Source organism: Danio rerio, chromosome 13 (assembly GCF_049306965.1).
Source record: "Danio rerio strain Tuebingen ecotype United States chromosome 13, GRCz12tu, whole genome shotgun sequence".
Taxonomy (NCBI): Eukaryota; Metazoa; Chordata; class Actinopteri; order Cypriniformes; family Danionidae; genus Danio; species Danio rerio.
Window position 1 is genome coordinate 40,883,009 of NC_133188.1, and position 72,089 is coordinate 40,955,097.

A 72,089-nucleotide genomic window follows, 5' to 3' on the forward strand; every position below is an offset into this window, starting at 1 on the left:
GTTTTATTACTTGTGAATTATGTTTATTATTTAAATGATCATTTTTTAACATTCTTTGTGATTTGTTGTATATTTTGAAGTGTTGTGCCTCTATTCAGGTCTCTGAATTAAAAAGTTTTGAAACTTCATATCAATGTGCTATACCTGTATGCACACGGACTTTTAATTTTCAGCCAGCCAGCATGACAGCTTCCAGTGAATTTTCAGCTTCCAGCTTTTTTCCATTACAAAATCGCCATGTTTAAGATCAGTTTTCTTTAAAAAAATAAGTTATCTTCATCGCCTGATTGATATACGAAGTGGGTCTCAGAATGTACAAGAAGCACTGCATTAAATTCTATTTCTCCCCGCCATGTCTTTAAAATATAAAATGTTATTTTTACCTCAGTATTTTGAATGGAGTTTCTGCGCTAGCACTAGCAGTTACATGGTCTATCTTGTTTTACGCTTGAACAACTAAATGAAAGCTTAGGTTTATTGAAGTGAATGTATTTAAATAATATTACGGTGTTGATGCTGTATAAGGAACCTTATAAAATTTAAAATAGTCACAGAAAACTTTTACAGGAAGTTTAACGTTGGCTGAAAACATTAGCTGTGTGCATATACCGCATTGTAGTGACTCTTTCATACGTTGGGTCTGTAACGTTAGACTTTCATTTATATTTTGTGTTAATATGAACCGGTTTATGAGCCAGCATTTTGATAAAGCAATATGCTACCATCAGATTTTGCAACCAGTGTAAATTTTAATGTGGAGTAGTGTAATATATGAAGCTGTATTGTAATATCGCCCTAATCCCTAGCTTCAACCCCAGAACCATTCAAATTCAGTGTTCTGATGGGTAGGATAAAATGTCAGGACACCTATTTATAAATGAAACTGGATTGTTACAATTGAGTATTCTAAACAATGACAGAATCTTCTGTTTTGTGTGAACTGTCACTTAATTTCTTACCATTATTATCGCTTGAAAATGACTCTCAAAGTTAGGGATGGTGGTTTTATCAGGGTCGTTCCTGGGAGAAATTTCAACCCGCACACATGTCCTCCTCACGAGCACGATTGCATAACTGTAATGATGAGCTCAGGGGAGAGTAAGAAGACCATCTTTGTTTTCGACTAATAACAAGAACGATAATTAGCAACTGTTGACCGGATGCACATTCGAAAGTTTGGCCCAAGACTAGTCATACAGCATTTCATCATGTTAATAAAAGTGTAATTTGTGACATCACAGCGGTATTGAACATCATTATCACTGACTGAAGGTTGTTCTGCTTCTGATCACAACAGAAAGCGCGCGAGCCGTGCAGGGATAAAAGCGGGAAATGTAAAATAAAACAACAACAACTGACACAGACGGAGAGAAGAAACAGCGGCAGACAGAATGAGAGAGACAGATTGTGTGGGCCAGCGTTTTTATTTTACTTTAGAAACAGGAGTGGGTGGATCTCACGGTGTACATTATTTTGATTCATTCAGAAACAAGCATCTTAAAAGAGCTGAGACCGTCAGGAAAAAATCTAATTAAAAAAAAAAAAATCAAGTTACACACTTGACATAAGTCCGAGGACATTTTAACCAGTTTCTCGACTAGTTTATCTGGCACTCTACACCTTTAAAAGCTCTCACTTAGAGTGATTAGATCCTGTTTACTCCTGGTATTAAGATGCGACTTTATTGTATGGCAAGCCTAATTAGCCTAAATTCAGTTTCGACTTGTAACAATTACAATTAAAGACCTCTGTAATGTAACTAGAGAGATCTTTAATAGCATTCATACTAGTAGCAAATTAATTAGAACTGCAATTATCTCATAAGAATTCAGATTAGAGAGCTCTTGAATTGTATTTTTTACTAGTAAGAATTGAAGAGCTCTTTAATTAGAAATGTTACTAAAAAATTACATAAAAGTGCTTGGAATATTGAAAATTGGAATTGTTACTAAGAAATTAGCCTAATTAGAGCTCTAGCTAATTCACAAAATAAGAGGGTATTAATTCAATAGTTAGATAACAATAACGTAAAGCATAACTCCTAACTGAAAGTCAAAACTTAAAACCGTTCACGTATCCTTTAAATAATTATTAATTCCAGTTAAACAGTTCACTATAGTTAATAGCCTACTACAATAGTCAACATCTGAAGTGGATCAAAAGAGATTTTTAAATTCCTATGACAAGAATAAGTGTTGATCAACCGATTTAGGACAACTTTAATAAAAGGTTTTGATCCTCTTCTAATGTTGACTACTACTGTAGCATTTATTAAAGTGTTATAAATACTATAATATACAGTACACTTTATTATAGCATGGTTCAAAAACACTATATCATTTACTATAAATTACAATAGTATTTTTTCATCTGGAAGACCCAATGCCCATGCTGCTATTCATTTATTTACTGAAGCTAATATTTTTGTATTTTGGATCTCTTGGTATGTTTTCAGTGTGATAATAGTTAAGGGTGTTCTTTCTGACTTTCACCACTGTTCTACTGGGCCTGCTCAAGGTTGCAGTCTTTCACCTCTCTTGTTTATCATGTATACTTGTCGGAGTATGTGAATTATAATAAAATATGTTAAATGAAGTTTCATAAACTAACTTCGAGACGAGCACGTGTTATGATTGAGCATGACAGGCTGTTCATCTGTAATCAGTAATAAACCAATCAGAGTGATCCAAGTTCACAATAAATGGATCGTTTTTCTCTACTGCTCTATCTATCCCCCTTCTACCCCATCTCCTCTTTTTCTAAGGCGAGCTCTCGAGAACTCCCTGATCTTGGATCCTCTTATATTGCTGTTGACCGGGCAGGAGCCTTTGGCTCAAGTATCTCCGAGCTCAGGGTTCTCTTCCGGGACAGCATGCCAAACCTGCTATTAACACTAAGCATATCTAAGTGGGAACTCCTAAATTTAATAAGTGACTGTGAATCTCCTCCATGCACAATATTAAATATCATTATGAGCAACAAAGTTGAAATGTCAAAACAAAGTTACTTTAACATTAAAAAATGTTTCAGATGTAAAATTTGCATCATCCTTTGTGATCATGTTGATGAAAATACAGTAACCTAAACCCTTAGAAGACATAAGCACATCATCAAAAAGTCCTAGGACAGACAAATATACTATTTTAATACAAAAAAAAAAAAAAAAAAAAAAACTTGGCTCACCTGTTTATTGTGATTTTACCAAAAAGCTGGTTGCAGATTGACTGGAATAAACATCCACGTCAGCCCTGAAACAGAAGTACCTTTTTAAAAGAGTATTGAATGGATTGTTTGACAGGATTCTTGTTCTCAGAAATTTGCACTCCAAAATCTGGTGACCGTTTGGACATTAAAACAATCCCAAAAAAGCAATAACTCTTATATGGTTTTAGAGATCAGGTTATTCTCTACTGTGTCCCCATCTCCATAAAAAAATGTTTAAAATGAGTAAATTATCGAAAAATACAGCTGTTTATTACCTGTGGAACTGCAGACGCAAGGACTGATTATTCCAGTTACCAGAGACCTATATGAAAACACACTTTTACCAGATTTAAACTTCACTTTTGCTCAACCAGAAAAAGGTGGTTTGCCATTTCCAGGTTGGAGGAAAGTCCTTATCCCAGGTGGAGGAGTTCAAGTGTCTTGGGGTTTTGTTCATGAGTGCGATGGAAGGATGGAGTGTGAGATTGACAGGCGGATTGGTGCAGCAGCAGCAGTAATGTGGTCGATGTACTGGTCTGTTGTGGTAAAGAAGCAGCTGAGCAGAAAGGCATAGCACTCAATTTATCTACATTTTTACTTTCACTTATGGTCATGAGATTTGGGTCATCACCGAAAGGTGATCTCGGATACAAGCGGTCGAAATGAGTTTAATTCACAGGGTAGCCAATCCTCTTTATGGATAACATAGGGTTGATAAAAATCAATGACCTCAATCAAGTCCTCTCAAAATTTTGCATAAGTTTGAATAAAGTCGGCTTCATATTTTTGTCTGTGAATGAAACATTTACTAATTGATACAGTGACAAATGAATCATGATGATCATCTTCTGTGTGTTTTCTGAAGTTGCTGTTGAAAAATGAGCATTATCTTAACTCACACTTAAAAATTTTGAAAAAAGAATATTAATACCTGATCATTATATATTAATATAAATGGACTATGACAGACGTCACCATACTTCAGAACCGTTTTGATTTTTCACCAATAACTCTTTTTTTAAGTTCATTTTTTCCAGTAACTTTAATATATTTAAAACTGGTTGCTTGATACTGTTACTATAAGGAGCTACACACAAGGTTTTATCAGTACATTTAATAAGTTAGGGATAGAGATGCTCTTAAATCTGCGAATTCTTTTTCATGGATGAAAAATTAACTAGTTCATTGAATGAGAAATGAATGATGATGATCATTCTGCTCATCCATCAAACGCACTGTGTGAGTTTTCTGAAGTTAGTAAATGGCAATTAGGACTCTGCAGTAAAAAGAGGGAAAAAACACACATTTTCAACCAGTCTAAACTGGCTTGATGGTCTTAACTGGTTTACACTAGTCTCCAAAATTTTCCAAGGTGTTTTTTCAGCAAGAAGGCTGTCTAACCAACTTCACTTTAACAAAACCAAACTAAACCAAATAAGGCCTGAAAGATTCAACATGTTTTTGCAAAGGAGTTATTATGAATATAAAGTGTGTCATAAATAAAGCTTAATTTTACTCTGGAAAATACCTTTTTCTAATTACCAAGACTAACAAATATATTCAAAGAAAAAAATTCACTATCTTAAAGAAGTGTGTGACAATGAATGAACATGTTTGATTTTTCTATCTCTAGATCATTTTTCTTTTTTTCCAAAAGAACTGCAGAGGTGATGTTAATTAAAGCAAGCAGTCATCCAAGTGTGCGCTTGCTTCCAGTCCTTTCCTCTGTCTCCAAATACCTGACAGGTTAATGCTCAAACTGAGAGAATAAAGCCGGCATACGTCTTAAGTACATACAGACCTGACAATTTCAGAGAAGCGCTAAATCCTTTAACCCCTCAGGAGAAATCTAGCCAAATCCTGTAAGCTCACATTTTAGCATGCGAACCCTTAGGAAAAACAAGATCGACTTGATTTAAAAAGAGTACAAATATAGAGGTTCAAAAGAGTTTGAGCCGCATCCAATTTTACTTTTAATGTTGAGCTCTGCTGCACTCTTGTGGAAGAGTTTGGTACAGGTATAGGCACTTCAAAGTGAACATTTTCAGATTTATTGACCCTAAAGGTGTTCTGCATTCAAAGGAGAATGTTTGAAAGATCTATCAGAAAGATATCCAAGGATCGTTTAACAAAAGCCACTGACACAAGGAGTTAATGTGAAAAGGTCAAGAAAAATGTAAACCTTTTTAGAAGTTTTTATTAGTGTTTCTCAACCACGACCTAAAGGACCATCAACTCTGCACATTTTCCATATCTCCTCAACCAAACACGATTCAGATCATTGACTCATTAGCAGAGACTGAAATACTTGTATTGGGTGTGACAGACAAAAACGTGTTAGTGGTCCTCCAGGAATGTTGAGAAACAGTTTTAGAATTAGTTCACGAGCAGAACAAAATAACTGACTTGTAGTTGAGTGTTTAAAGAAGCATTGGCTAAAAGAATCGTTTACGAGTCCTTCAACAAATATTTCAAGAATTACTGACTATTGCTTTAATTCACAAACTGTGTCTGATTTAATCCAACTGATTCATTAAAATAACGAGCTCTTGAATAATTTGTCCACAATCATCTTTGAAATGACAACTATTTAGCAATTGCCAAACAGTAGCATTAATACAGTAGCATTAATCATTAGAGCTGACAAACTGACTTTAATAGTTTAATCTGTCTGATTCAAATCAACGAAGCTGTAAATTAACAACCAGTTCTTAAGTCGCCCGTTTCGCTATGATTCTTGATTCTTTCTGATCAATTAGATTCCATACGCAATCGAAGAAGCAACATTTTTATTTGACGAAATAATTGAGTTGTTCGAGTGTTCTAAAGCATTCTAACCGATTCAGCCAAAAAAACAAAAATAAAAAAAAAACCCTCAATAATCATTCTTGAGATTTGAATAATTCGTTTAACAATTAATGTGACTTGGTTTTGGAAAGCATTGTGATTAATTCAAACCATTTGATTCAATAAAAAAAATCAACTTACTTGAGTAACTTGTTCAACAATTATGGTCAGTTTCAATCGCGATTTATCTTCCGCCAAAAGAAACCTAGGAGGGAAAACAATCATGGCTGCCATATTGAAGGCTCAAAACTGGCACTCATTAATAAGTCAACTGACACAGGCCCTTAGCAAGGGGGGTTCTGGTGGTTCGAAAGACCCAACCCACACTGAAAAAGGTGCAGTATTTGTCCTATACATGAGCTCATTTGTCCTATTTTGACTCCTATGCCATCACAAATAGTGAAAATGACACACCGAAAAAGGTCTGAAGTGGAGTCTGTTTTGGCGAAATCTGTCAATTATTTTTCAAGTCCAACATCCAGCTGTGCAAGAAAACATACAATCTATTGTAAGTGAAGTCATCTTTCATTACTGGTTTGTTTTTAATAGACAAAAATTACAAAGTAACTTATTCTAAATATTATTCAATATTTAGAATTATTTTAGCCCTTCTGAATGGAACGTAGTGTTAATGTCATTGCATCAATTGACAAATTCTGTCAGATTTAAACCAATTGATAAATTAAAAAAAAATTTCTACAACTATCTTTGAAATTTTTCCAAACAATAAAGTTCAGCTGACAAATTACTGACTTACAAATCGATTTATCATTACATCACTAATTAACAACCTAAAGTCACTTGTTTAACAATTAGTAACAATTATGACTTGTTCCTGCAATTGCCATTCTGCTAATGTTCAGTTCATGAATCCATCATTCAGACTCAATTCAGCTTATTCCCTAAAATGATCCAACCAATCAAATCAAACGTAATAAGAACTATTCCTGTGCAAAAAGAGCATTCTCACAGAGACAGTGCTCAGCATAATTGAGTTCAACCCATTTTGAAAATGAATATTTCTCAGTGCATATAGGTGTATTTTGGTGCATTTGAACAAAACAAATTTAATCAACAAATGCATATTTTTAAAATAATATTTTAGTTACCAAACATAATTAGAAATTTAAAGATAAAACAATTCAAGCTAAATATTGCAAAATAAATTACAACCTACAAAATTACAACTAAAATTGTTTATTTTTTACTTATCTTGATTTAATTGGTATTTCGCTCTTTTAAAAAATTGTTTTTAATATTTTTCTATAACATACACTGTAAAACCCAAAAAGTTAAAGTAACTCAAACCATTTGAGGAAACCGATTGCTACCAACCATTTGAGTTAAAAACACTAATCCTAATGAGTACTGTGAACTTAATCCATTTAAGTTGAAGTAATAAGATATTTAATTAAATCATTATCTTCAACGCTGAGCTCAAAACTCTTTTCAAATGAGTAGAATCAACTTTTAGTACATTGAGTTAACTACACTCATTTCATTTGATAAAGTTGACTGTTGGGTTTTACAGTGAATAATTTGTGTGTGCTAGTTTTTGAACCGTTATCGTAAGTTATTTTGTTAGGTTAGCTCCAGATTTGGCTTCAGCATTGACTAATCTAATGTATGTGCACAAATATAATATTTTAAAGCCTTCTATTTAAAATATTAAAAGATAGATTTGTGAGGGGTGTGCTTATATATGCTGAGCACTGTACGTCAAGCTGTGCAATTTCTTCCACACATACACACATCACAAATAAAGCAAATGTGCATTTCATCTTTATCACAAAACAGGTTTAATTTAATATCTCTTTATTTTTTAAAATAATTAAACATTTGTATTTCTCCGACCCTTTTTAACTTTTGTAATCGTTTGATGTCTGGGGCTTTCTAAAGCACAGGTTTCAATTCTGACACAGCTCACCACAGCATCAGTCCTCCACAATCCCGCTCTCACTCACCCCCCTCCCCCAATCAGCAACTAAGTAAAAAATAAAAAGGAAGAGAGAGAACAAATTCCACTTGGTCAAAAAGAAAAAAAAAAAAAACCAAATCCAGACAAAATAAAAATAAACCCAAAACAAATTAGAAGTGAAACCCGAGAAAGAAAGAAAACGTAAATCCCAAGAGGCCGTGTTCGAACTTTCCTCATCATATACTGGATTCTCCTAAAGAAAAATACGCTAAAGGTTCTACTAGATACAGAGTATCAAAGTACTGCAGTCAGATACAGTATACAGGTACTTAACACTGTAAGAAACTCCCTCACACACTCGAACGCAGAATGTGTGTGTGTGCACGTGCAGTTCCGTTTCTTATGACAAGCATCTCCGATTTGCTGCTGGAATTCAGAACACTCCCTCAGATGTGTGTACGTGTGTGTGTGTGTCTCTCATTTACTGGTACCAGTACCGGACTGGTGCTAAAGAGTCCAAACAAGTATACCAGGTGGCACATTTGGACAGGAAAAAAAAAAAAGAAAGAACGAAAAGGGGAGGAAAATTAAAAAGAGCTGGTGTGTGTGTGTGTTACATATGTCCACTTCCTCTTCTCTGCTGGTTACTGCATAGTGTCCCCTTTGAAGCAGCCTACAATCCAGACCTGCAGCGTTTATCCAGATGTTGAAGGACAATCAAAAAAGGTCAACGGTAGACAATTCTGCTTTCAGATATTCAGGACACGCAGGTGGGCCGATGTTGATCCAATGCTGAGATGAGGAGGAAGAGAAAGAGATGGAGTGAGTAAGGAAAGAGGGAGAAAGAGAGAGAATTGGGCTGGTGTTGTTCAGCAAGAATGGGTGAGGTATGTCAGATCGGTGGGTTGAGATTCTGTTTCGTTTTCTTAACAGCAGTCGTTCGTTTCAGTCCTACTGTCTGTTCAAAGTCCATTCCCCTCCAGTGTGGGTTTATTTATTTTTTTGCGTATTTTTATTTTTTTTACTTCCTTTTCTAGTCACGTTCTTTTTCGGCTTTATATTTTTAAGGGGGAAGAGAGAGAGAAAAAAAAAGAGAGGATAAAATAAAAGTTATTTACAGTGCTTTTGAAATAATGAGACTGACGAGGTGATTCTACGGTAAAGTAAGTCGCACAAATACAAAAAAGAAAAAAGAAATGTGGCCAACGTTCCGAGCGTGTGGTGGAGGCGTTGGGGGAAAAAGCGGTCCAGGAGAAGCGCTTCGTTAAGTGGGAATAATTCCATCGGTCTGGAGGCTTCTCTTCAACTCCAGATCTTCCAACCTCTTCCACAGCTCCTCTCTCTCCTTCTCTTTCTTCTTCTCCCTGAAAAATTGAGAGATTGGGGGGGGAAAAAAATGAGAAATATTAAAAGAGATAGTTCACCCAAAAACTACAATTCAGTCAACATTTACTCACTTTACTTGTTCAAAACCAGTTTGAGTTTCTTTATTCAGTTTAATTACAAGAGAAGATATCTTGAAGAAAACTGTAACCACTGATTACTATGGAAGTCAATGCTTACAAGTTTTCAGCTTTCTTTAAAATATCCTCTTTAGTGATCAACAGAATAAATAAACTCAAACAGGTTTTGAACAAGTAAAGGGAGAGTAAATAGTAAAATATAGAAATAGTGCACCTCTGACGATCTGACTTGTAAGTGGACGTGAGTTCATCAAACAAAGTGCTGTTCATTTCCATGAAGGCCTTCAGAACATTATAGACTAAAGCTACTATGGCCCTGAAAAAAGAAGAATAAAGAAGAATTAGACCTTTTAAGCATACATTACACTGGGACTGGAAGAACAGGGCATGTTTAATCCAGTAGATGGCAATATTTAATTAATGCTGAACAGTAATGAGAATATTGTGAAGCATTAACATACAAATATACTGAACATTTAAAGGCTGAGTGTTCACCTCTGTACAAAACTGATAAAATCCTAATACTAACTTTGAGGTCACATCCTCTTGAAATTATGGTGATTTGCTGCTCAATAAATATTTTTTATTATAAATGATGTTAAAAAAAGACCAAATTCTATCACTTAATAAATAGAAAGTTCAAAGAAGGCAAACAAATATTTATATTCAATTAAGATTGTAATCGACTACTTGATATTTAGTTAAAAAAAAAAAAATCATTTATTGCCCCAAAACAACTTTATCTTACAAACCATAATTATGGAAGGATAACATATGAAAACATTAAATGTGATTGGAACAAAAGAGCCTAGATTATTTATAGGCTGAGAGATTGTGTTGGTGGTGTAGGTTTGACTCACGGGTTCCAGTGTTCTTTGGAGATCCGGTAAAGACTGGCGAACATTATTGGAAGAATCACGTTGGAGTTCTCCTCAATCAGACTCATGATGTACTCATTATTCCAGTAGTACAGAGCTCTCTCAGCCACCTGGACACACATTCATTTACAAACTTACACGATTCATCTAGGATTTGGATGCATTGTATTCTTAGCTGCTTCATGCATTCATAGAAGCAGCATTAATGCATTAAAAAAATGAAAATAAACCTTCTAGTTTTTGTAAGAACAGACTTTGAAGAAAATTGGAAAATGATTGTAAAAAATATATTTGATATGGAGAAAATGACCTTTGCACATAGACAAAATATGAATAAAACTTACAAGAATTAGTCAAAATGTTCATTGCACATAGAATAATGGACAGTGCATAAGCAATTATGGAGTGCTTTGAAATGAGCATGTCGTGTTTCTTGAGCTTTTTATATTGCAATCTACTGTACATTCTATACTTAAGTTAAGGCTGATTTATACTTCTGCGTCAAACACCGGCGTATGCTACGGTGCTGACGCATAGCCCTTCGCCGTGGCCGTCACTGACGTGCACCTCTGAAAAAATGTAACTACACGTCGCAACGACGTGTAGCGTAAGCTCTGTGATTGGTCGGCTTGGTAGCGCTGACTAGTCTGGGCGGGACCGAGAGCCGCGCGAAAGGCGCGAGCGATTGTTTACAAGTGTGAAGTCCCGTGAAGGAGCTCCGGATGGAAAGTTTTGTTTTGTGTTTACCTCATAGTTAAAGTTGTTGCACGTCCGCCGGTTCCTGCCTCAAAGTGAGTGAGTTTGAGCCACTTGTACATCCCGGAAGTGTTCAGGAAAAGCAAAAAAGCAGCGAAGAAACTCGACACAGAGGAACATTAACACCTCACTGCCCACTAGCGTTTCATAAGTGTTAATGCAGACCAACAGAGACCGCGCGCAGAAGTATAAATGCACAGCCACACGCGTTGCATGCGCTGTGGGTTACGCCGGTCACTTGACGCAGAAGTATAAATCAGGCTTTAGTGTATTTTTATTATTATGTTTTTGCTGGTTACATTCATTATACCCGTTCCCCCTTTTTTATTTAGAATGGGGAGAGAACCAATAGGATTGTATGCGCTATCAAGAATGTAACTATAAGTGTCATAAAAAGACATAACTATAAGAATGATGCGAGAGCTGTGTGTGAAGTCTCTGGGTTGTTCTGTTCTTTATTTATTTATAATAATATGTTCATTGATGTATGCTTTGTTAAGACAGATCAATATTTGGCCAAGATATAACCATTTTAAAATCTGGAATAAAAATAAATAAATATAAAATAAATAAATACTGATGAAATCACTTTCATTTTGTCTGAATTGAGTGCTCAGAAATTTGATTAATTTTTAGTCCAAAATATATTAAATATGTTTTGAATATAAACATTTCTATAAAAATGTAAAAATATGTAAAAAAAACAAAACAAAACATACATATATATATATATATATATATATATATATATATATATATATATATATGTTTAAAATGAAGTTGTAATTTTGCAGGTTTATTTATTTTATATTTATAAAAAAAATAATTTATTTATTTTTTGCAATATTTTGCTTGAATTTAAATGTAGTATCTGTCCTTTTCGAAAAATGGACCAAATACTGTACATTATATTCACCGAGAAATGGATAAAACTATTCATTTTCAAAAGGGGGTGTATTCATTTTTGCTGTATATATATTTGTCATTATTATAATTTTTTTAATAAAAGAAACAGTGATAGTTTTGATCGATTCAATGTATTTTTGGCTATTGCAAAAATATATGTTGTTGCAATTTAAGGCCTATTTTGTGGTCCAGGTTCACAATTAAGGTAGCATAACTTTAATTGGTCCAGCTTCATTTGGACAGACCTGAAAGTGAGGACTAGAGACACATCTGGAGATCTGTTTGAAGAGAGGCTCCTGGATCTTCACAAACTGCGTAGGCTCAATCACATCCAGAATCTCCTCCAACTCTCCTAGGAACATGACCTAAAGGTGCACACACAGACACACACAGTGATGCAGACAATCAGAACAAAGTGTAAAGTACATCAGTGAATGCATCTTAAACCGTCATCAACGCTTCCACTGTCCCGACCAATCAACCTCATGCTGTAAATTAACTCAGTTCAGCAGAATGCATCAGTCTCACCTCTTTCTGACTGCAGGTTTTAGGCCAGAATTTCAGCAGACCTCTAATAACCTGTTAGAAAGGAGCAACTGGTGAAATAAATAAACAAAACAAATGCACGGATTATACAGATTTAATGCACTTACTGGTTCTGTTAATGCCGGGTCTTTCTCTAGGAACTGTACAATACAATACGCCAGCTGCAAAAACAACAGTAATTTCACTGCAGGAAGTAAACACACACACACGACTAGGCATGGGCCAGTATAAGATTCTAACGGTATGATAACCTTGGATATAAACATCACGGTTTCACAGTATTGAGATTACTGCTCTAAAATATATTGTTTTAAAATGTCTGATTAAAAAACTAAACCTTTTTTCTCTTTGAACACAAAATATTTTATTTTAGGAAACATTTAAAATGTTTTGAAACAGTAAACATGTCAGGCTGAAAACAGGGTTTCTGCAGGGTCTTAAAAAGTCTTAAAATGTCTTAAATCTCAAAATCCAAATTTTAGGCCTTAAAAAGTCTTAAATTTACTGATTTATTGTGTTGTGGGTCTTAAATCTTTTTTAACAGGTCTTAATTTTCATTTGTTCATGTATTTCACCCAATCTAGTAAAAACCCATACAATCACCAACAATCCAAAAAGTTTCAACTATTGTTTTTTAAATGTGATTTTAACTCTTTTTGTTATAATGGTTTAATTATTTTCCCAACAATAACATTTGTTTAAAAGTGCTCCATTTATTTACTGCTGAGAACACCGACCTGGACAGATTGTTGTGCATAGATTTAGTTTATTATACCCTTTGAAAACTTTTAAAACATTTGAATTTTTTTTTTTTTTAAGAAAGTTTATGTTAGAAAAAAGTATATAGATACAAGTAGAGCTTTCTTGTTTTTATAAAATTTTTAAAATATTTGGCTAAAATATAAATAAAATAATAAAATTTTGTGTGTGTATATATATATATATATATATATATATATATATATATATATATATATATATATATAATTAAATATATTCAGTTATAACATTGTTTTCTTGATAGGGCAAATAAAATCATCTTCCATATGGGCCGTTTCACAAAATCCTTAGCCCTTGATAAGTGTAAACTTTCATCCATAGTGGTCTTAAAAATGTCTTTAAAAGTCTTAAATTTACCTTGGTAAAACCTGCAAAAACCCTGAAATAGTTCATATTAATTATAGACTTCTGCTGTCTTAATTTGTTTCAAAAACACAGATTTTTTAAAATTTAAAACAGAATCTTTGGATGAAAACAGAATCTTACTGATGGAGATACTGTTGTCCTAAAAGAAAAAAAAAAAAAAAAAACTTATCTAAATGTTTCATCACACAAGCGTTACCTGTGCGTGGAAAAGTGAGAGGCTCCTGACGGTGTGAAGAGGAATCAAAACTTTCACCAAAAACTGTTTGTGTTCAGCTTTCAGCGGCAGAGCGAAGCCATTGATGATACTGATTGGAGACAAAAACAACTTTCAATGGCAGAATTTGGGGAACAATGCAAAACTTAGGGTCACTGAAGTATTTTTAAAACAAATTTAAATTCCATTTCGATTCATTTATCTTTTTACTGTACATAGCGTTAAAGGTGCAGTAGGTGACTGTCTTCAGAAACATTTTTGGTTTGTGCTAGTTGAAAGTCTCTTTACATTCCAATAGTACTGATTAAATTAAATGATCAAAATGTATTTATATGTATTTTTATATTCTGGGTAAGGCATAAGACAAAAAATGTTCATCCAATTAAAATGTGTTGGGCGGACAATTCCCATAATTCTGATAAGAAGCCCAAACTGTCTGTCAACAAATGTAGAATTGTAAATCTGCACAGCGTTTACGCTTATCCGCAGTTTGTGCACACACACCATGTTCACGTGCACACAAGAGACTGACAGCGTTAAAAACAAATGGTTATTTTAGCACGTATCCAATCAACAACTAACTGAAAGAACCAAGATTCTGCAACCTTGTTTCAATAATCAGGTTCACTCATATCTACAGTTGAAACCAGAAGTTTACATACACTCTCAAAAAAGAAACATAACCATTTTTTAAAAAAAAGGTCTGATGGTAAATTATACTAAACGATTACTATTTTTACTATTTTATTTTATTAATTTCTAGACAGTCAAAAGTTTCCATACATTTATTTTATTAGCTTTGCTTTTAAACTGTATAACTTTGGTCAAATGTTTTGGGTATCCTTCATCAAGCTTTTCACAATAGTTTGCAGAAATTTTGGCCTATTCCTCCTGACTGAATTAGTGTTACTGAGTCAGATTTGTTGGCTGTCTTGCTCGCACAAGTTTTTTCAACTCTGCCCACAAATGTTCTATAGGACTGAGATCAGGGCTTTGTGATGGCCACTCCAAAATATTCACTCTGTTGTCCTTACAGCACATTTTAACTAATTTGGCAGTATGCTTAGGGTCGTGGTCTGTTTGAAAGACCCATTTGTGGCCAAGTTTTATTTTCCTGGCTGATGTCTTGAGATGTTGCTTCAGTATTTCTACATAATGTTCTTTTTTTCATGATGTCATCTGTGCTGTGAAGTGGACCAGTCCGTCCTGCAGCAAAACAGCCACACAACATGCTGCCGCCCCCATACTTCACAGTTGGAATGGTGTTCCTAGGCTTGTAAGCTTTCCCCTTTGTCCTTCAAATGTAACACTGGTCATTATGCCCAAACAGTTTAAGCTTAATTCAATCAGACCACAGGAAACGTCACCAAAAATTAGTCTTTTTCCCAGTGTAATTTAGCAAATTGTATTCTGGCTTTTTGTTGTTGACTCTGGCTTGTTGATTTTCCCATGTTGTCACACAAGGAAGCAGTGTGCTTGAGGTTTTCCTTAAATACTATTCTCCAGTTGTGCCTCCAATTAACTCAAAAATGAGCTTTTTTTCAGAGGCATAATAATTTTATAGTATGTAAACTTGAATTTCAATAAGTTATAACAATTTCTCAAAAATATCTCTCATTATTCTGCTATTAAGCATAACATAAACAAATTTGATAATCCTAACTTACCTAAAAGAGAAAAAGTTTAGTCACATTAACATCTGACTTTTTTTTATAAATGGTTATGTGCCTTTTTTATACAGTGTATGTAAACTTCTGGTTTAAACTGTACATCACAATACCAAAAATTAACTATCAGTCACTACTTCTATTACAAGCAAATACTCCTCACCTGCCCAAAATCTCCAACAATTCTGCGACTCCATTGAAGTGCTCAGTTTCATAAACAAAACTAGGAATGGGAGAGAGACACATCAGTGCTTGCTTTTCATTCCGCATTAGGCCTAATACTATACAAATGCTGACGTTAAATCCCTCACCGTAGAAAAATATTATTTATCTGTTTTCGTATAAAAGCTCTCAGTCCCAGGAATTTTCCATAGATTCTGTGTAAGACTGTCTTCAGGTAATCTCTTTCTCGTGGGTCCTCGCTGTCGAACAACTCCAGCAGCTGAGAGAAAGACAGATGAACAAAAAGATAAACAACAAACACTACTTAAATAAAGCAGAAATGAAGGAGAATCTTTTTAAAAATGAACATTCTCACCTGTAAGACAAATTTCTGGTCTATGTATTTTTTGGCAATGCTGGGCTGAAACTCCTGACTCTCCAAAAACCGAATGAAGAACTCATACACCAGCTGAGAACAGAGACGAGAGGTGTGTGTTACTTGGTGGAGCTCTTCAAACTTGGCATGCACGAAGAAATGCAAAGTGGGGGAAAAAGGTCATGGTTCGACTGAGGTCACAGGACACTGCTACTGCCGCCGTTAGTTGTTCCCATGATAACACAGGACGAGGAACACATATCTGGGAATGTGGCTTTTCAAAACTGAACTTTTAAAATTGTTTTCCAGATGAAAAAAAGACAAAAGCAGGGATTAATGATGAAACAAAAGAGAAAAGTTTTACCAGGAAGATTCTCCTTGAGATATGCATCTCATTTCTAAAGGAGTCCTGGAAGCATACGGTGAGTACACACACAGAGAGGTCAGAGTGTGTGTACGAACAACACACAGACAAACATGCTTAAATCAAACAGACAGGAGCTCTACACAAGGAGAGAGGGACCAGAGTACACGACAATAGTTTTACACACACATACACACACCTGTAAATGTGGCCACGAGGCCTCTAGAGTGGGTTCATCCTCCTCAGGATCAAACTCATTACTGTCACTGGGCGGAAGAGTTCGGAATATATTATAGGACACCTGAGAAAGAGAGAGATATGCACGAATTATCATAATGTGGACAACTTGAGAATCAAATATCCTATCATTCACTGTCCAATTAATGAACATTTCACCCAAGCTTTCCTAAAACCTCAAGATCCAATTAGTTTGCCTTGTTTCAGCCTCTGGGAGTCAGCATGCGCAGATTTTTTAATGTAAAAGTGGATGGATGGAGTTTGTGTTTTTTTAAAGCTCTTTAAATGCGTGTATGTTTAATTACAGCACTTGTGCATGTCTCTTTAGCCATTACTGCACTGTTTATCAGCATTATATTGGTCATCTTGATTAGGAATGCATCGATTAACTGATTCCACTATTAACCGCACTTTAATTTGTCATGGTTAATTAATCATAAAGGCTACTCAACACTGCGTTTCTGCACGGAACAAAACTGCTGCAACTAAACAAAGTTACGGCAACTGTGCGCTAGTTTGATATTTCGAGCTTGTACAGAGAGGCTAATCCTTACGGTCATTTTATTAACTATGGCTAATGCAATTAACCAAGGCCCATTCACATATTGAGTCTTTTGGGTGCACAAGTTCATTATTTTTAATGAAGATGCACAGCTTGTGCATGCATATTGGGAGCAACGCACTTACGTGTGTGTGTGCGTGCTATGCTTGGCCTCCTTTTTAACGTTTTTTTTTACTGCTTGTAGGGGTGTCAAAATTAATTGTTTCTTCGGTGCACCGTGATGCAGACGCGGACAATTTGGTATCGGTTTAATAAGAATCATAACCGGTTATTATGTACTGAAGTCATTTATCTCCTATGCGCTCTGTTGCGAGGGAGGTGAGCGTGGGTATTTACAACACTCCAGGAACCAACTCAGGGCCGGCCGGTGGCATAGGCAGTAGAGGCAAAAGCTAAGGGCGCTGAAATTCCAGGGGGGCGCCAGAAATGAGCGCGGTCAAGTTGGTTTTGTTTTCGATATTCCTGACACATTCAGTTATAGACGGCAATAACTCAAAAACCTCTTACCCTAAAAAGATGTAAAGTGTGTTTAATACAAAAAAAAAAACAAAGCTGGTTATGTTTCACTGCTGTCTTTTTCTTTTTTTTTTTTCGCTTGACATTACAAGCATTTCTCCGTTTAAGCCCTCGCAATATGCATTTAGCCGCGAGAGCTTGCGCTGAGCGGAGCTCTCAGTAAGGGACTGTAGGAAAAGTGCTTCGTTTTTTTTTTTTTGTTTCGTTTTTTTTTTCTTTGCTGCGCTCATCGCAAGCTCTCCCGGCTAAACGCATAGTGTGAGGACTTAAGTGTGTGTGTGTGTGTTTGTTTGTTTGGTGCTGTCTATGATGAGAGACAGTGTGGTGCTGTGTGTCTGTGTGTTTATACAGACAGCTTGTTATAGCCCCCACCACCAAAATATAACACTGTGTATGGAAAGCATCGTCAATGCACTGTGATGCACCAGGATATCGAATTGAACCGAATCGATGGCATGATCATCATAACCGAACCGAACCGTGAGACCAGTATAGGTTTAAACCTCTAGCTTGTACTTTAGAATATCATATTTATGTTTCTAGTTCTTTATTACATTTTATGCAGATCTACTGCATAGAAAAACACTTGATCAGCCCAGTTGATCTAAGGAAATTTTTCCAAATACAACTATTCAAATCATCTGGTAAAAATTATATTTATATTGTAATATACAGTTAAAGTCAGAGTTATTAGCCCCCCTTTGATTTTTTTTTCTTTTTAAAATATTTAGTAAATGATGTTTAACAGAGCAAGGAAAACAGTATGGCTCATAATATTTTTTCCTCTGGAGAAAGTTTTACTTGTTTTATTTCGGCTAGAATAAAAGCAGTTCTTAATTTTTTAAAACCCATTTTAAGGTCAAAATTATTAGCCCCTTTAAACTTTTTTTTTTTTCAATAGTCTACAGAACAAACCATCATTATACAATAACTTGCCTAATTAGCCTAGTTAAGCCTTTAAATGTCACTTTAAGCTGTATAGAAGTGTCTTGAAAAATATCTAGTAATGTTATGTACTGTCATGATGGCAAAGATATTATAAATGAGTTATTAGAGATGAGTTATTAAAACTTATGTTTAGAAATGTGAAAAAATCTTCTCTACGTTAAGCAAAATTTGGGAAAAAAATAATTCAGTGCGGGCTAATAAAACTGTATATTGCAGCAAAACAAAATATCACCATATATTTCCAATATTGTGCAGCTCTATAATTAATCGTGTGTTTTCACTCACCATTTTGACGACCTCTGGGTAGGCCTGTTCTGTGAGGTATCCTCGGCTGACTGTGACATAATCGACAAGCTCATTGAGGGTTGAGCGCTTGTATTCTTTCATCTTCAGGTCTGACAGAGTGTCCATAAAATCAAACACAGCACAACACTGCTGAAGTTTCTTCAGGAACAACTCCGGCTGCTCCTGAGCAGAGACGTCTGTGGACAAACAAACACATGCATATGAGAAACACAAAAACAAGTGCCCTGCTGAAACCTCACTTCACGATGGGTGCGCTCACAAGACAACTTAAGTAGAAGATTCAGGGAGTATTTCAATACATACAAACTAGGGCTGTGCAATATATTGATTCATCCCAATGAGAGCATCCACAATAGTCACATTGCAGAATGTGCAATGTTTAGTTGGGATTATATTTGAGCAGTTCAAAACACATGAGATTTGTGGAGTCACTGCAGAGTTTATACTCGTCATGTTCACTTGAGTGTGATGTGAGTGTGAGTGTGAGTGTGCAGAGGTTCACTTTGGGTGCTTCAGCTGGCGGAGCACACAATTTTTTTAGAGACTCGAGCGAACAGTTCGTGTGGTGCTGTGTTTGATTTCAGTTAAATATGAATCACTTTGAAGAGATTTTGTCTGAAACAGGTTTGCCTGTACAAACATCTTCATGATCAGTCCATGCATGATCATATGCAGAACCAGATGACCAATAATTCTTGGCTAGAAATTGCAACTGCTGTGGGAAAGGAGGAAAGTTTTTGTTAAAAATTTGGAAAAACCTGAAGGATAAGATTGTTAAAGCCAAAAGAGGCCAGGGCAAAAGTGGAGACCCAGGTACACAATTACAGAATATGTTTTTCCACCATTTACAGTTTTACACTGATGTATATTACTATTTTGAATTTAAAACAATTAAATAGTTCCAAAACTATAATTAAGGAACAAACAATGTCTTTAATAACTGGAAAGGAAGATTTGAACCTATGAGTTTACAATATACTGGTGCCCCTATTTTTCTAGGCTTTATTGGTGAGAATGGGGAGGAATGTTGGACCATTATTGCCTTTTTAGCATAAGAAGAGGACAAAAACTAGCCAGACAGTAATGTGTCAATTGTGGAGTGGGCTAAATATTTAAAAAAAAAAAAAAAAAAGTCAGTAAAAAAAAAAATTTAAAATCTGTATTTTTTAGTAAGTGTACTATTTTCTTTTTTTTTTCTAGCCATAATAAAAATATATTTGTAGAGCAACTCATGTTCTCTGGTCATTAATATTTTAATAAACTTTAATAGGTAAAACTGTCTGAGATATGAACAAAAGCAGTTTGATTTAAGAAAAATCTTGAATGGTTATAAAAATCATTATAACAATTTATAAAAATAATTAGTTCTTGAATGATATTAATGATATGATGTATTTTTAGAAACAGTCTACTTCATTTATTTATCTGACTTTACGGTCAGTTTCTTTTGAGCACCCCCTTTTGTTTTAAAGATTATCTCAAGGGCGAACACGTCAAGTATAAAAGGCTCATCCGTTTTGTGAGGTGCGCCTGCAGTCGGCGGAGGTCCGCGATGGGCGCTAAGCAAAGTGTTAATCAGGCTTAAGGCTGATTTATACTTCTGCGTCAAACACCGGCGTATGCTACGGCGCTGACGCATAGCCCTTTGCCGTGGCCGTCGCCGTCACTGACGTGCACCTCTCAAAAAATGTAACTACACATCGCAACAACGCATAGCGCAAGCTCTGTGATTGGTCGGCTTGGTTACGCTGACGAGTCGAAGCGGGACCAAGAGTCGCGCGAACCCAATGTAGCGATTGTTTACAAGTGTGGAGGTCCCGTGAAGGAGCTCCAGATGGAAAGTTTTGTTTTGTGTTTACCTCATAGTTAAAGTTGTTGCACGTCCGCCGGTTGCTGCCTCAAAATGAGTGAGTTTGAGCCACTTGTACATCCCTGAAGTGTTCAGGAAAAGCAAAAAAGCAGCGAAGAAACTCGACACAGAGGAACATTTACACCTCACTGCCAACTAGCGTTTCAGAAGTGTTAATGCAGACCAACAGAGGCAGTGCGCAGCAGTATAAATGCACAGCCACGCGCGTTGCATGCGCCGTGGGTTACGCCGGTCACTTGACGCAGAAGTATAAATCAGGCTTTAAGGCTGATTTATACTTTTGCGTCAAACGCCGGCATATGCTACGGCGCTGACGCATAGCCCTTCGCCGTCGCTGACCTGCACCTCTCAAAAATTGTATCTATATGTCGCAACGATGCATAGCACAAGCTCTGTGATTGGTCGGCTTAGTAGCGCTGACGGGTCTGGGCGGGACCGAGAGCCGTGCGAATGGCGCGAGCTGGACGCGAGCCTGATTGTTTACTGCGATTGTTTACAAGTGTAGAGTCCCGTGAAGGAGCTCCTGATGAAAATTTTTGCTTTAACACCTCACTGCCCACTAGCGTTTCGGAAGTGTTAATTCAGACCAGCAGAGACAGCGCGCTGAAGTATAAATGCACAGCTACGCGCGTTGCATGCGCCGTGGGTCACGCCGGTCACTTGACGCAGAAGTATGAACCAGGCTTAAAGCAAGTGAAAGGCCTGTGACTGTGTGAGCATTTAAAGAAATCAGGTGAAAGAAATTGTTTGAAACTGTAATAAAGATGAATTTAATGGATTTGGATTTTTTTATACAATGATGACTATGCGGTTTTATTTTACATTTGATTATTCATTTTCTGTACCTGAATATGGTTCGACTTGATTTCCCAGAAAACCATAAACCACTGTTTATTAAAGTTAAATTGTTTTGTGTTTTAATTTCATGCATGATTCACTCCTCTGCAGGATTATCCCAACCAATCTAAACGAATAAATTCTATCCATACAGAGCTTCCGATCCATTGGGTGAATCACAATTTACATATTGCATAAAAACTAAATATGGCAATGTCAGATCTTTCCAATATCATACAGTCATAATACAAACTGTATTTCCATCTAACTAAAAGTGCCTGAGAGAAATGCTAATGGGGATTTATTTCAGTAGCTTGCACACTTGAGGATGTGAGGATCACTTCAGGACTCATGTAAACTAATCAGTGGGCAAGACAGGAAGGGCGAGAAAACTAAACTTCCCAGAGTTCGAACACATAACGCACACTAGATAGCAAGTCTGTTTAATGGTTTGAGTACTGGACCCATTAGTTTGGTTGGGTTAGTTGGAACAGCAGCACCTAACAGATCATTATTATGCAGCAATGACCAAAAAATACCCTATTAAATTATTTGATGATCCGCTTTCTTCTAGGTGTTACCCTTGAACAGGAACTTTAGGTTTGAGATCACTTTTAACTTAAGCTGCCTTTAGTTTAACTTAGTTTTAGCTCCACAACAAACACACTTGGTGGAGTATACTGGGAAGAACAGAGATTAAACGTTTGTACAAACCTACAGATGATTAAAGATATAACATAGAAATGTTAAAGAATTTCTACATTAACAATGATAAACCATTCTTTTAGTTAGGGGACAAGCAATACATGTTGTCTTTCTGGAAAGCACTGTAGTTAGTAGGCCAATTTCAGAAAGTTATGATTTGGTCAATTTTCCTGGTAGAAAAAGCTTTAAGAAATCTGCATTTTCTAATATTTTAATGACCTCAACAGTTCAGTCATTGGCCCAATTCAGTGCTATGATACTACTTACACTATTATTACTGCTACAGCATATAGTATATATACCTGCCTTCATAATGCACATAATTTCAAAAAACAGCTTTGCAGAAAATACATGAAGCATTCTTAATCTAGCCATAGCCTAAAATCCACAAAACTCTAGTTTAGATATCCTGAGGTCTTTAACCAGTGGCGTAGCGCAAAATGCGGAGGCCCCCCTGCAGGGATCGCTGACGGGGCCCCGTGATGATGGGGGGGGGGGGGGGGGGGGGGGGAGGGGGGGGTTGGGGGGGTACGTCATACGTCAATTTGCATATCACTGACGTCATCACGTTCTACCGTTTCTGTTTAACAGCATATGGTTAATAAAGGGGTATTTATAATTGCACTACACTTTATATAAGCATGTTTATTTAACTACATTTATTGCTGTTTGAATACAGTATATCATTATAGATGTGTAACGATAGTGAATGTGCAGTAATCTCTCATATGAAATAAATTCAGACAAGTTCAGAAACTGTCACTAAAATATATGTGATTGTGAACAAGAAAAGAATAAACGGTCCAAGTAAATTGTTAAAATAAAGGAGAAGTAGATCGGTTTGACTGTACAAGGGAAATACCTTCACACTGCCTTTGCTAAATCATTTGTCGTCGGTACGCAGAGGGGTGATCTGCTCTCGGGCTGCAGGTGGGAGAGGTTGCTGTATGAGGACTGACTGAGCCGCCTGTCAGTGCTGTGAGGCGGGGGAGGGACTGGCGGCATCACACGCAGCTCGTTGAGAAGAGTAGGGACGGTACGGTATGGAAAAATGACAGTCTAAAAAAATCTCCAATAACACACAAAAAAGTCGCTAGATTTGTCGCTAGGGGGGTCTGAAAAGTCGCTAAATCTAGTGACAAAGTCGCTAAGTTGGCAACATTGGCGGCAAGCAATCAGAATGAAGTAGTCCACCGCTTGAGAGGTGTTCAGAGAACACAGACGTGTGAACTTTGGTTCCGACCACAGTTGTTCCCAACAGTTTATTGAAAATCGCGACGACGCGGGGCCCCCTAATCACGCGGGGCCCCCCCGCGGTGCGTGCCCTGCGGGCCCGTCCGCTACGCCACTGTCTTTAACATAAAAAATGCAATGATGCAAATCAAAACTACTGTTACTAATTGTTACAGGTCACAACCCTCTTACAATCATGCAGAACATGTGAGCGATTCCATGCAAATGTCAACCTTGCCATGAAAAAAACATATGTTTTTACCAAAATAGCAAAACCCTACGTTTTTTTGTATGCTTGTATTTTACAGGACTGTAAAACTACTCAAAAATGTATCTGTCAAATCAAACAATAATATTTGATTTCCTAAAGTCACACACATGCCAATTTCACATTTGTCACATGCATAACAGAGAAATGTCACATCCATCCTGAAGATTTTTCCTCATAAATGCAAAAATGTAAAATAAAATAAAGTCAATGATTTTTGTTTTATATAGAGCAGACTCTCATCCTTTTGATGAGCATTATTTATTTTGGGTTGTGCAGTTTAATTCACAGAATTTCTACAAAGTATACTTGTAGACTGTAAACTTGCATACTTCACATCCAATAACTTTATAAAGTATAACTTTTTTTGTGTGTTTTTTACAAATTAATACTTTTCTGATCCCATAACTGTGTGGTTAGTCTTTTGTAAAATATAAACAGATGTTTTCAATATAATGTTAAAATACACCTTCTCTGTGAATTTGTTTTTAGTTTTTACTGCAAATGTCACATTCATAACGCTGAAATTGCTCATATACAGAGAAAATGATAGACAGATCAACTTGTCCAATATAAGGGTTTATGCAAATATCATAATGTCAAATGCAAGACCTTTTTAAGACACTTAAATATTAAATTTAAGACGATATATTACAAAATCAAAAACACCCAAACACATAAAGAGAAAATGCTAAATCACAATATTAGTGGTAAAATAAATATATTCAAATTAAACAGTACTAAAGACAGGTCAGATGCACCACTGAACTACAGAAAAAACAAACATCTTAAGGCTGGTGCCGCATTGCACACCTCACGAAACAGACGAGGCTTTTATACGTGACGTGTTCGCCATTGAGATATTCTTTTAAATGACAGGGGCGGATAAAAAAAAAACCCACTGTAAAGTTAGACAGATAAACAGAGAAGTAGAAAGTTTCCAGAACTACGTCATATCAATAATATCATTCAAGATTTTTTTTAACTAATTGTTTTTCTATTATTTTTAGAATTTATTATAAAGATTTTTTAAATCAAACTTTGATGCATCACTTGCTTTTGTTCATATCTCGGACAGCCTTCTACCTAATAAAGTCAAATACCAATGATAACAGAACATGGGTTGCTCTACATTTATATATTTTATTATGGAAAGAATAATAGCAAAAACTTACTAAAAATACTGACGTTTTTTTTGTTTTGTTTTTATTATTATTTTGCCTACTCCACAATTCACACATTACTGTCTGGCAAGTTTCTGTTCTCTGCTTATAAGCTAAAAAGGCAATAATGGTCCAACATTCCAGACCATTATCACCAATAGAGCATAGAAAAACAGGTAATGAGTATATTGTAAGCTGATAGGTTAAAGTATTCCTTTCCAGTTATCAGTAACTATTAAATTGTTTTAAATTCAAAATTGTAATGCAGTACATCAGTGTAAAACCTATAAATGGTGGAAAATATACCTGTCATACCCGTTTTAGACAAATCTGTTCAAAGTGATTCATATTCAACTCAAATCAAATGTAGTGCCACTGCCATGTGAACTGTTCACCTGAGTCTCAAAACATTTCGTAAGCTCCGCCAGTTGAAATCATGTCAGGCGTACCTAAAGTGAACCTCCGCAAACACAGCAATGACATCACACTCGCCGCGCACTGAGTTCAAAAACAGAGAGCTGATTGGCTATTGCATGTTGGTCTCATTTGTAGTTGTAATACAGCAAATTACATTCGGACTAGTGCAATAAAGAACTACAACACCACAAAAAAACCAAGCAACAACAACAAAAAAGAATTTAAATGAGCATTAGATGTAGTGGTACAAGGACATCTGAAAATTAGACCTGTGCAAAAATATTTTGAATTGATAATTTAAGACTTAAGTCCTAAAATTTCTATTTTTAAATTTTAGACTTTAAGACCCCGTGGAAACACCAGAAGCACATTTAAACCTGAACATCCTAACATGCAGAATAGAATAATCTCTGCAAACAATGTCAATCAAGAACAGTGGCGAGAGTCAGCTAAACAATTACAGCATTGGAGAGAATATTCAGATGAGCCATTTTCTGTGAAGCAGTCGCACACATTTAGAAAAAAACTAAACTAAAACAAAAAGCATCCATGCTAAATTTGGATACTCTCACAATGACAGGCTCCTAGATCAAAGTGAAAGTAAGAGCAGGGTTTTACTATTGCTGGCCCCAAATTGTGGAACAGTCAACCTTTTTTCTATTTTAGACTAATCTCCACACAATCATTTTTTAAGGAGAATCTGAAACTTCACCTTACAGAAAATGCCTTTAACCACAGAGTGCTTTTTCCTCTATATGTTTTCCATAATCTATGAATTATCTGTAGTTTTTTCCCCCTTGATTTTATTAGCTCAGTCTAATTTAGTTTTAATTTTACAATTTTTCTTCAACATAATGTTCAACTTCACTGTAAAAAAGCTGACTCAACTTAAAATTGTAAGGCAACTTGTTGCAGAGCTATTTTGGGTTGACTCAACTTTCAACCCAAGAAATGCACTTGATTCGATTTATATCGAGTAAACTCAAAAATGTTCTGAAGCTGTTTGCCTTGAAATGAAGTTGATTCAACTTTTTTTTTTTTTTTTTTTTTTTTTTTTTACAGTGTACTGTTGTTGTGTTTGGATGGCTCTAAACTAAAAAAAAATCTGGGTGCCAATCTTACATTTGAACTGCATATTAGTAACACAGTCAAGACATTGTTTTTTCATCTGAGAAGCATCGCCAAACTTTGTCCCATGGTGCTCTTTTCTGTTGCTGAAAACTCATTAACACCTTTGTATTTTCCTGTATTGGCTTTTGTAATGTTTTGTTGGCCAGAGTTCCAAAAGCAACCCTAAGCAAGTTACAATTTGTACAAAACTCAGCAGCTAGAATTTTGAAGAGGACAGTGCAAGAGAGCACATAACTTTTATTTTGAAAAAACTGCTCTGGCTTTTTGTCAGTTTTCGTATTGATTTTAAAATTCTCAAGCTTGCGTACAAGGCCTTGAATGGTCTAGCACCACAATATTTATCTGAACTTTTAATCCTCTACACCCCTATATGCTTTTTGCTCGTCTACATGAAATCTATGTGAAATTCATTGGCACCTAAATTGTGGAACTCTTTACCCTCTGATATTCGCAATGCAGTATCCCTGAGTATACTCTGAACGTACTTTTTTAGGGTAGCTTTCATTTGCTTTTTATTTGATTTTTAGATCAATTATTATTATTGTTATTATGTATTTTTAATTATTTTTATTATTGCATTTTTTTGCATTCATCCTTTTATGTATGTTTAACTGCAGCACATTTTATATGCCTGTAAAGCACCTTGAGATGCTACTTTTAAGGGCGCTATATGTATTAATTAATTTGTTTATTATTATTATTATTATTTTATTGTGGTATAGAAATACATTGAAGTAAAAATAAAAAGTTATTTCAACACAGAACTAAAGGTTTTGACGTATTAAAGCAAAGCTCAAGTAAAAGGTGAACGCAAAGCTTGCAGCAAAGTCATTTGAAAGATTATAAAGAAACAGATCTGCAAAATACATTCATATAAAGTGACGACTCATGGTGCTTTACAACACACACTTTAAAAACCTGGGTGGGGAAAAACCCATTGATGGAATGGTGGTCTTAGATTACGTTAGAGAGTGTTGTATGTATGTGTGTGTGTTATTAAATGCAGAGTGTGAGCGTAGTGTACTGGTTACAAACTTCTGTGCAAGTAACTAGACACACACAGTGCATGTGCAGGAGTGTGTATGTGTGTGTATGCGTGAGTTGTTCCGACAGGTGGAACAAGCAGGTGATTTTTACAGAGCCAAAGACGGGGAAGGAAATGTACTGTATGCATTCAATACACACACGCACACTCAAGAAAAGACAGTTCCCTGAATCTAAAGGGAAGACCCTTTTACTTTGGCATGAAACTGCACGTCTGCACAGAAAAGGCTGATATGGTCGTAGACAAGCACAGATTCAATGCAGGAAGCTAATTACACTTCTCATGACATGTATAACTGATCAATGACAAATAAGTCAATACATGTACTGTAGGCAGTGTACTATTATGAAAAATGGATGTTCCTTTTAAGTTTTTGCATGCGATACAACAATTAAATATTTTGTGTTTTACATGTTTTTCTTTTCTTTTCTTTTTCTTATAACCTATTAAATTTTTGTCTGTTTTATCTATTTTAATTCTTATTTTTATAATTCTTATTATTTGTTTTTATTTTCTTACACTTACTCTCTTTTATTCCTGTTTATGTAAAGCATTTTGAATTGCCACTGTGTATGAAAAGTGCTATATAAGTAAACTTGCCTTGCCTTGCCTTGCCTAAAGATTAAGCTAAATGAACGTGTGCATTTTTTAAAGAAAAGAAAAATGCATGTACATTTTAAACATGCTCCGTTGACCAATACATTCTGAAATTAACTCCATAATACTCACCAACAAACAATACGATGTAAATATATAACTAAACCCTGCTTGTTTAGTATTATTAAAATGCACAACCACCTAAAAAATAAGAGGTTAATATAGGCAGTAGATATAAAAAAAAAACTGGTCTTATCATAAACATGATTAAAAAGTACATAGTTAGTTTTACAGTTGGGAAAAATAACGCACCAATTCTGAGATTCACATGAAAATTGGAAAGCATTTCAGGTTTTGTATCCATTTTCAAAAAAAATTAAAAAATAAATAAATAAAAACTACAAAACAGAGTAATAGTTTTGCAGTGGACTCACAGATTCATCCATCAAGTAAAACCCATTATTGTATAAAAATGCAATATAAGTGGGGCTTTGCAATATATATCAATATTATTGCAAATAAGCATATCACAATATACATACCAGAATAGTGTACATTGAAATAAATGAGATTTAATATACAGTATCGTTATGTGCCTTCCAGTAGTACACCCTCTTAAAGACTTCTCAGCACACCATGCAGAGTGGACAAGCTGTTTAGTCAGACTTTATTTTGATGGTCCGGTTGTTAAATTTAAGTTACATTGAATCTATATGCCAACTAACTCTCATTATATTATACAGTAAGTAGGCTGTTAGGTTGGGGTTAGGCTTAGTGTAAGTTGACTACTTGCAAAGTTTCTTATAGTCAGTTAAATGTCTGTTGAAGGAGCAGTATCAGCAGATATTAAGCAGACAGCCTACTAATACTCAAGTGGACCACTAAAATAAAGTGTTACCAGCTGTTTTGCTTTTTTAGGTCCAAAAATCTGTAACAATTTTAAAATGGATGCTGAAATACTGTCTGACCAAGTATACAAAACATGTTAAGCATTTTTGTTTTGCTTATTGTTCTTAATGTTTTCAGGCTGATATAGCTGTTCAAGTGGAGCAAAGTGGAGATGATATTTATTTTTATTTGTTTACTATGTTAAAATATATGATTTTCTTTATATGGCTGTTCACAGAGGTTGTAGTGATGCTTTCCTTTCCCCGAAATTTCCCCTCAAAAATTGCCTTTTTTCAGCCTTTTTTAAAATAAGTAGTTTGATCTCAAAAAAAGATTTTTATACATTTTTTAAGACATTTTTTTATAGATATTGTGTCTATGGATGTAACGATTCACCTGACTCATGATTCAATCCAATTTACAAAACTAATCTCACAATTCAAAATTTAGTTATGATTTTTTTTTTAAACAAAATTATTTGAAACAAATTTAATGTGAAGAGTCATTTCATTTTTTCTTAAATGCTGCATTTTTTTTTTGCTAAATAATATATTTTTCTGCCAAAACTAAATTGCTAGTTTAAAAACAAATAAAATTGAAAAGAGTACAAACTAAGGACTCATTAATATAAACAAACTAAAACTGTGACTGTGCAGGGATTTTACATGTACAGAGGTGGTCAATAGGTTTGGCCACTGGCATAAAATACTGATAATAAAATGACTAATTATATAGGAGGATAGAAGACAGGAGTCGAACATGATTATGAAGCTTAATAATTAATATTGTTTGTATAATTAATTAGTAAAAGCATCAGTATTATACACATTTAACACACTAATTTGAAAAGGAGAGGGTCAAAATAATGTAATACCTGTTTCTGTAACAGAACAACTTTCTCTTTCAGTCTGAAAAAGATCTTCACACTTTCGCTTTCCAAGTAAGCGGAGCTGCAAATCATCTAGGTGGTTTGGTTTATTAATATTTTTTAATCACTGTGCTGACAGTTTCTGTGCATCATATTTGTTTTTCAGATAGTGTAAGTAAAGATCTTTTCGCAGTATTGGCACACGGTTTGTGTTTAGTCTGACACACCTCACCGCTGTCATTTTACTCCGCAAACCCACCTCTTGCTTGCCACTGATGTGCAGGTAGAGTGAGCTTGCGCCTATAAACACAGCGCTCCCTCTGTTCAAAACATGTATCACGATTCATTCAACATTTCTATCGATTTAAACCGTTACATATTTGAATCGATTTTCAAACGACTCATAGTGAATCGTTACATCCCTAATTGTATCACATAATGAATATATATCTTTTTTTTATCTTGCAAGGCCCTAAATAAAAGCAATAGACTCTTGTTTTTGTATTCCATGTAATAACGCAAGCAAAGCATATCTGATGTACACCGTAGGGCTGTGCAATTAATCGAAATTTTTGATTTTGGCTTCAACAATTATGTAAAAACATTAATCGAGATAAAATGATTATGCATTAAATATCGCCTCCTTTCCAGTTGTACACATATGTTGCTCTGCAAAGCTCAGTTTCACGTAAAAATGACCAAAAGCATGTACTTAACTTTTGCAGCACAGGATGGGGATCATTCATTGATGTACATTCGAATCATTCATGTTTTTAAAAGCGTGAAAGAGATTGCATGCTGTTGTGTGTATGTGCTTAGCCTCAGAGACGAGCAGAGGACACACATCTAGTCATCTTAATGCGAGCGCTTCAATGGACAAATACATGCAAATGCGTGTCAAAATGTGGTGTTAAGTAATTATTCATATTAACCCACATTTGTGTTGAGTTGAGAATTAAGACATGTGAAAGTGAAGCCATAAATCAGAACCATACTGCTTTAAAAGTGACAGCGCGCAATACTCCAGCTACCGACTGTCTTTATGATTAACCAAACAGCAAAAGGACAAAACCACTTACTGCAGTTGACTGAAGGACTTTTGTAGCTGTAATTAAAGTTTTTTTTCTAAAAGTGGAGATGCTTAAAGCACAGTTTGTTTCATGTTCTTATTCTATTGTATTTATTTCCCTTTTCTTATTTACAGGGAGGAAAATAACTGTATAGTTGAAGTCAGAATTATTAGCCCTCTTGAATTATTAGCAATATATACCTTTATATTTTTCCCCCAATCTCTGTTTATAAAAAGAAGATTTTAACCCATTTCAAAACTTAATAGATTTAATAACTTATTTCTTTTGGTACACAACCTTGTTGCTTCTTATTCTGTATTTATTCTCGCATTTGCGAGTTATAATTTTACACGCGATGTCAAAATTTTGATTTATCGCAGTATTTGTCTATTCGCGACCACGATAATTTAAGTGGGAATTTAATCCCATAATATTGTGATTTCGATTTGATTCGCAATTTAATTTTGTAGTCAAGCTTCAGCTCAATAATCTGTATTATAGCTTCTTACTGCTACAATGCTTAATGTTTATTTATTTTTCTGCCTGTGCACCGACACAGTGCACGGCGACCCGAAGTTCGATTCCTGGCTCGAGGTCCTTTGCTGATATTTCCCCTTTCTCTGCTCCCAATTCTTTCCTGTCTGTAAGCTCCACTATCCTATCCTAATAAAAGGCAAAAAAAAAAAAAAAATTTTTTTCTTTTGTCTTTGCTATGATGACAGTACATCATATATTACAACATAATTTTCAAGATATAAGCATTTAGCTTAAAGTGCAATTTAAAGGCCTTATTAGGCCAGTTAGGGTAACTAGGCAGGTCATTGTATAACAGTGTTTTTTTCTGCAGACAATAAAAAAATAATATTATTAATAATATTGATCTATTATATGATCTATATAAATATCATCTATAATATTTAAAACTGTTTTATTCTAGCCAAAAAACAAAAAAAACAAATAAGACTTTCTCCAGAAGAAAAAATATAATAGGAAATACTGCAAACAATTCCTTGCTGTTAAACATCATTTGGGAAATATTTATAAAAAAAAAAACAAGGAGGGCGAATAACTTTGAGTTCAACTGTATATCGTTTTGGATAATCGTGATTACAATTATGACCAAAATAATCGTGATTATGATTTTTCCCATAATCGACCAGCCCTAGTACATCTTAAGATCTGCTCAGTCCATTTAAATTATTAAGGCCCATTAAAAAAAGTCATATATTATTGCTTGCTTTAAAGAAGCAAGCAATAATTTTAGCAAGCCAGAGTTTAAAATTATCTGTTGGTGGTGTTTAAATTTAATATTTTGTGATGTTCAATTTGTAATTGTACTGAGTGTGTTTTCATCTTTTTTATCTTTCTATTTATTTGTTTGTAAGCCTGGTTGTATAAATGTGCAATAAAAATAAACTCAAACGCAAAAAAAAAAAACTACTACTCTCAACCCAGTGAACTTGAATCTAAAAGATATGTAATGGGCATAACAATATATTCTGATCAGATGTTTGATTCAATCACAACTTGACAAACAGAGCCTCCTGCTCCAATCATGCCTACTGGTCTCACCCATGTCCACATACAAACAACACGGAAGACAACACGCCAACACACAGAATACCCAAAATACACGGCGACCACCCGCACTTCTCTATCACTCACTCTGACAGCTCTCTCTTTCCTTCTCTTGCTTTCTTCCTGCGTCGATCACTCCAGGGAACCAGAAATGAGTTGGTATTGAAATTATTTGAGAAAGTAAAGCACAGCTGGCTCATGAGAGTGTGTTATGTGTACAAGTGAACGAAGTTGCAGCTCCACTGAGGAACACATGAGATCAGGTGTCCGAGCTGAGCCCACGGAAACACGGACGGGCTCTGTGTCTAAAGTCTATTTTCTGCCTTTCCCATTTAAACCCACAAGGTCAGAGGCAGAGCGTAGACCCCCGAGGAGGAGGGGTGGGAGTTTACCATGGGAATGAGGCGCTGATGATTTGTCTGCGTGTGTCACGTTTGAGCTTCACAGGCCTCTCTGCTGAGCAACTCACTGAGCAGGATATGTATCTATGGCCGACAGAACACGTGGCTCAGTGAGAGCACTAGAAAAAGACCACTGACATGAGGGGTTATAATTAAAAACATGTACTTTCTATGAATTGCCTTTCTCAAGAGTTAACATTTTTGCTGAAATGGTTGTGCAAAGAAGAAGCCAACTTCTTGGCATGTTTATGTTTACCTTATATAAAATGAATGTCATGCAGCATCAGCAGTGTGACGGCCAGATGGAGAGAGTTTCCCACGCAGCTGAGCAACAAAAGCCAGCATATCTATATTGATGCTGCTCTGGTTGTCACAACCTACTCAAAGTTTCTGTCCGCCTCAGGGCAACATTTGCTTCGCTTTCATAGTCTTTAGATGGTTTGTGCCTCTTAAAAGTTAGAGTCAGATTTGAGGCAAAAATTTTTCTTAGCCTCTGGCTACATTTTTGCAGTTTGTCCACTTCTAAAAGGATCAGATGTCAGAAGCACTTCAATAGTCACGTGCAGGTTGTTATCATCAGCTTAAGAAGTTTGTTATTTAAAATATAACCGCACGGTGAGTGCACGCAAGCTGTCTGGAGAAAGTGAAACCGCTTGCACTTTCAGAAAGCCTCGTAAAACAAAAACAGGACCCAGCAGATTTTGTTCTTCTTGTGTTTGTGGTTGTTCATCAAGACGACGACAAGGTTTGTTTGAGCTGGGGTGTCGACCATGGCGAGTTGTTATATGTATATATTATAATGGTATAATGTCTTGGCTATGTATTTAAAAATGGCGGTTTCTTTGTTGTCATTCTCCTGCTTGTTGCACGAGAGTGTGACGTATCTCTGTAAACCAATAGCGTTCATATGCGCGTTTAGCTCCTCCTTTGGGTATCCTTTTGTTGTGCTATGGTACGGTACGCTTTTTGGCACCTTTTAACAGTGGAAACGGCCATGAAGCGCAACGAACTGTACCACTCAGTGAAAATTACAATAATTTTATAATAAATAACATATATTACAATACATTTTTAATTATTCAAAAACTTCATTATTTTTTTTCTCTCATTATTACATTAGAAACTATTAGATATTAATATTTAAATCGCAATAATTTACAATTTAACTGTTTTTACAGAATGTATGATCAAAATAAACGCAGCTTTAGGGTTTAACATTCAATTTTGCCGACTAACAAGGATCCATTCAAAGCATATGACAATGCAACTGAAGTCACATTATTTGTGTATAACAGTCCATTTTTTAATATAAGGCATGTGAACAGCCTACTGACTAAACATCTGCACAACACACAACTCAATGCACTAATTTCCAGACTCTAGGACTGCAAAGTGATGACAATGCCATCTACTGGCAAATAGATTTTGTATCAGATGGATGGGTTTAAATCCATCCGAAATGTGTACATGTCATGTACAAAACATGAAAAATTTAGCCGTAGTTTGACTTCCTTTCTCTCTCTTCCCTGTTCATGATTATCTTGAATGTTCATTTCATAAAGAAACACTTCACACAAAAATGTGATTTCATTTTTCATGTCATTAAAAGGTGAATGGCCTTTTTCATTGAAGCATAGCAGAAATATCTTGTCCTATCCACCATCTCTTTAGGTTGTCAGTTATCTTGAAAATATTTTCTTTTCGCAGAGGAAAGTCAAACAAACTTGGATTAAAAATGTTCAAATAATGAACATTTATTTGATTTTTGAACTGCAACAATTGGAATGCATTCATTGCATAATGCAAAATATAGCTGTCAACACATACTTCATATTGCTTTCATCACTCATTTTTGCATATGACAAAACCACATCTACGCAGGCCAGCTAGATAACATTATCTTGGTGACAAATCAGCAGCCTCAACAACGTAGAATACAGACAAAACAAACATTTAAACTTGCTGCTTGCAAGGCATAAAAACAACATTTTTATATTAATTTCAACATGCTTTCAAGATTAAAAATATGAGAGAACAATTACAAAATAACTAATAATAGGATATAATGGTAAAACAAGGGAACGCAAAAACTTTCAAAAATATGTTTACCTATCACTCGTTTTTTTTTTCTTCTCCCACCCATTTTTTTTCTCCCGCTCATTTTTTTTCTCCACCATCATGTCCCTTCCGGGTCTCCGTAAAATTCCATTGCGTCATGTCTTTAAAATATGAATTTATTTTACCAGTATTTTCAAGAGTTTCTGCGCTCGTCTGCTGCAACTGACGGCACTTGTGTTTAAACGGCTTTTCATCACATTTTGAAATTGAAAGTAGTCACAGTAACCTTTCACCAGAAGTTTATCGGTAAAGAAAGAACACTTGCTGTGCATCTAGCTCTTTGACAAACCTTCCAGGGTGACTGGGCCCGAAACTGAAGACGCAACATCACTTTAAAGGGACTGTTTCATATGGATTTATTGAACATTTTTACTTTTCAATGAACATGAATGGTCTTAGTGGAATAAAGTCACCAACAGCTCGCTGCAGGTCAGCTGTCATCTTCAGCAAACCTCCTAATATGTGCACCACGAGGACTTTTTATGATAATTTATAAGCATCAACAGTTGTGGATTTGTTCAGCAAAATATTTGACTGCGCTGTCACTGCTGAGCGAGAACGCTTCTCTTCCTGTTAAACTGAACAGTCACATCTTCAATGACGCAAGCGTGCTCTGGCTTGGAAAGTAAATGCAATGTGAGTGCAGGCCATCAGGGGAGAGAAGAGGGGGGACAAGTGCGCTTCGGCACAGTTCATGGCAACTATTGACCTTATTGTCCTTATTCTGCGGGCGCTGACTGACAGCTAATAAAAGAGCGCCCTTTTCTCCATTGGTATATTTATTCTGTTCGCATGTAGGGTTTAAGTTTTTAAAATTCTTTTTGACAAGTTATGACAGAAATGTTCTCATTTGGCCATCCAGTAGGCATCTTAACATAATGTCCATGGCGTGATTAATGCACGTGATGCATGCAACAGCTTTATATATTAAGTGGCGGATGTTGCGCTCTCTCTCTCTTTCTCTCTCCCTCCATCCATCCATCCATCCATCCATCCATCCATCAAGCATGCTTTAATATTTGTACTATATGACAATATAAATGCTTTTCTGTTTGGGAATCTGCTGAAGTCTGATGTGAAATAAAAACATCCAAGTAGACGTCATTCGATAAGGTTCTTGACGTGCACCTCGCATTGACAAGTGAAAATCTGATCTACCTGCTTGCAGGCATGGTACGATAACCGTTTTCAAAGTATACCATGGTTTGGAAAAGTCAAGGTTTTAAAACTGCTCACATTCTCTGCTATATTGTTCCTATGGTAGATCTAAGATTTTTTATTTATGTTTTTTTTTTTTTTTGCCCAACAGTATCCAGCAGAGAGACAAATTCTATTTGAAACAAATGAAGACAGCAGAAGTCAATGATTCACTTTAACTATTTAGCTGGACATGTTTACGGGCTGCTCTAAAATACTTTAAATGTTTGTCAAATTAAAATACTTTGTGTTTAAAGAGGAAAAAGTTGTTGTATTTTTACTCAGACATTTAAAAAGTATATACTTTAGAGCAGTAATCACAACACAGTGAAACCATGATACCGTGATATTTTTATCCAAGGTTATCATACCGTTGAAATCTTTTACCAGCCCATGCTTAAGGGCATGGACCCAATTCATATCGGACAAATTTGTACATATAAACAAGGCCTGAATCTGATTTGAGTAAATCAGAATACATATGAATTTTTCCTGCTCACAAATACATGGGCCGAATCCGATCTGTGCCACATGGGTGAAAAAATAATAATAATAAAAAATAAAAATAAAAATAATAATAATTTGGAATTGGGCCACTTTAACCATGCAGTGTAAATGCAGCCAAAAAGATTACAATAGAGGTGCCCACATATATATGAAGAATAAGGTCAATACACAAAATTATTTTTTTAAATGTACACACTTCTTCATTTCAGCCCTAACTTACAATATAACTTATAGAGGTCAACATTTGAAGCGAATGAAAACTTTTTAAAGCGGTCTTAAAACTATTGAACAACTCCAGTGCTTGTGGAAGGACAATTTAGATTTATTTTTTTTGATTCACTTCAAATGTTGACTACTGTATAACTATATAACTACCACTAACCTATGGCCGCCACACAACATAAACAACACAAAAGGTGCATGTTTTGTCTACCCTTTGATCTACAACTCTCAATTCTGGATTTCTGTTTCCTCGATCAATTATTATAAGCACTCATGACAGTTGCTAGGTTACCATGAACCATGTCTTTACTTATACATGACTGCAATTAGCCTATCATATCACTCGCACACCATCTCTGACGGTGACCTTTGAGGGAGTGACCCCTGCAGGGAGAGAGATGCTTTGATCCTTCCCATAATCACTACTGAGCGTTCAGCAGGGGGCAAAGGCCACTGGTCGAGAGTGGAAACAGTTTCAAGTCACTCCTGCTACATTTCTTTATCCAACAATGAACAGATCTGACCTATCAGAAGTCAATAACATGAATAATGCATAGCAAGCGTTATTTCCAGGCCATTCAGCAAAAGTCTGACATGAAACAGGTGGGTCTGACAATAATGTTGTCTGTTCTTTGATGAGTGAATGAATGATTGTGTTTTGCATTCATTTATGATGAGAGGTAAACAGACAGACGCTCTGTGGGAGGGCAGTTACCTTGGTAACAGCCAATCAGAGGCACTCTACAAATAATACTAAATCAACCTGTTGGACCGCTTGGTGCTCTGATATAGACTCAAAGGTTATTTGGTCAAACACAGCCTCTTTTAAACAAAAAGTTTCAGCCAAGAAAACAAGTGACATTACAGTTGTGTACAAATAGCATTAATAAAGTTGATTATTTACATTTATATTGTAATCTAAAAAGGTTTATCCTCCTGAGACCCGAAGAAATTTTTTTTCTTTTTTTTCTGTGATTTCCTACATCCTTTGGGTTAAAAAAAAATCTACAATTTAGAGTTTTTACATTTTGTTTTTATTTTTAATTTTACAGCATGTCCACTGTAGTGGACCACAGGACCAGTTTAGTTTAAAACGACCCCCAAACTCAAATAACAACTGTACAGGATATGGCATATGGCTGTAAAGGATATTAATCCAATATTAATGTAACAAAAACAAGACAAAAGCCATTTTGTCCTTTTGTATCAAAATTCCTGAAACAGTTTGGTCTGAAAGAGAGCCGAACTAAACAAATAATAATAATAAAAAAGGCGGGGCTGTCATTTCAAAACAAATTTAACCTAAAAGTGATTTAAAACTGATTGTCTGACTGTCAGACTCTAAATCAGAGTCTCCCTCAACTATTTATGAAGAATCCTCTCTGCTTCAGCTCTGCCCCTACAACACGCAGCCATTAATTACATTAAGATGGTCCTGGTGTCCACTATAAAGGACATTTAAAAAAGGATATTTAATAACACAAACAAGTTAACAGCTTTGAAAGCTAAATTTATTGTTCCCGACACTTTAATAAACAAATATATATGTAATAATAATAGTAAAAAAAACAATTAAAAAGCTACATTTTACATGCCTCTCTCCTTCTTATCAAATGTGCTTTTTTGTATGTCAGCAATTTTGGATGCAGTGTGAGAAGTGGTTCCTAGCATGCCAGCCAATCAAATGACATATCAGTAGAAAGCCCAGGATGTCCTCTGAACAGTACAACAGGACTTGACAGAGTAGCTCAAAAAATTCAAAGACAATTCATGAAAACACAATGTCCACCTACAGAGGACACAGGTCAATGGGCGGGCTCTCATAAGGGTAACAGCCAATCAGAGGCACTCTACAAATAACACTAAATCAACCTGTTGGACCACTTTGTGCACTAATTTAGACTCAAAGGTTATTTGGTCACACACAGCCTCTTTAGACAAAAAGTGTCAGCCAAGAAAAACGGTGACATTACAGTTGAGCACAAATAGCATTAATAAAAGTTGATTATTTACATTTATATTGTTATCTAAAATGGTTTATATTGGATAATTTACCAACTTCGTTATACGTGCAATAAAAAATATATTATAAATATAAAATTAGTCCAATCAATGCCTTTCATGTTTGTTAAACAGCCCCCGTTATGCATTATAAAAGGTCATATTTAGGTTTTGGAGGTCTCCAACAACAGGCTGATATTCATGCAAGGTCAAAAAACACTTTTATTGTCTTATTATAATATGCATTTATTTTTACCTAATTATCCCAAGGACTGCCATATAATTCATTCAGCAATTCATTTGTTCTCAAACCCCTCCTCAGCGTGATGCAAATCTGCGCTGATTGGTCCATTGACCCTGTCTGTTGCAATTGACCGCGTTCAGCGCAAGACAGAGAGAAATGCCCACCACAGCTTACCAGCAATATTGAGATAGAGTGCAGAGTGTATGTGTGAGCCCAATGCAGGAGTGCATTAAAGCAATGCAGTTTAACACCAGCAGTATATTGCTCTATTCTTAAATAGAAGTGAAAACACCAACACACCTTCAGTAATAATCCACACAGTGGCAAAAGCTGAACTATTTTGAAACTTGACACCTGTCTGTGTAGGAACAGCTAATGGTGACCACAGCAAAGGCAAATGGTAGAGGATCGCGCACCTCTTTTTCTTACGTGACTTTAGACTCTATATGTGAATAAAATGAGTTAACCAAATACAGTACAAGCCACTTGGTGCGATTACAAGTAACACAATTAAATACATATTTTGCAAGATAGAGAAAACAAAGGGGCAGCCATTTTAATCACACTTACACTTGTGAAATGGAGAAAGAAACTGATCCATGAACTGTGTACTATACAGTTCCTGTCCAGCTCTGACAAAGTTCCATGCATCCGTTGTCTTTTCTGATCCTTCCTTTAACAAATGGCCTACGAATCCCCCGTTGTAGGTTAGATTTGTTATATTAAACACCCGAACGTTCACTCATCTTCAGTTCCACACACACCCGCATTCCTAGTGAAAGGCACGTTCACGTTTTACTGGATCCGGCACTTCATATTTGGTATTGTTTCGTTTTGATGTTAATACAAACAGACAAAAAGTCCAGACAAACAACAAATCACTTAAACAACTCCGAGTTAAATCAATTTTTTTTAAACAAGGTGTGTCTTCAGATTTAAACATCAGCTGGATGTTTTCATTCACTTAGAGCTGTGTTGCACATTGCATGGCAGTTTTCAAAAACCCATAATAGGGGCTCTTTAAATCCTATCAGCTCTCATTTCCAATCTTTTTCAATTAATCTTGCAGACCCTTGAAGGTTTAATTAGTCTAAAAAAGGGCAAAAGAAAAGCAAGTTAGACCACTGCACAAATGTAAAGCACATGACTACCCTCAATCTCACACATGCACTCCACAAAAACAAGCTTTTCAGACACACGGCCATCTGACATGAACCTGACAAAGCCAGAGCTCTGATCTGATCGCTTGTGCTCTCAATGAAACGGAAAGATTGCTGCTTCATTTACAGAGCCTGCCAAAACCACAACTCTCAGGCAAGCCTTGGGCTGCAACAACATTTGATATGGCTCTGCGTTTGTTTGTTTTATGTGCCGTTCTCAGTCTTTCCTACAGCAAGGAACAACAATAGGGAAACACTTATAACGGAACCAAAACAGTATTTGCATCAAGTTCACTAGTGGATCATAACGGAGAAAAACATCTCAAATATGCAGTTGGTAAACAGAGCAAGTCATCATGCTAAACAAGCACAGACAAGTCGAGATGCAAGTCTCATATTTGACATTTTACAATCCTTCTGACACCCATGATGGTATTGTTTGAATTTTATCAATTCGGATTCCACTAGTCATTTAAATTCTTATTGATTCACAGTTTTGATTCCAAAGTAGTAAAAAAAAGAATGTCAATTATTAGCCCTGTTCACACTGGTTTTTAGTTGTGTTTGTGTGTTTTTTTTCCTCCACGTTTAAACATTTCCAACCAGTACTCTGATGAGGGTGGGTCAGTGGGTGTGGATTCGCTTTCTCTGATCTTTTAATCCAATAAGGGCTGCACGATATTGAAAAAATCTGATATTGCAATTAAATACAGTTTTCAAAGATAATTGAATAGCACTATTTGACAGTTTTCTGGGGAGTCTACCAGTGTTCAGGTACAGAAATCAAATAGTCACAATGCAAAAAATGCTTTTCTAACTTTGTTTTCTCATTTCTAGTGCAAATATATTTAAAAAAATAATTAAGTAAAAATATTGTTTGCTTTAAAATTCAGAGGAAATAAGACCAAATTAGGAGTTTTTCTTTAAAACAACCAAAATTACCTGCCAGTGGGGTAAGTTAAATAATCTTGTTTTCACTTTAAAATGTAGATATTTGGACTAGAAACAAAGACAAAAACTTTACATGATAAAAACTTTTTTGCTGTTGCATGAATTGTATGAATTCTGTAAAAACACAGTGATTACATATAATTCTGTAGATCCTGATCAACTCTAATCCAGACTTGCATATCTTTGTGAAGTGACTACTGCGGATGCGCACATTGCGATATCAATCCTGTGCATCCCTAAATCTAATACTGCAAAAGCTGCTGCAATTTTTACAATTTACAAGGTAAAAAAAAACTGAATTAAAAGTTCCAGATTAATTAAATACACTTCATGAATAGTCTACATAAACTATTAAAATGATAGATAACTGGTTTCTTATATTTCCGTATTCCACACGTTGCCTCTCATCAGGTCAAATGCAGAACTCCTAATGTGACAAAATTCATAAACATCAGCTTCGTAATTGCTGTAATAAATTTTTTTTAATTAGAATATCTATTTTTTTTTTAGTAGTAACAGCACTTCTTAACATGAGGGAAGGAAGAATACACAAAGGATGTTTAAATACACAATAGTGTTGTTACAATACTGCAATTGTGGTACCAATCCCGCTAACATTTAAGCGCATTCTTAAACACTGCTGATTTGCCATTGTGTAGCATTGCCATCTTCGAGGCTTTAAAATGCTCCAGTGTTCCTGTATCCGTGTTTGCACACAGTAAAACAGCAGTGAAGTGCGGTGAAATTATGACCTTCACAGGCAATTTTAGTTGACCACATGAACACAATGTCAAATCAGTGGCATTTTAGAATGATCTCAACAGCGGTTAAATGTTAGCGAGTAATGGACTTTTTAAAATTCCAGTACCTGTTGGTACTGAAATTACAGTATCGTGACAACACTAATACAAAAAGAAAATAACTATATCAAGTCCTTATTCAAATAAGCTAATTACGTTAGCATTTTGAAAACAAGATCTTTTGATCTCAACAGCGGTTAAATGTTAGCGAGTAATGGACTTTTTAAAATTCCAGTACCTGTTGGTACTGAAATTACAGTACCGTGACAACACTAATACAAAAAGAAAGTAACTATATCAAGTCCTTATTTAAATAAGCTAATTACGTTAGCATTTTGAAAACAAGATCTTTTGAAACATCAGCTTTAAATTTACAGCACAGGTTTAATGCTTATTCGCTTTATACCACTGAACCAAGAATGTCACACTGCTTCATATCAATTCCCGAAGCCAAATGACTTTAGAGGAAAGTTATTAGCTGTTATGCGAGTATTTAATAATCGTAAGTGCTTCACCTTTGAGCAGGGGAAGAGGTGTGAGCTCGATTGGTTTGCCCTGAGAGCGGAACTGTGAGGAACTCTGAGAACGTTTCTGCTTGGCCTTCCGGACAGACTTCCGGGAGAATCCGTCTACTTTATCCACTGATGGAGGAGTGGTGGCTGCGGAGGACATAGCCCTAAAAAAATAGGGAAAAAGACATGTAAGACAACATAAACGCAGCAGCAACTGCATCAGTGGAAAGTATTATGCCAATATGGTCTCAAATTTGCTCTTTGCATACCCAAAAAAAAAAAAAAAAAAGTGTCGTTGCATTTTTTTTCTCAAAGAAAGTATGTTGAAACAAAAAAATTACAGTTGAAGTTGAAATTATTAACCCCTGTGAATTATTAGACGCCCTGTATATTTTTCCCCAATTACTGTTTAACAAAAAAAATATTTTCTCAACACATTTCTAAACATGATAGATTTAATAACTGATTTTTAATAACTGATTTATTTTATTTGGCCATGATGACAGTACATAATCTCTGACTAGGGCTGCATGATTAATCGAAAAAAAGATTGCAATCGCCATTCGACCCCCACACAAATACAATCCAGCATCTCTACGATTCAGCCAATTTTACTTTCGGTAGAAGTTCAGGAGAAGCATAAAGGCAGTCATACTAATTTTCACATTGTTTTATCTATGCTGCTTAGCAACATGGACACCTCCAAATGGTGTTAAAAGTGTCACATACTGTATTCCTAAGATAGAATTCTCCCAAAAATGCAATTTCTGTCTTAATGTAATGATGTATTCGCGGCCGCAAAATCACACGAGCTGTTTGTTTACTACCAAGAGGATGCGTGTGTACATGTGCGTGCGTGCATGCGTGAATGAAGTCTACCTTAGTGAACAGAACCTTCATAGGCTGTGAATAAATGTAATAAAGTTTTAAATAACGCTGTTTTTTGCACAGAGCGATGGTTTGGGAGCCGCAAGGAAAGTATGATTTGCATGTCTGTTTTTTTTTCCCCAGACTGACGGCAGCCATTACATGAGCACACTCGGCAGTGAAAGTGAAACCAAAACCACGCACATCACTTAAATGTTTATATAGCAATTTAAAGTGATGATTACAACAAGCATTTAATTTGTTTTTTCTTACATAGCCAACACAAAGTGTTGAGCCTGACAATAAATGTTTACGAGGACAGCATAACTACTCTGGCCTATATGTTAAATGGAACGCAAGAGGGAATCTGATAATGACAAATGTCTGATTTTGCCAGTGAAAAAATTGTCTAATAATGTTGTCAATGACAAACGACAAGCATATGTCTCAAACGTAATAATTAAACTTCCAGAACTATGAATAATTGTATGCTAAAGTCATCACTTTATTGACTAATAAAGGTCTAATAATGTTGTCAATGACAAATGTTAAGCATGTCTCAACTTCCAGAATTATGAATAATTGTATTCTGATGTCATCACTATTGACATTGACGACCAGGACAAATTTAAAGTCTATTCAAGTCTGTTTTATGTTCAAGTCTACATGAAATTTAGCATTTTAACCAACAGTAATCCAACACAAATAGGCCTAATATTATTGTTGTTTTATCATATGTTTGAGAAATAACAATAATAATAATACCATACTCATGTTAACCTTTGTTTTAGACATACAGAATCATGTAGCCCTACTAATATTCAGCGTTAAGGCTTAACTAGGTTAATTAGAGTAACTAGGCAAGTTGGGGGTATTAGGCAAGTCATTGCATAATGATGGTTTGTTCTGTAGACAGTTAGACAGTCAAAAAATTGCTTAAGGGAGCTAATAATATTGACCTTACGATGTTTTCTTTTATTTTTTAACTGATTTTATTCTAGCCAAAATAAAAACAAATAAGTTTCTCCAGAGGAAAAAATATCATAGGAAATACAGTAAAAAAATCTTTGCTCTGTTAAACATCATTTGGAAAATAATTGAAAAAAGGAGGGCTAATAATTTTGACTTCTACTGTACTTCAAATCATCATGTGTCTCTGTGTGTGGTATGTTAAAAAAAAAAACCTCTATCCTATTAATAGTCCTTGGGTACATGTTCAGGAACAATTCAGGGTTATAATGTCCCATGAAAGATCTTAAATAACTTAAGCTTTCAAAATGAATCCCCTCCCAAGATCATATGATTGCAAATATTTAAAAAAAAAAAAGTGACCATTGTGGGCCGACTTTGCTAACAGTCATAAGGAATGACCCTTTGTTCATGAATCCATTTGCTTTTGTTTGGAAACGACTCTAGATCAAGTAGTCCATTCTTATAGTGCCCATCAACATTAGACATTGCTTTCGAATTACACAAGAAAGCTGGAACAATATGTTTTATTCCTAAATATTACAGACTTAGTGAGTTTATGTACAAGACTCAAGATTTGATACAACTGTCAAAGTCTTTAGTTGGATATTAAATGGATATTACTGATCACCCAGTAAAGTGCGAGCAAGCTGACTATAATTACAGACCACAACAATCTATTACAATCTCCAATGTTTCTTGAGCCTAACATTAGCAAGCCAAAATATTTTCAGGCAAATAAATACACTACTGTCACTGACACTAAATAGGCAACATAATTGCACAGTTATTGGTCAGTTCAATTATGGACACTTAATGGTCAGTTCTGTACAAATCTGGTGGGACTGTTTTATGAAAGATGAAATAATCCCATATAAATCAAGTGCTTAGTATCAAAACAACACAGGAGTATGTCAAGCTCATCTCCAGCAGTCACTGTAAACAGCCATTAGCTTCACAGGGGACTTCATATTAGCAATGAGTGTGTTTTCTCATTATGTCTGTTCATTAAGCTGTTTTGCAGGTCCAGTGTAAGGAGAAATAAAACCAGGCTGGATGTTTTAATGCCTCAGACAAAGTTTGCAATTCAAAAGCATGGGTAATTATGAAACAAACCACAAATGGCTAAAGGAAGGAACTGCGGTGGGATAGAATGAAAATCCAGACAGAGATGTAAATAAAGGCAGGAATTCAAACTCAGATGAAAGATAAAAACGTATGGAAACAAGCTCATAAGCATACTGGAAATAAAATGAAGGGGTGCAGGACATAGACTGTGTTAACTGCATGAGTCGGGATCATGTTTTTCAGGTGTCCGCATGAATGTCATGCATGATATTACGGCAGAAACATACTCAAAGAATTGCTTTTCCTAACACCATGTCCTGACAACACATGATGCAACAAGATTCCAGCAACAAGCAATTTGGCTGTTTGCATGAAAAGTGACATGACAGAAACATTTAAATACCAGTCACTGCACTCCCAATGAAACGTAAAGGATTTAATTTAATTATTACACAATAAACCTCTTTATCACTATTAATAGGCTACTGAGTGACTGAGCGACTTTCATTTTCAAGCTGTCTGCAAGTTATTTTATTTTAGAGATCTGAGTAGGGTTGTCATGATACTGAAATTCAGTACCAATCGATATTGAAAATTTAAAAATGTTCATTTCCCACTAACATTTAAACGCATTCTTCTCTCTGTTTACTGAGTACAACCATAAATACAGGGACACTGGGGCATTTAAAAGCTGCGATTCATTAGTGGATTGCTCGTATGTCAGCTTATAGACAAACCAGCTGTTTGACGGGGCTTTGAAACTCTCCAGTGTCCCTGTATCCGTGGTTACACTCAGAAAACAGCGGTGAGTTTGGTAAACCGATGACAGTCAGGGCCAATCAGTTATTTCTGTTGACCATGTGAACACAACGACAAATCAGCGCTGTTTAAGAAAGTGCCCCACAGCGCTTAAACGTTGGCAGGAAATGGTTATTTTTAAAGTTTTAGTACCTTTTGGTATCGAATTCCATTATCGTGACAACCCTACTACTGAGTGACTGAGCGACTTTCATTTTCAAACTATACGCAAGTTATTTTATTTTAGAGATGTGAGTAGGGTTGTCATGATATTGGAATTCAGTACCAATCGATACTGAAATAAATAAAAAAAAAGTTTATTTCCCGCTAACATTTGAGCGCTGTTGACTGCGTTCTTTGCCATTGTGTTCACATGCTCAACAGAAATTACTGTGATGGTCATCAGTTCACCAAACTCACTGTTGTTTACAGAGTGTAACCCCAGATACAAGGACACTGGAGTGTTTCAAAGTCACGTCGATTAGTTGGTTTGTCTATAAGACATACGAGCTATCCGCTGATGAATCATGGCTTTAAAATGCTCCAGTGTCCCTGTATTTATGGTTACACTCAGTAAACAGCAAAGAATTTGGTGAACTAATTACCTTCACGGCAAATCAGCACTGTTTAAGGATGACCTCAACAGCGCTCAAATGTTAGCAGGAAATGGGTGTTTTTAAAATCATAGGTCATCATTTCACCAAACTCACCACTGTTTACTGAGTATAACCACAGAGAGGGACACTGGAGCGTTAAGTCACGATTCATCAGTGGATCGCTCGTATGTCAGCTTAGACAAACCAGCTGATCAAAGTGACTTTGAAACGCTCCAGTGTCCCTCTATTTGTGGTTACACTCAGTGAACAACTGTGAATTCGGTGAAATGATGACCCTCACGGCCAATCACAGTTATGTCTGCTGAGCATGTGAACAAAATGGCAAATCAGAGCTGTTTAAGAACATGCTCCACAGCTCTTAAATGTTCGCGAGAAATGGACGTTTTTAAAATTTGAGTATTGATTTATGTCAAATTCCAGTATCGTGACAATCCTAGCAGTATATGCTGTTTTTCAGCTGTGACATCACAAAAATAGAAAGCAATTGTAAAATAGAAATATCACACTTCCCCTTTGCTGATGGATAGCACAAAAACTCCTTTTAACATGGAAAAGATTTCTATATCCAGTGTTGCATCATGCGTTATTAGGACAGAGTGTAAGAAACTAGGTACGTTAGAAAACATATAGGGGAAAAAAGAGAACGTAATACTTTTCAACTTGCTGACATAATTCACAGCAAGCGTTTGAAATGCTGCAAAGTGTCAGAGCTGAAAACAACAGTCAAACTGGCAGGCCTACAAGTGGCCAATGGCACTGGGGCTATGAACTGAAGTAATTTAATCACTGTCAGTTGAAAAGACCCTGTAGAATGGGAGAATTGGAGAAAAGCTTAACAGGAAGTAAACAGGCTTTAACAGGAAGACAGAGATGAAGAACCAAGTCTTAGCCTTTAAAATAAGCCAAGGAAGCAGTGAAAGACCACCTCATCTCTGATAATGTTACTGAAACCCAGGGGTTATTTCCACAGCAATGTTTTCAGCCAAGAAAATAGGTAAACTTTTGGTGTATTTTGCCAGCTTCTTTACACGACAATTAAATTTTGGGGCGTGGAAACATAAATGTGAAATGGGTAACAAAGTGGAGTTTTTTTAAAACACTGCCACTGGAATGCCTAATCTAAATGCCTAAAAAAACAAGAGCCTTTGAAAATGATGATGTCACATGCATGCATGGTACGTGTTTAAGGAGGTGTAGAATAAAAGGCAAGAGTGAACAAACACACGTCAGTGATGGAATACATGGTAGTATTGTTATTGCTCAAGCATTTGCCAACTTTCCATCAGCAAAGTAAGGCTTTACATTACATTAAAACCAATAAAGGAGATTAATTTTACACACACTGCAAATTCGACATACATATCACTGCGGAGCCACCGACTGCACATTGTCACTTCTTTTCCTTACAAGTAGTTTATTAACAAGATGACATTTTTGAAAACCTTGTTTTGTAAAAAGATTTTTGTAAAATGCAAGAAAAAACGTTCCTGTTTTTGGGTACATCGTTGTCATGTAAACATAACCTCAGAAGATTTCAAACTAAACTTATTTGCTTTGTGTCTTCTGATTGATAAAGCAGACATGAGTGTATTTGCACAAAAAAGTGCATTTTAGCCAATACTCTGAACTGGATGTCCGAAGCCGGTGTGTTCTTTAATATGGCCAATCAGAGCATTTTTATAATGCGGTCCGAGAGGCTTAAATTAGCAGACATCAAAGGAGTGAGATGCTGCCAATGTTCATTGGTGATATCCCATAATGCTGCACTGAGCAAGAGACCACAAACAATGCTATATATTTCCTGAGCCACTTCTTCTGTTCTCAGAAAAAAATAGGCCTGGCTGTCTTCTATCCAAATGAATATCACAACGAATTTCATATTCGAGCAACAACCAAGACAAGCAGGAGAACTCTGACGAAAAACACATAAGGTCAGCAAAAATTAATAAACACATGAAGTCATTGTGGTTAAAAGTCTGAGAATGACCTCAGCTGGGAAAAGTCAAACTTTACCCAAGTACAGTAACCGTCAAAAGTTTGGAAACATTAAGATTTCTTTTTTTTTTTTGTACCTACCAATAGTGCCTTTATTTAATCAAATATACAATAAGAAAATATTGTAATGTTGTGAAACAGTTATACTTAAAATAATCTTTGTCTGATTCAAAGCTGAAAAATCATAAGTTTTCTTCTACATAATATTGTCAGCGTTATCCATAATAACTTTTGATTAGGGATGTCCAGATCCAATCACGTGGTTTTAGACTTGATAGGAATCGGACGTTACCTCCCGATCAGGACTCTAATATACATGTATATATGAATATTCTCATTATCTTATAACACATCAATAGTTATGTGGTGGCACGGAGTTTGACCTCTTTCTTGACTTCACAGAAAAACAGTAATGCACGTGGCATGACATCACAAAGTAGAAATCCTGAGTATGTCTGCGGTCTGGAGGTATTATAAAGTTGATTACGACGACATTGCCAAAGCAAACTGTGAGATTTGTAAACTTGGAATTGCTTGCCGTTTATTTTAAGTGGAGATGCTATTTGTTTTTATAATAGATATTTTAAAATATATTTATTGTTGCACTAAAGTGAAGAATTTATGTTATTTATTACTGGATTGTTTAAGCTACCTCACAGAAGTACTCTGTTTGTTAAAGGAGTTGTTGAATGTTAAAATAAGGTGAATTAAATAAAAATTAAGAAACACTGAATCTGTTTCTTCACTCTTCTTTATTGTTTTTTTATGTATAATAGAAGTACCGGATTTGGTTTCGGTATCGGTAGATACTCAAAAATCAAACGACTCTGACTCGAGCAAAAATACCTGATTGGTGCATCAATTTTTTATCAATTTAATACTTCTTTGATTAATAAAAGTAAAAATCTTACAGTGATAATATACATGTTTACATATGGTGATACCCCTTACTGAATGTATGCCGTTTTAAATATATCACACATTATAACTTATGAAATAAGAGTTTACTTTAAACATAACATGAAAAAACAAATCACATAATAGAAAACTAATGCAAACATTACAATAACGAAATAAATAATTACAGTGTGTATTATTGACAATAGAAGATGTGCTTAATTTATATTATTAAAACACAAAAAGATTAATTATGGAAACAAATATTTGAAGAGTTCAGATACAAAAAGTGCCATCTGAAATTTCCATCGACAATGAACATTTTTCTCAGCCTCCTTTGTTTATGTTGAGCTATTTCACTTTAAAGTCCATGAAAGGGTCTTTTTTTTGTCATAAGTGATATTACTGAGCCTACATTCAGAAGTCTGATAAAAATGCTCATTTTAGAAGAAAATTGCAGACAACATTTGGAGGTTTTTGCATCTTAACTCTTCATATGTAGATTTAATTTTGAGGTGCAATTGGACAGGACAACACTTTTGTAAGTTTTGTGAGAAAAACATTTGGTGATGAAAGGTCATGACCTATGTTAATTCTGCTTTGACTTCCACAACAAGAGATTTCTGTATGCAGCATCACACAAAATTACACACTTCTGCAAAATGACAACCTTTATTTAACTACTCTTAGCAAAAACAAGTATATTGACTAAATGTCAAGTAAATGAAATAAACAGATAGACAGATCACACATCATACAACCTCTACTGCAGTGACACTGAGCTAGTTTATGACATTGTGAGAGATAATCCCAGATATCCAGGCTGTTCCTAGCTCACTGCTGTATAAAAATCTGCAGGTATAAAAACATCCAATGGCTTATCCACTGTACCAACTGAGAAAAAGTGAACCAGGATCTAGAAAACACTCATGCACAGTCATTAATCCAAAAAAACACTGCCACTGATGCCCTGTCCCTAATCTTCAGAATCAGGTATTTAGAGATAACCTCTCTCATTAGTTTGAATGAAGGTCACCCAAAAACAACCACACAGAGTGTAATCCGCCGCATGTGTCGTTGTTGATGGCGATGGGACATTGCATCTGCCAAACTGCCAGGCAGCTGAAGCGAAGCAGACCACAGAGGCATCGTGCCACTGAGCCAAAACAAGAAGTTGGCACAGACAAATGGAGCAACAATCGGAACGGCGTGTTTTGGGTGGGTTGGTACATCATAACAAACAAGTTCTGGGGTGCACAAAAGCAGCATGGAAAACAAAAAAGTTCTTAAAAAACACCTATTAAAGTAGAAAGCTGTACAATTCTGCAATCTATAAGAGTGCATGATGCCCTGATGGATCTAAACACACTTAAAGCACACACACAATCAGCTGACAGACCGACTGCAAACTACAACGGATGAAGAATGAGCTTTCTTTGCGGATTTTCACTCATCCACCCATTCATATGCTGCCTACAAGTCAACATGTGTGGGAAATATTGAGTGGGGGGGTTTCATTGCTCCTTTTAGCTAACTAATACAACATACAACTCTTTAGAAACTGTACAGGAAATGTTTTGAAGCTTTAACTTATTTTTGACTTATTTACTTTGGGATGTGAAACATCAAAACGTACCGGATCTCAACTTGAGCATGATAGGCGAAATAAAAACCTTCAAATATTGAATTTACCTTGATGTTTTCGATGTGAGGAACTGATTTGAGTGTTTTTAACCGTCTTTCCTCCTTCAAGGCCTCTTGAAGCAGCAGAAAAATAAAAATAAAGACACAAAATCCGTTTTTGGCCTTAAAAACTGCCAAACCCACAGCAATAATCCCATCAAACACTCAATTTTCCGACGATAGAAATAGATCCAGCTGAAATACGAACATCCCCGGGTACCTCTTTATATCCACACGCCGCGTTTGCAGGTTATTTGTATCCAAAAATATGTTTTCTTAGGGAATATCGGTCCCTTTTTCGCCCTATTGTCAATATTACTGGGCTGAGTCCATGGCACACATAACACGGACGCGTTCTACCATGCTGGGCCGGGTTCGGGCCTACAGCGCCACGCCATTGGTCAGTTTGAAGAATCCAGAAGACGTGATTGGGCGATAATACTGTCAATCACCAAGCAAGGGAGGGTGGATAACTCCAAGGCTACCCTTTACGATGAATAGAGAAGTTGGGTTGAGGTGTGTGCGAGCAGGAAAGAGAGTCACCTTACTATTCTGTCTTAGTGTTTTAATTATATCATGTGTTTTATTGCAAAAATAATAAAACTAATTCATGCACATCTGTTTCGAATGCGAAAGTTTATTAATGCACGATCCTTTGTAAAAGCTTGAATGTGTTTTGTGCAAAGTACAAATTTATTAAAAGAAAAAAGTATAAACAAAATCAATAAGCCATATTCAGAACGATGACAATTTTTTTACGATAAATAGAAAAGGAAATAATTCATCTATTAAGGAATGGAGTTAAACCTGTTTGAGGGCCCAACCCTTACGATGAGCGTCTCACTCCAGAAAACAGGAGAAAGAGAAGAGAAGAGCACACCTGGCGTGAGCTATCAGAACATCACACGAGCATCGGGATCATATGGCACCTTTTTTACGCTCAGCTGCGGTTTCATGTATGTGTTTCAGGAAATGAGTGACGAGAACGCGCACGTCAGCACGTGCGTCAGTGCGTAGACTGAGAATGCCTGTTACGCATCCAAGACACGATCCCAACCCATCCCAACGCTCAGGGATGTTTTTCTGTAATTTGGAATAATAAAAACAAATCTCTATTCTTCAATAACTGGTTTAAAAATTCTATAATTTTTGTCTCGCAACTTTTTAATGACAGTGGTTTACTTTGTAACTTCTCTAAAATTTTAGTTAAGCATTGACTTCCTGTGAGCCCAAAAGACTTTGCTACTGTTGCTGATGCTATCCCACAAGGTGTTTTTATGCATTTTAAAGGATCTTCATGTCCAATCACTTGTCATTCAGTTGACCTTTGGAAAACATTTATTGTTAAACAGTGCCTTTCTTTATCCAAATCAAAATGTAATAAGAAAATATTCCCTGTTTCAGGAAGATTCTGTTACTGTGCCTTATATGTAATGTCATATTGAAATGGTTTTGTGAATATTTCCTGGAAGACAGTTTGGTCATTACCCTACACATTTTTTTAATAACAAACAAAATAAGAGATGTCTTTCCCAGTGATGGGTTGCAGCTGGAAGGGCATCCGCTACGTAAAACATATGCTGGATAAGTTGGCGTTTCATTCCACTGTGGCAACCTCTCATTAATAAAGGAACTAAGCCGAAAAGAACATAAATGAATGACTGTTTTTTTTTTTTTTTTTTTTTGCTTAGTGAATCCTGAATCCTACGGAAATTTACATATAAGAATGTTACCTTTGGTTTCCATGAATGTAAAAAGGAAAATAATGCTAAATTCTTTTATAAACCTTTTTGTTGTTGTTGTTGGCCAAATTTCATATTCACAAGAGCAAGTTTTTTTTTTCTAAATTTAGAAAAATTATTTGTTATTTTGAAAATGGTGATAAAAAAATTAAATAGTAAATTCTTTACTTGAGGATCTGTGGAATATTATGGACTTTCAAAATCCCCTCTTTAAACAAGGTTTTTGTCAACAAACTTATACTGTTAATGAAGTCTTTCAAAGCTGTAACAAATGTAAAAGCTCTGTCTATAGTAAGCTATTATGATTCTGTTTTTGGCGCTTTGTGAATGCCTTCCATTAGTTTTGTGTTTTTTTTTTTATTTAAATTATTTTTGGAATTTTTGTTTGTTGCCTGTTTCTGCTGTACATGTAAATTACTAACACACACACACACACACAAAAAAAAGGATGTTTTTCTGATGGATTTCAAAATAAATAGTCACAAACTAATTCAAGTTTAAAATGTACCATTCTCTTTTTTTATTTATATCATATTCCTGTAATAAATGTATTACTTTAATAAACTAATAGGGTATATGCACACAGACTTTTAATTTCCATCAGCCAGCCCCAGGGCTTCCAGTGTATTGTCATCTCATGCAAAATCGCTGCGTTTAAGTTCTGATTTCTTTAAAAAAAAAAAAAAAATTTAAAGGTCTTCTTAGCTTTTTTACAAAAATAAATTGTTCTCCAAACTGGTATAGTAGTCAGTTTGTTACTAGCATAAGCATTAGCTTTGCAAGCATGTTTTATCATTCTGCAAGTCGTTTTTCTTGCATGTTATAAATATAAAAATTTCTTTACATTGTTAAAACACTTCATTCTTTCATTTATTTATTTATTTTTTCAGCTTAGTCTCTTATTAATCAGGGGTCGCCACTCGCCACAGTGAAATGAACCGGCAACTTATCCAGCACAATTTAAACAGCGGATGCCCTTCCAGCTGCAACCCATCACTGGGAAACATCCATTCACACTCATTTACACACATACACTACGGACAATTTAGCCTCCCCAATTCACCTGTACCAAATGTTTTGGACTGTGGGGGTAACCGGAGTACCCGGAGGAAACCCACACGAACGCATTGAGAACATGCAAACTCCACACAAAAATGCCAAATGACCGAGCCGAGGCTCAAACCAGCGACCTTCTTGCTGTGAGGTGACAGCACTACCGCCACCGCGTCGCCCCCACTTTATTAATAATTTTGCTGGCATATTTGTAATCTGAATTAGCATGTTGCTTAAATATTTCAATCCTAGCTAATATTATTAATGTTTTAAATTAGCATTGTGAGCATAAGTTAATCCATGAGTTTCATGAAAATAGCCTTGTTCTTTTTGTTTCTACTCTACACACACTCAGAAATAAAAGTACAGGAGCTGTCACTGGGGCAGGACCTTTTCAAAAGATACATATTTGTAGCCAGAGTCCACAGTGGCATCTCAAAGGTGTATATTAGTACCCAAATGTACCTAAAAAGTATCTTTTAGATACCATTATGGACCCTTCAGGTAAAAATATGCACCCTTTGAAAAGGTACTGCCCCAGTGACAGCTCCTGTACCTTTATCTCTGAGTGTATGCTAAAACGCTTTAACACTAACATGAATTAGTATCTAGATTAGCAAAATATACGTTTTAGTCCCAAAATGGAGCACTACTATTTGCACTCATGTACTAACAAAATAACATTCAGGTATTTAAAGTGCATGTTTGTTCCTATGTGCAAATCTTTCTCGTACTACTTAAACCTCAAGAAATGGAATAAAATAGTGCACGAGTTCACAAATTGGACACACTTATAAAAGATTGCTAGATGTAATTAAAAAAGTTTAAATGGCTTAATATTACTGAAGAGTCAAATCAAAGTGTGTATGAGGGTCTGAGTTGAGTTTGGTGGTAAAAAAAAAAACTAGGAGGACATACAATTCGGAAATGTTATCTTAAAATAATAATAAAAAATGAATAAAATAGAATAAGAGCATATTAGCTCGAACAAAACTCTTTCTAGGGACTCTAGGGAGCAGGGTGTCAATTGCAGTTTAGATATCACTTGAGAATGCCGATTGAGCATTTGTTTACTTTAAAAGAGACAGTGTGGATATCCAGGGTGTCTTAAAACTCTTTCATTTATTTAAGGGCGTTTACAACACACAGAGGATCCACAAACAACAAGCAAAAACAGTTTGTCAATTTCTCTCAGCTGTCACTTCCTGTGCTACATGCCAAATAACGAATTCACATCACGTTCTGCAGCATTCTCGAGTATTATTGAGGGTGAGGCTGCTTCCGCTTACTGGAAAGTCTGTTCTGTTGTGGCACGTTCAGCATATTGAACTTTACCAGGCTTTACATTACATCTGGACACTCCTCATCTGTTTCCACTGAGAATCAAACACTGAAGATAGTAAAATACACTCTCAAAGTAAATGACAAGAGGGAGCTCTTAAATCTCAAGAGACAAACGGTGCCTGTTTGAACCCCACATTTGCATTTCAAAGCACAGACAGTACTTATCCAAGAATTACTAATGACACTTTAAAAAAGTATGATTATTAAGACCAAATTCAAGATCAAAAACATATATTCAAAAAACATCATAGTGTATAAATAACTTAAAGGGCACCTTTTTTAACCCTTTTTCAAGATTTAAAGCAAGTCTTTTGCGTCACCAGAATTAATGTGTAAGAATGTGTTTAAAGTTTCAACTCAAAACACCAAAACACAATATTATTTATTATAGCTTTCAGAATATTAGAATTTTCTGCTCTGCATAAATGCAGTCATTCAACTTCACAATTTGTAATGTTGCAGTATGTATTTGAATAATGATGGCTGATTCCATTACTTGAAAGCTCATGATTTGATTCTCATAATTTGTTTTGTTTACGGAGTTTGAGGTTTACTGTATCATTATTATTGACACCTTACAGATGTTGATCTACCCTAAAGTTTAAAGATTGTTCAGTATTTACGCTTAACCATTGCACACACTTTATAACATTTGATTTATTAAGTTTAAGAGTTTCTTTAACACTTATGTTTATTTTATTAGAAATTGATCAGATATTCTATTAAAATATTTTTGTTTTTGACTACTAGAACTATTTGCTTTAGGTAAATTACAATAATGTGGTTAAATAACAAAAAAATCCTAAATGTATTGTTAAAAATATTCAAAAATTATTGATATTGAATGATATAAAACATGATATTGTGATTTTCTTTTTGCATTATTGCCCAGCCCTATGCTCCAAATATATATATATATATATATATATATATATATATATATATATATATATATATATATATATATATATATATATATATATATATATAAATTCTTTAAAGAGATATTTGAGATAAAAAAAAATAATAATTGGCTATCATTTTACTCGCCCTCAGGCTACACATGAATTTATTATTATTATTACAGTCTCTGCAATAGATAATATTATTCAAAAATAATGTGTAGTTTCTTGCCCAGACTGACTGTTGTGCTCATTTGTGAAAGCAGGAATCAGTTTCTCTGTTATCCATTTCATTTTCAACTGTCTCTTTGAGTTTCTCCTACAGATATACACAACACGATCATGCAACTTTTGACCAGTCCGTCTTTGTAGTTTGTTTTCTGTGAGCTTTAGTTTTGAGCTGCATTGAGGAGATGCTTTTAAGAGACTCTTTCTTCCCCACACTGATTTCCTCTGCTCCCGCCTTCCACTGCAACAACTGGCCATCCTCCCCGCCCGTCACCAGAGATCGACCAATCGCATCCCACTGGAAGCATCGCACTGTAGCCGAATGCCCGCCTTTCAGGGATTTGATAAGCCTTAAGCCACTCCCACTGCAGTCCAGGAGGTGGAGCTCTCCTTGATTACTCCCACCCACTAAAAGAGTCCGCTCCTCATCTGGTAGCCATGTACCCCCAATAAAGTACTCGAGCGAAACTCCGTCGGGGAGCTGGACAAGCGGTCGAGCGTCAGCAGAACTCAGAAGGGTCAAAGTGTCGTCGCTGTCTGGACGGGCCACGTCCCACAGGTGAAGCCCCTCATCATGAGTCAGACAAAGCAGCCGGTCCAGATCTTTGCCTGTCAATTAGAGATTTACAATGAGAGTTTAAGTGTATAGTAAGTCCAAATATGGGGATGTCTAACATTTGATTTCAAATATTTTATTTCAATTAGTTGCATTTTATTTCAAATAGTTAAAAAACTAAGCATTTTCAGAATTATTATGTGGCACAATCAGCTAAAATGTTGCTAAAAGTCAATATATTGATTATTGTGACAGGCCTAATTAAATGCAGTCTATAATGTAATACACAAAAATTAGGGGTGTCAAAGTTAATCATTTCTTTGGTGCACCGCGATGCAGACGCGGTATCAGTTCAGTAATAATCATAACCGGTTATTACTGACGTCATTTACCTCATATGCGCTCTGTTGCGAGCGTTTACAACGCTCTAACTACTTAAAACTCATAAACTGTGCACAATTTCACTGTGTGTGTTTGCTGGATCAGTCTTTTCACTTGCTATACAGCAAAAGCCCCTATTTCACTGAGATCGAGAGAATGAAAGTACTCCGTTTCTTTCTTTCTTTCTTTCTTTCTTTCTCTCTCTCTCTCTCTCTCTCACACATGCACAAACGCATGCACACGCACACACGCACACACGCGCGCGCACACACACACACACACACACACACACACACACACACACACACACACAGTGGCCCATTTGACCTGCTGGCGTGGCTTTTCTTTTCCTCTCGGCTGTTTTACAGCTTTACTTCTGGATACAGAAATACTGCAGAGTTTTCTCCACCGTGTCTATCATACATTAGCTGTGAGATCGCCGCTGCCGCCTGCCGCTTATCAGTGTCACTCATCTGTGAAGAGTGCAGTGTGCAAGAGCCGATCGCAACCGTTTTTGTTGAGGGTGTGACCAATCAAAGAGGGGTAAGAGAACTAGAAAAGGATCAGAAAGTGAGCTGAATATTTATATTTGTTTATATTATTTGCTAAATGCTTGTGTTTAAAGGTACATTTTATATATATGACTTTTTGTATTAAATGACAAAATTGTATTACCAATAGTATATAAATATAAATATATTCTTACATTTTAATACAAGAACTGCTGCTGTGAAGAAAAATAAAACTGTGTATGAAAAGCACAGTCGATGCACCGAAATATCGAATTGAACCGAATCGATGGCATGATAATCGTAACCGAACCGAACCGTGAGACCAGTGTAGGTTCACAGCTTTAACAAAAATATTGTCAAGTTGTATACAGTTCTATAGTCTGGCCTGCTACTTACCCGTCCAGCAGAGGGAGCTTGCAGAGGAGTTGCAGTTACAGGTGGTGACAAGAGCATCGTCCTCTCCTCCCAGACTCAGATCAAACACATTCACCAGCCCATCTGTGCCTCCAGAAGCCAACCGGTCAGCCTGCTGAGGGTGAAACTTCACCGCGGTAACATCATCACTGTGCGACTCTGAATAAACGCCCAGCGGGCCTCTGTCCTGTACCATACGGGCATCCCAGAACACTAAAAAACTGTCCTCCTCCACCTGCTCGGTGCCAGCGCACAGCACACGATCAGTACAGCTTACATCAAACGAGCAGTACGAATGTGTTGGATCACTGCGGAAAACCTGAACAGAGTCAGAATCAGGTCGCCGGATGTCCCAAGACCGTATCGTCCCATCGGCAGAGCCAGAGAACAGCAGGTGAGGGGACATATGAGAGAAACGAACCCCACAGACAGGAGCCGTGTGGCCTTGAAACTGACCCACCTGATGGAGCGTCTCTCTGTTGTGGAGATGCACAGAGTGATTGGAGCAGCACACGGCCAGAACATCTGATGCTGCAAGAGAAACGTCCAGAATATATGTGGCCTCGCTAGGCTGCAGTCTTCTGGCGATGGCGAGGGTCCTGAAGGTGTCCTCAAGAGCATCCATGGCTGTCGCTGATTCACCTAACACCTAAAAGGAAAAGAAAACAGAGTGGTTTCACTGTTATGCAAAGTAGAACACAGCTGTAGTTCTCTGCTGGACACAGATCTATATTTTGAATTAGGGCTGCTCAATATATCACTTCAGCATCAATATCAACGCACACAAACGCAAAAGCTCCATCGCAGAATCTGCAATTTTAAGTTGGGTTTATAAATAATAATCTCTGTAGTATGCTTCAGCAATGACAGTATTTTTTACGACGTCTAAGAATTTATGGAGTGGATCAGAAATGTATGATCATGTTCTATGAGGCTGTGTGTGAGAGTTTGATAAGGTACGGTATCACAGCTTGGTTCGGCAACTTGTCTGTGCAGCTGAGATCTAAAGTAGTTTGTTTAATTCACACTGCCTGGAAAATTATAGGTGTATCAGAGCTGACGTCACTGCAGGATATGTATGAACAGGAGGCATTAAGGTGTGCTAAACAAATTGTTCGTGACGTATCACATGTTCTGCACAAGGAATATGAGTTGTTACCCTCGGGGAAAAGATTCAGAGTACCTTACTGTAGATTAAACAGATATAAAAATTCATTTTATCCTACGAGCATTAAGCTATTAAATAATAGTGGTGGCTTAGATTAGATTGAGAGTATTCAGTTTGCTTATTTATGTGTTTATGGAGTGAGGCTTGTAACTTTTATTGAACTATCTATTTGTATGTTGCATTGTTTGTCCATGTTTGAGATGACTGCAGCTGGGGGCAAGAGCCCAAGACAAATTTCCCTAACTGGGACAATAAAGTTTTACTTTAAAGTTTAGGATTATACACTCACTGCCTAAATTATTAAGTACACCTTACTAGTACTGAGTTGGAACCCCTATAGCCTTTAGAACTGCCTTAAACCTATGTGGCATAGATCCAACGAGGTGCTGGAAATATTCCTCAGAGATTTTGCTCCATATTGACATGAGAGCATCACACAATTGAAGCAGATTTGTCGGCTGCGCATTCATGATGTGAATTTAAGGGTGCTCTATTGGATTGATATCTGAGACTGTGTATGACAATTGAGTAGTAAAGTTATTGTCATGTTCAAGAAACCAGTCTGAGATGATTCACGCTTTATGACATGGCGGCGTTATCTATGGTTAGCTTCCTGCTAATCTAAAAGCGCTTTATTTGCAAGTATGTTGTCTTTTTGACAGGAGCTTTCAGTCCAGGAAAACTACACATAACAAGCAGACACACATAAACCGACACATAAGCCTTGCATAGAAGTAAGCGTGTTTTTCTACTATTTTAAAACGGCAAGCTCTACAGAAAAATGTGTTGTGCATTCTGCTCATAACCGACTACAATAATAAATAACCAAATCTTGAATTTTACACACTTAAACAAATTTATTGAACGAGGAAGTCAGAATGTGCAAATATAAAACTAACTTAAATTACCCATCTACATTCAGGTAATAAACAGAAAATAAATAACACACACACACACACACACACACACACACACACAAAAAATACATTAAAACAATGTTTCTGTGCTCAAAATATGAAAATATTTTAGTAAATAGGTAGTATTTGGAAAACTTTTACGTCACATTCTTATAATTTTCATTATAAAATTGCACTGTTAGACATGTTGCTTGTATTGCTTTGATTAAATGCTTTAATCGCCTTCCTATTATTTGTACATGATTTAAACAGAACGTATTCACAATTTAATTGACACTGACACTTTGTATCGAATGTAACATATATTTACTAATGTTTTCAAGCACTCCTGATTCCAGTTTAAAAATCCTCGTTTGGACAACTTTGTGGCAGAATTATTGACAAAATAAGAGCTATAATTCCATGAAACACAAATAAGTTAAATACATGAAATACAAATTTAGAAATTTAAAGGCGAATATTACGTTAAAACAAGTTAAGCAACGGAGCCTCACATTAAAAACTACATATCTGACAAGTGTGCTAAGAACATTCAAATAATTAGCATTTAAGTAACATTTAGTAATACAGTACAAAACACTCACATGTGATCGCTTTTTCGTCGCAGTGTCACCTCATCAACGGCTCCTCGGAAACGCAGAGAAACTGAACATTAGTTCCGCAAGTCGGACACAAGCTTCACTTGCGCTAAATAAAAAAAATATATAATTGATGTACATTTACAAAACAGAGATATGATAAAGAACACATTACTATTGCAATCTTGTCTAAAATGATAAAAGATAAGAAATAGATATCACAGCGCGCTCGTGCCGCCACTAGATGGCAGTGTTTTACTGTTTTCTCAGATGAAAGCATGTTTGATAGTGTGCATGTTCTTAGATTTTTCAGTTTCGTATGTGACATACAAGGCTCACAGAGAAATTTTCCGGTTGTTTTAAAATATATATTTCAAAATTAGTTACATGTGATTACCTTCTGTAGTCGGGAGAATGTCAGACAATGTCGAAACACCTATATTTACAAGATTTTTTTTTTTTACATTATAATAAAATAACGTTTATAATAAAACCAGCATCTTTTAAAGAGCGGTCCTTAAAAAAATCACGTTTATAAGATAAGGAAAATGATTATAAAATATTATAAGCAATAAGCTTCAACATTGATCCAAAAATGTCGAGTATACAAAAGACCAAAATAAATGTGAAAAAGTTTCATTAAAGCTTTCACAAAAACAGCCTTTTAACTCAATATCAATTAAAATGTTTTGTAGAAATAATTTTGTAGGATAAACTCTATAAAGTAATTGGAATTTTATTTCTTTAGCCTTATTTGTAATAAAAAAAAAAATGAGGTAATGACCATACTAGAATCCAGTTTATATTATTAAATATATATTGTTCCAGCAAAAAAAAAAAATAACATATGCTATAAACATATTTTCTTTTAAGATTAAAGATCTAATTTTGTGATTATTAGGCTTAAATCTAGAGAAACAGATAAAACCAACTGAGGTTTGTTCAGGTTTAGGAGGACAAACAGAAATTGCTGATGTACACTGCCTTTGTACAGCATATGTATGCCAGCAGGTATTGCCCCGGTTAGAATAGTAAATTCCTGTTATTTAACAGGAATTTTGTGTCTTGCCATAAAGTTTTATCCAATGATAACAAATGTTTTTCATGTGTCCAACATCCTGCTCTGCAAGAACACATTGTACAATATTGGAGAAGTCATCTTTCGCTACTGTATCATTTTTAAATAGAGAAAATATTTTACAAGCAACTTTTATTCTAAATCTTGGACCTTAATTCTTTAAACATAACATGACCCATGAAAAGGTGTGAAGCACCAGAAGTGGCCCACATTTAAATGAATTTGTATTTTGGCTATTGTTGTTCCATTCATTTTCAAATGTACTTGTTGTGTTTATGATGAACAACCGATTATCGGTATATTATTTTTCAGCTAATGTAGTGCTTAAAATGTCACTAAATGCAGTAGGGAGACTGGGTATATAGCTGAAACACGGAGAGTTGTAATACAATTCCACGAATCAGGGATAAGACAGGGCTCATTTGACGTTTTCAGTTTCTTAAGTTTGCATTTATACTCTGCATCTCTAATTTTGCTTTGTCAGTCTGGGTGTTTACATGATGCAGGACATCTTTAAAGAGTTTATCTTTGTAATCTGGACAGAGGAAATGACTTTTGAATAGGGAGAGACAATCAGAATTAAATGAAGGTGTTCAATAAGCAGAACATTATTGTAATATAACACTGTATTACACAATCATCAAGACTCTATGTGAGACATGAAATCTGTTTCTTCATAATCCTTGGTAATGTTACCCTTGACCTTCACTCAACTATTCCTTTAGAAGATCTTACCACAGTTACCTTTGTTTATTTTAACTACCTTTATTACTGTCAATAACCAAAATTAAACATAAACATTTAAAGTTCCTCATCTTTCGAGTGACATTAAACCGAGGTCCCTACTCTCTGTTTTCGTTAAAAATCCCAGAAAAAGGGGAATCACAGCCCATCATGACCTCCTGCATGCTTCATCACTCTCTCCAACACTCAGCTGGTGTGTGTTGTTCGGTCCGGCGTAATATGGCTGCCGTCGCGTCATCAAGGTGGATGCTGCACACTGGTGGTGGGTGAGGAGGATCCCCCCAATGTTTTTATTTATTTTTTATTTTATTATTGAAACATATAACTGACAAGTATACAGGATTATATGATAACAAATGTAACAGACATGCAAAACTTAGAGATGCAGAACATATATTGCATAAAAAATGCTACATTATAAATGTGAGGGGATCCATTATATTTAAATTATTAGATTGTATAGATAATCTTTGCATTAGAGAGGTTTTTAAAGTCTCTTGTTCCTTGTAATTGAGGTTAAAGAATTATAAAATAATTTTAAATCTTTACAGAAAAAATAAAGGAAGGAGTAATATACTTTTGCCTTGTGTATGTGAAACTTCCCAAGAAAAACGATCAACTTCAAAGCATTATCGAGTGTATCATAGCCAGTTTTACAATAAAAAAATAAATAATGCATTCGTCAAAGTTAATTATTTTGTAAAATGAATTAAAAATCAACCCTAAAACCAAAAATCATCAAGTACAAAATAGATGTAAAAGACTTTCAGGCTCAGTGTTACAAAAAAAATCATATATATAGTCGTGAAATGTCTTTTAAAACGTATTATATATCACAGGGATATAGGGATAGCAGTACCTGTGAAATATTTTGAAATGAAGTTCTTTTACTTTATTTTGGAGTAAAAACGTATATCAGAGACCAAATATCATCTATAAAAGGTAAAGAAAATATTGTTTTTAATTCAAAATGGCTTTCGGGAAACATGTTCCCCTCAATGTGTAAAGCACTTTGTGTGTCCAAAAAAAAGCGCTATATAAATGTAAGGAATTATTATTATTAATTATTATTTGTTAATTTCTATGTGAAACACTTTCATGAGCCCATTTAGGCAATAAGAAAAAAACATAGTTTTACTACAGTAAACTTACATACAAAATAACAGTTGTAAACCCATGGTTAATTGTGCCCTGGGCAAATATCCCACTTCAGCCTGCAGAATGGCATTTCAAACTGTGGCCTAACAAAAATATAGAAAAGAAATATAGAGTTTCTGTAATCTAAAACTAAATAATTCCTCTCCCGGTATAGTTCCTGCACCTGACAGAAACAAAATATTAACTGAATCACTCAAATAGCAATCAATCTAACTGATGTTAACATTAAAGGTTTGCGCTAGCTTTTAAGTAAAACAATAATTAGTTTAACGTTACAGTACCGTTAACATTAATACTTACATTACAATTACATTAAGTTGCATCAATGTTAGCATTAGCATCAAATGCTAATTAACGCTAGCTATAGTCTGTAATATACTGTTAGATCTAATTACACTGACTTTAATATTCATTGGCTTAATTTGTAATTATTTATTTATTTGTGTATTTTTTCTTTTTAATTCGCATTTTTACTCAGTGAAGTAGGGGACTGTTAACTAGTAGTAACCTTAGCTCTAAATTATGAATGTTTAATCCACATTTCATCATTATTCCAACCTGGCAGCATTTACATCGGTTCAGTCCTTATTTAGGTTAGAGTGGGTTATTTTTTGTGAATGAATCTGTAGATTTAAATGAATTGTGAGAGTGGATTCAATGACCTATTCATAAATAGAACAGTTACTTTGTTGCTGAATAAATGTCTTCTTAAGACAGTGTCTTACCACCACCTGCTGGCGGTTTATAGTTAATACATGGATAACTTCATATTTACTATAATTGCATATTTTTCTTTTTAATTTCTTATTTGAAACATTATTTATCTAAAAAAAGAATTCATTCGACAAAAGAATTCATATACTGTTGTCGGGAGAATGTCAGACAATGTGAAAACGCCTATATTTATAAAGGATAAAATAGAAGTGAAGATACAAGATGTGCAGTACCTGAAACTACGGATACTGGAAGCCTGTGCCGGCATTTCTCCTGCGGTGTTGCTATCAGTGTGTGAAGAGAGGGAGAAGAGGGTTGCATTGACAATCAAACACAATGGGCAGCACATTGAACACATTTTATAAGTGCACTGCAAAAATGCTTTTCTTACTTAGATTTTTTTATCTTGTTTCTAGTCCAAATATCTAAAAGTTCTTAAATCAAGAAGCATTTTCTAGACAGGCAAAACATATTGTCTTGTTTTAAGAAATAATATAATTAAGTGAATTTTTCCTTAAATCAAGCTGAATAATCTGCCAGTGGGGTAAGCAAAATAATCTTATCACAAATCGAAAAACAAGAATATTTTAATTCATTTACTTAGACAAAAAATATAAGTAAAAAAAGCATTTTTTTGCAGTGTGGTCAGAAAAATAACTCATGAAAGATTAAAGTTACGTTAAAACCAAGAACACCATTGTTTTTCTTAGTAATTTCCCACTAAGTTTGATGTGCCAAATGATCTTTTATTAAAAAACAAAAGTTGGATCCAAGATAGCCGACTTCAAAATGGCCACCATGGTCACCACCCATCTTAAAAAGTTTGCCCCCTCACATATACTAATGTGCCATAAACAGGATGTTAATATCACCAACCATTCCCATTTTATTAAGGTGTATCCATATAAATGGCCCACCCTGTAGTTTAAGAAATTGAAATTGTTGACATTTAGTAGACAAATGTAGATACTTCGCCTAAAAGTTTCAGTCATGTAGCTAAAAAAAAAGGTAGCTTTAGGTGCTAAAGAAAATTTGTATTACAATCATCCCTGCAAATGTCATAATTAAATAGTAGACTAAAAAAAATCCTATAACTGCAAAAGATCCACTTTTTGAGAGAAAAAAGAACCACTCGTTTCACCAGGCTGGCTATAGGCCTGTACTACTTTATTTAATTTTCTGTAGCACATTCATTTACACACACATAGTTGCACAAACTCTCTATATGGAGAGAATATAGTCTATTGTATAGAGAACGGGACGTTTTCTCTTCTTTGTCCTCCAGTCTTTGTCCCTCCTTTGTTAAACTCCCAAAGGACACCAACACAACTGAAATATATGACATCTGTAACAACAGTCAGCTTTGTCTTCCGATAAAGAACGGATGTATTGCTGACTTGAGCAGTATAGCAGGCCCATGTTGACCTTTATGATCATATTTCCAAATATCCTCTTCTCTATGTCCGCTTTCAGTCTCTTTCCAATCCTCAAAGGACATTTTAAATAGCAGGTACCCGACGTAAACATTTGACACGAGACATAAAACTTAAGTAAAGGTCTGAAATGAATGCCTTGGGTTTGCTACAGCTCCTCTTAGATCCAATAATTATTGTTATGTGAATGAGAAGCAAAGGGGTGTGTATTGTGAAGAATATGTGTGGCGGGTAGTTAAGCACAGTTTGTTTTGAGAACATTACATAGACGTCCATTGTTTTTATATAAGGCTAATGATATTTTATATGGCCTAGCCCTACCCTTACCCCTAATCCCAATTCCAATCAATCATTAGATACCAATAAAACATGTTCTGGATGAATTATTATCCTTTTTAATAAGTGAGGACCAATAAAATGTAGTGTAGTGTAGTAAAATGTAGTGGGCAGTTTTGATATCTCGCTATAAGCGAGTACATTGGGCCCTTAGAAGTAGCAAAACCTGTACACACACACAAACACACGCACACAAAGCAGTGACTATTACAGGTGTATTTTGGTGACGAGAAAATCTTTGTTTATTGATGAATGGTGGAAGAAAGGCACACGTCTACAATTACACATTATGGATAATTTAGGAAATATGTTGGGTCATCATGATGCTTTCTGTAGAAAATACCAAATAGGCTGTTCCCCTGAAAGATATAGGAAAACTATTAGGAATATACCTTTGCAAATGGTGAAGGAACAAATCAAATATTCCACGATAACTCGCAAAATAACTGACCTTAAAGGGGTGGTCCAGAGTGTATTTTTAAGCCTTGGTTGAGTTTATAAGATGCAAAGCAATGTGTGCTCATGCTTCATTTGTAAAAATCATTTTATTTGTTTCATATCTCCTACTTTGATTATATACAGCTACTCAGCTAACATGAAAACAACTGTCATATTTCCTAGTTCCTCCAAAAAGGCCCGCTCTCAAGAGGCTCTGATTGGTCAGCTAACATGATGTGCTGTGATTCGTGGATCGGCTCCACGTCACCAGGAAGCATCTCTGCTAAAACATTGTGCGACTCTGGCCACGCCCCTTCGCTGTGCGAGGGCTTATGATCTCATTAACCCGGATGTATTTTGTTGTAGTCCCCCTAACTTCGTCCACCTTAAGCTTTGCCAAGCTACCTCTGTAAAAGCAAATGAGTTTACATGGACACCACTTATCCAATATTAAAACCATTAAGACAATACTCTGATTAAGAGTCTACAATGTAAACAGAGATTTTTGATGAATTTAATCTGATTAAGGTCATAATCGAACTAAACAGAAATCAAATTAAGACATGTGGAGTATGTGTATGGAATATCCTGCGACAGGACATTTCACATACACGACTGTTTGACACTGCACCTACCGAGTCAGTGAAGGACCACAGACACCTCATTGTGAAATGCTGAGGTTTTTCCTTTTCATTCGGCGTGTGGTATTAAAGCCCTTTAAAACAACACTCTCTTCCACCAGTCCTTGAATTCAATATCTCAATTTGTCACGCAGGGCGGCGGGAGCATAAATGAAATGTTTCTGAATGAAAGTGAAACTATGAAACTGCAGTTAAAGTAAAAAAATAAAAAATGAAATGCCTGAAATTACATGAAACACCAGGGCCCGGTTTTTCAAAAGGTTTAATCCGGATAAAATTGATCTGGATTTAGTAATCCTGTTTTTGCCATCCGTGATGACGTAATCCAGCTTACTTTTTGAGCCAGTTTTTCAAGGCAACATCTGATTGGATCAATCTGATCCGGATAGGAACTTTTCAGGATCACTAAATCTGGATTACCAGTGCTCAATCACAATGTAGATGGATAGATAGGCCTATGTAAAGAGCAACAAGTAGAATAGCCAGTGTGGGGTCAATATAACTTTATTTTTTATTTGAAATGAAAACACACACATAAAAAAAAAAAAAAAAAAAAAAAACTAAAAACAATAGAAACCCCACCCTATCCTCTTTCAGCAGTCCGCTAATCTGAGACCTACAACACAAACACTGTACATTGAGGATATTTATAATAAGTTTCAAATATAGATGTAGAATTAGGAAAAAAAAAAAATGTCAAAAACTCCACAATAAGTTCAGACTTCCTCATCTGATGTAGAGAGAGCAGCTTGTCTGAGCGTAGCCTTTAGGAGGCGAATCTCAAGTCTGGCCTTGATTTGCTGCAGTTTGGTTAGATTCAGTTGTTTCTCTGCCAGACGAAGCTGTGCTTCTGCCCTTTCAGCCTCTTTTTGCAATTGTTGATCGAGATTTCAAAAATCAGTCATTGCCATTCTTTGAATTTTTTTTGTTATTCTGTAATCATTGCATGCATCTCTAATAAATATTCTAAACACAAAAATATTTTTCATTGTGATGAATATATATTAATTAGTGACAAAATAAAATTGTCAGCTGTTTGGGGGATTATTTTATGAGGCCAAACTCGTTCTACTTTGCTGTAAGCCTATACTGAAAGGCTGAATATGTTAAAGCCTATACTCACTATAGCCTGACGGATGAACAAATACAATTAAACCCTTATGAATAAATAGTATATCGCATAAGATTCTGCATGATCCAAAAATAGTATTATTTAATAATTTTTTTAAGTTTTCATTACATTTTGGGCATGAAATCCACACTAAATCCACCCTTCTGATGGGATCAGTTTAATCCAGGTTTTTTGGATCAAAGTGATCCAGATCCTACAAAAAAGGTCTGAAAAACCCAAACTAAAGGTTTGATCCGGATCAAAACCAAGATTGGATTACGTGATCTAATCCGATTATGTAATCCGTTTTTTCTTTTGAAAAACCCATTTTCAAGATTTGATTCAATCCCTTATCCAAAATTCTAGTGGATTACTTTTGAAAAACCGGGCCCAGGGCCCGTTTACCGGATTGTTTGAGAAGTGTGAGTGCGCTGAATCGGGCTCAGTCATGATCACTTGTCTGTGAGTGCAAAACGCGCCTAAGACTGAAACTGAAAGACGTGACTTTTAAGGGACTGTTTCATATGGATTAATGAATCATTCTTACCGTTCAATGAAAGCAAACTGTCGTAGATTATTAAAGACGCAAACTCCTCACTGCACCACAGAGACGGGAGGGGAGACAAGCGTGCTTTGACCCGGTTCAAGGCAACTGTACATAGCGTGAGTACGCCCTCAATCATATTATTGTCTTATTCAGAGTAAGGCAAATAATTCACGTACTGATGTCTTTGTAAACATAGTCAATGTCTCCCATTGCATTGAACTTCTGAGCGTCTTACATTCAGAGATGTTGTTTATGTTCACACAGCTACATTACACATCAACTAAAGTTTAAAATATGATTTCAAGAGTTCACACTTAGCTCATGATTTATACATAGCTTGTTTGGCATGCTGTGCAGTGAGAGAGCCCTGAGCTCAAGGGATCCTTGGGCCCGGAGCTCCCTCCTTTCGCAGGGCGAGGGAAGGTTGAGCTCAGGTCAATCTCAAACTCCCTCCCTGCTAAGGCCAAGGTGAACTTCCTGAGAGCAAGACATTAGAAATAAAGATGTATGCTTATTTTATCTATAATGTAGAGCATTTGAACGGTGGGAGGAAACTAGTAAACCCATGCGGACACGGGGAGAACATGCAAACTCCACACAGAAATACCAGATGGTCTGAGGAAGACCCGATGCCACTGGTATTCTTGCTGTGAGGCAACAGTGCTAGTCACTGGGCCCCCGTGCCACCCATTCTGCATAAAGGTGGAAGAAGGGGAAGAGGGGGTTTCTTCCAGACGAAGAGAGTTGTAGAAAGGAAATGAGGATATATATATTGACTTGGGATCTTTTGATTGGAGGATCATGATGTGGGCCAGCAGTTCAATCATGAGCACGAGCTCCGCTCGAAATTAGTTTAAGTTTAAACTTCACATCATAGTGGACCACCACTTTAAGATAAAAAAATGTTAACTTTACAAATAGAAAACCAGTTTTATCTGACATTTTTGTCAAAATTGACTTACTGACATATTCCTATTAAGTGACAACTTATTGACATTATGGGATGTTTTTTTTATAAGTTGTTTACATTTTAAGCCATTATTTATAAAACAAATGTTACACACATAATATGGAATGCAAAAACTCTGAAGCTCAATATCTCAATATCATTCAGAACGCAGACATAACCTTATAATTCCAAGGTGATGAAATGTAAAGAAGTGCACTTAAAAAGTATGAATCACATTTATATCCGGCAAAATAATTTAATTATTTAGGTTTAAATATTTATGTTAAAATTCAACATTGGTGACTCAAATGCATGGCAGTTTTGTCATTTAGATATTGAAACAGTTAAAGACTTGTTTTCCTAATGTAATTTGCTACAAACAATTTGGAACAAAGTATTAATTTGGATACAGCAGAAAATATCTGTATCTGTAAGACTTCTTCTTATGGAAAATTACTAACCTTGCTTAATCCTCAGGGAAAAAGACTTTTATAATGAATAATTTGTTGTTATTAATAACAATTTATATTCATAAATGTAATTTTGAATGTAAAATTACCCCAAGACTCGTGGTGTTTAAAGATGAATTAGTGATATATTTAAAGACATCAGGAGAGAGTAAAAGCCAAAACACAAGTTATTTATATTCATCATTAGAGGATTTTGGTCCCATATTTAGAGAACTTCAACTCCCCTGCTAACCTTTTTTTCTTTATTATTCATTTAATTAGTTAATTTTTATTATGTATTTATATATGTTGTATTGTTATTATTAACGAGAAAGGGAAGATTGCGAATGTAAATTAGTTGGTATCCCAGTCTTTTGTGTAATTCTAAAAAAGTATTAATTCCTTTCCATTATTGTATTCCGTTATTGTAGTAAGCACAGCAAAATCTTTAACCTTAAAAAGCCTACTGTATTATATTTGCTGAATGCAACCCTGAGGCCTCTGAATTACTTACATGCTCAGAACACAATGTGCTATGTGACTTCTGAATGCTTGTCCATTGTTTAACTGAGCTTATAGTCATTTCTATTTTACGTAACTAGTCTGTTATATACATCTCATTTGCATTGTTCTGCTCAGTGTTGCCCTCTGAGGTGAATGTCTGAGGTGCTTTTTACAGGAGAATTAACTATTTATTCTTACTGTACCATAATATATGAGCTAAAAAAACCTGATGCAGCCTACCAAAAATGCCATGTATATTGTTAAATCTTTGCTTGGGCAGTAGTGCACATTTAGATATAATCTTTCAATATTTTATCTAAAGGAACAAAAATTAGTTCCATTTAAAAATAACTTAAATAAGTAAACTGTATTATTTCACGTGTCAAGATATTAGGAACATCTAGCAAGAGTGATAACTTTAGTAGGATTCAAAAAGAATATAAATAACCGCATTTTATTATTAAACTACATATACGACTAACAGATAAAGGGGAAAAAT

General features: G+C 35.6%; 2 protein-coding genes across 7 annotated transcripts; both read right to left on the bottom strand.

Annotated features, from left to right (window-relative positions):
• Positions 1-7,833: 7,833 nt before the first annotated feature.
• Positions 7,834-52,040, bottom strand: ppp2r5eb (protein phosphatase 2, regulatory subunit B', epsilon isoform b). 3 transcript variants are annotated; one of them, NM_194412.2, is made up of 15 exons: positions 51,914-52,022; positions 51,703-51,767; positions 42,803-42,963; positions 18,996-19,192; positions 16,647-16,748; positions 16,084-16,176; positions 15,857-15,987; positions 15,709-15,768; positions 13,861-13,969; positions 12,626-12,679; positions 12,501-12,551; positions 12,218-12,337; positions 10,293-10,420; positions 9,647-9,748; positions 8,967-9,333 (listed from the first exon to the last, which is right to left on the bottom strand). In NM_194412.2, exons 3-15 carry the CDS (start codon positions 42,957-42,959, stop codon positions 9,234-9,236), a joined length of 1,404 nt encoding a protein of 467 aa, NP_919393.2. In that variant the 5' UTR covers positions 42,960-42,963; positions 51,703-51,767; positions 51,914-52,022; the 3' UTR covers positions 8,967-9,233. The 3 variants fall into 3 exon arrangements, with proteins under 3 accessions (XP_068081044.1, XP_017214204.1, NP_919393.2); XM_068224943.2 differs by having other exon boundaries at positions 7,834-9,333; positions 51,703-52,040; XM_017358715.4 differs by lacking the exons at positions 42,803-42,963; positions 51,703-51,767; positions 51,914-52,022 and adding an exon at positions 32,774-32,930 and having other exon boundaries at positions 7,834-9,333.
• Positions 52,041-55,590: 3,550 nt separating this feature from the next.
• wdr89 (WD repeat domain 89) lies at positions 55,591-61,532 on the bottom strand. Of its 4 annotated transcripts, none has more exons than NM_001167958.1 (4): positions 61,495-61,532; positions 58,808-59,474; positions 56,785-57,571; positions 55,591-56,737 (listed from the first exon to the last, which is right to left on the bottom strand). In NM_001167958.1, the coding sequence occupies exons 2-3, from the start codon at positions 59,448-59,450 to the stop codon at positions 57,075-57,077; spliced, it is 1,140 nt and encodes a 379-aa protein (NP_001161430.1). In that variant the 5' UTR covers positions 59,451-59,474; positions 61,495-61,532; the 3' UTR covers positions 55,591-56,737; positions 56,785-57,074. The 4 variants fall into 4 exon arrangements, with proteins under 4 accessions (NP_001161430.1, XP_073775266.1, XP_073775265.1 ...); XM_073919165.1 differs by having other exon boundaries at positions 55,592-57,571; positions 58,808-59,133; positions 59,286-59,474; positions 61,495-61,526; XM_073919164.1 differs by having other exon boundaries at positions 55,592-57,571; positions 58,808-59,144; positions 59,286-59,474; positions 61,495-61,526.
• Positions 61,533-72,089: the final 10,557 nt, after the last annotated feature.

Excerpts from the sequence above, each read along its gene's own strand:
- wdr89 (NM_001167958.1), bottom strand. The coding sequence starts at position 59,450 with ATGGATGCTCTTGAGGACACCTTCAGGACCCTCGCCATCGCCAGAAGA. Across the intron at positions 57,572-58,807 it reads AAGCTCCCTCTGCTGGACGG|GCAAAGATCTGGACCGGCTG; the intron begins GTAAGTAGCAGG and ends TCTAATTGACAG.
- ppp2r5eb (XM_068224943.2), bottom strand. The coding sequence starts at position 42,959 with ATGTCCTCCGCAGCCACCACTCCTCCATCAGTGGATAAAGTAGACGGA. Across the intron at positions 15,988-16,083 it reads ACCAGAAATTTGTCTTACAG|CTGCTGGAGTTGTTCGACAG; the intron begins GTGAGAATGTTC and ends TCTTTCTCTCAG. Across the intron at positions 9,334-9,646 it reads TACAAGTCAGATCGTCAGAG|GGAGAAGAAGAAAGAGAAGG; the intron begins GTGCACTATTTC and ends TCAATTTTTCAG.